The 72,089-nt window shown below is 36.6% G+C and overlaps 1 protein-coding gene and 1 pseudogene across 2 annotated transcripts; both read left to right on the forward strand.

Moving 5' to 3' along the window:
- The first annotated feature begins 14,956 nt into the window (after nt 1–14,956).
- LOC105038019 (WAT1-related protein At5g64700) lies at nt 14,957–26,975 on the forward strand. 2 transcript variants are annotated; one of them, XM_019848300.3, is made up of 7 exons: nt 14,962–15,817; nt 15,892–15,954; nt 23,766–23,882; nt 24,552–24,804; nt 24,933–25,091; nt 26,440–26,591; nt 26,687–26,975. In XM_019848300.3, the coding sequence occupies exons 1-7, from the start codon at nt 15,645–15,647 to the stop codon at nt 26,832–26,834; spliced, it is 1,065 nt and encodes a 354-aa protein (XP_019703859.1). In that variant the 5' UTR covers nt 14,962–15,644; the 3' UTR covers nt 26,835–26,975. The 2 variants fall into 2 exon arrangements, with proteins under 2 accessions (XP_010911989.1, XP_019703859.1); XM_010913687.4 differs by lacking the exon at nt 15,892–15,954 and having other exon boundaries at nt 14,957–15,817.
- Nucleotides 26,976–51,316: 24,341 nt separating this feature from the next.
- Nucleotides 51,317–72,089, forward strand: part of LOC109505517 (WAT1-related protein At5g64700-like) — a 30,125-nt pseudogene continuing 9,352 nt past the window's right edge.

Genomic DNA, 72,089 nt, shown 5'->3' on the forward strand with positions numbered 1-72,089 from the left:
TCTCGATCCGATCCTTATTCGAAATTGATAACATCGATCATGGTTAATTTATATTGAGTTATCCTGATAGGACCTCTGATGATCTCGACCATGATTGCCTTATCTGAAGGATACGAAGATTCTCTCTCTATTTTCTATCTCTAAAATTTTTTATCTCTAAAATTTTCTCTCTCTTCATGGATTTTCTTTCTATAGAAATTTTATGGACCAATGGAGAGTCCAAATATTTAGATAAATCTCAATTTTGGTTAATCCTAGGAGAGGTTTTGGATTTGTATTATTAGGATCGATTATCGATAATTTCTCCATATATAATTTTTATATTTGATCAGGATCATGAAGAGATACAATTGTTTGCATAAGATGTCGAGTGGAATATCTTGTTTTAAAAATTCATAAGTCAAAGAATAACATTGATTTCTATGCTTGGATCAGTCATCGATAAAAGTAAGAATCCCTGTAGATGATCACCATTATATATGTTATTTTATCGTTGGTCTTGCATCATTTATTTTGCATCGTTGGATTTGAGATCGATGAATTGCTATGCTTGAGACACCGTTATATTGCTTATATGATTTTTGAGCATGAGTATATTATATCAATATATATGTATCAATGATTGATGGCATGATTGTATGGATATGATATATCTAATTTGATCACAGTGTAAATCAAAATTAATTTGATGAAATCAATATATAATGATTAAATGAAAAAGAGATATGGTTTGGACTAGTCTTGTCATGTGGGACAGCCGATCAGGAGCTTGTATCTGGGACAATCCACCAGAAACTTATGCCTGGGACAGTCCCATGGGCTTATATGTGGATCAGCCGGCCAAGAGCTTATGTTTGGGACAGTCTTGAGAGGCTTTTGAGTGGAAATTTGATCGGATAAAAATTGAGGCATAGTGTTGGTTAGTCCAAAGCCAGAAAAAAAAAAGATTAAAGATTATGTGATAATGAAAAGAAAAAAGAAAGACAAGACATGAAACAATTGTTGAACAAAAGTATTTCACCCATTAACATATGATGATGCACCTCTTTTGACAAGACAGATAATTTATGGATGTTTGCAGTATTCTAGATATTGAACATGAGATTTTATGTTTTATTGCTTATTCTTATTTTTTAAATTATATTATTATACTGGTGTGATATGTGAGATTTTTACTGGGCTGTAAAGCTCACACCCCTTCATTTTTCTTTTCCTTCTCAGAGTTACAGGGTGCTCATGGTTGGTTATGGTATGGATTTGCGGATGAGCAAATACATAAATAAAGTGTCATGATATTCGATCAGAGGATAGAAAGAATTTTAATGGTAATTATATAAATTTTACTAATTATTATTGGAATTAGATATCATGGATGTTGAAGTTGTAATGAATTACTTTTGTCCTTGCATACTCTTTAGGGCTTGCTCTAAGGAGTATGCGGCCATCACGTATCTGACCCGAGTGTTGAGTTCAGAGCGTGACAACCCCCAAGCATCTCTCACCCAAATCATCCATGCTACCAAGATATTCCTAGCTTTTTTTCCAACACTTTTGGGGAAGGGAAGAAGTGTTACTCCAGCGCTTTTGTGAAAAGGGAAGGAAATCCATTTCATATGATTACCTACGTCTATTGCTTGGGAGAATAACTAAAAAACAAAATCACCAGATGGAGCACACTTAGCCTTGTTGAGCACCATATCACTGCACTATTTATTGTATAAAAGAAAAACAAAGATTTTCAAGTTGGTATCAGATTGGATGGGGTATGCCCAAACCTAGTAATTAAAATAGTTAGGGCTTTGGGCATAAAGCTGGACCTGAACTAATCAATCCATCTATTGGGTTGCGCCCATGTTCAAATAAGTGAGAAATTGAGGAGGTGTTTGGTTCGTAACCTGAATCGGAATCGAAATCCAAATGAGAATTGGAACAGCCAAATCCTTAGAAGCATTTGGTTCGTGATCGAAATCGAAATGAAAATTTAAATTCATAGGAAAGAGTAGGGATTGAGTTTTAGATAAATTGAGCCATTTTTATTTCACCTCGGAATCAAAATCGAAATGAGATTCCTCCAACCAAATGCTTGGAACGAGAGTCATCAATTTCCATTCCGATTCTAGACCCCAATTCCTCCAAATCAAATACCTTGAAGTTTTTAGTTGGATTAATTGGGTCTCAATCCTAGTCCAACATGAGTCTACGTCAAAAAGCTAGTAAGAATGAGAAAAATTTGAATCTTGATAAGATGGCAAAAGTAGATGCATCAGATGCCTAGTGTGGTTGATCACTCGAGTTACACTTTCTCATCCATTTATCCTCCTATTTGGCTTTCTAGACAGGATAACTCTCTTTTTGTTCTCTTTCCCTGGAAAAAGAAGAACAACAAATCTCCCTTGTTGATGCTCACATCTCCACTTTGGGTCTTGGATGTTTGTTTACAATCTATATATATCTAAAACTCTGATTTTTAGTTGCTCCAAACCAAGTTTTTTTTTTGATTGAAATGGAAGGTGGAAACCACCCAGGTTTTAACTAAGCATGAAAGGATTTACAAAGCAAGGAATCAAGCTGAGAGAGCTAGATTCGAGGATGGTAGAGAGAATTTACAGGTTTTCAGGTTCAAAGAAAATAACTATAAAAAGTGGTCATGGGCTTCAGGTTTTCAGAATCACAAATTACAGATTTGATAGGGTGTATGTGATTTGGTTGCAGCTCTTTTGTGTAGCGGTAGAAAACATGAACTTCTTTCCACCATTTAGCAGAAACTCTTTTTTACTTTGTTAGCAGACCCTTCAGTAAATTAAACAAAGGTGAAGACAGCTCTTCTTTCCACCATTTAGCAACTTGAAGCCAGCCTTTTAATACTGCTAATCCAGTCTCAATTGTCTTCCCACAGGAGTATGCTTCAAAATTAAAAATCCTTTTGTTTCGTTCCTTCCAGAGACACCATAGAATTGCTGAAAGTATGCTATACATTGCCTTTTTATCATTACCTATTTTTAAATTAATCATCCAATCGCCCAGCAGGCCTTGAACAGTAGGTGGTAGAGGAGGAAGAGCAAGCTGCTGTATGATCATGTTCCAAACTTGAGAGAAAAATTGGCATGCAAGGAATAAATGGTCGATGTTTTCATCCATAGAACAGCACAAAGGACAGTGAACAGGTGCTGGGAATTTATGTTTATGCAGATTATCAGCAGTGAGAATTTTGTTGTGAAAGATTAGCTACATGAAGATTTTAACTTTGGTCGGGATGGGCAGAGACCAAATAATCATGGGGATGGATAGATATATCCCATATATATATGTTTCTCCCTCCCTTTCTTTTTTACAGTGTGCAGGCTATAATGTAGAATATGCGCGGGATGCGATCGAGGTCATCCCACTATGAATAAAGAACTTGTATGCACTACTAACAGAGAAGATTCCATTGGCTATCCATCTCCAGCGCAGAGTGTCAATATCAGAAGAAAGATGAATAGATCTTAAAAGAATCTGCAAGTTGTTGAATTCTGATCTAGCAGCAGAGTTAAGGGGTTCCCGGAAGTTGTATTGTCTATCTGCAGGGTGAAAAAATTTGTGGACCGTAATATTCGGTGAAAGCGTACTCTAAAGAGGTTTGAGAATAGATTTTGCATATAATTTCCTTCAAACCAGCGGTCAATCCAAAAGAGAATCTGTTCTCCATTTCCTAATCTGCTTTCGATATAAATATTGAACAGTGGGTGGACCCTTAGGATGCTTTTCCAAGATTGAGATGGGATCGTGATATTGGCACTGTAAGAGCATTCATGTCGCCATAGTATGTATTTTGAATTCTCTCCATGTTTTTGTAGGTTCATGCATATATCTCCACCATCGTTTAAGTAGTAGGCATTTGTTGAAAAGTCTAAGGTGTAAAACACCCAAACCTCCAAGCTTCTTTGGCTTGCAAACATTTTCTCATCTTAGCAAGCAATGTCTTCCGTTGCATTGCTTATGCCCTCGCCATAAAAAATTCCTTCTTTTTCTATCAATTATGTTGATTACCGTTGTAGGAAGAAGATAGCTCGACATCCAATATGAAGGCAACGAAGTCAATACTGAATTAATCAAGGACATGCATCCTCCCATAAATAATAGCTTACCTTTCAAGAGGCCAATTTCTTGTCCACCTTCTATATTAGGAAGTTCCAGTCAGCTGTTTTCATGGGGCCAATTGACAGAGGAAAGCCAAGATATGTGGTGGGCAAACATTCAAGCTTGCATCCCAACGTTACTGCAAATCTTCTAGCTTGGATTTGTGATAGGTTAATTGCGTAAAGTGCACTTTTATCAAAGTTTATCTTCAGGCCGAAAAGGATTTCGAAGGCATAAAGCATAAATTTGAGGTGTTGAATATGCTGGAGATTTGCGTCAGAAAATATGATAGTATCATCCGCATACTGCAAGTATGTAATTTTGCCAATAGTGGATGAAGAGCCCATACCAGCTATTAGACCATTTTTAGCTGATAGCTTTAAGTATCTGGTTCAGAACATCAGTTACTAGGATAAAAAGAATGGGAGATAATGGGTCCCCTTGCTTTAAACCCTGTTTTGTTTTGATCCATTTCGATGGATTTCCATTAAGGAGAAAAGCAACCTTATTTGTTGTGAGAATGCAGTCCACCCACTTGCACTTTAGTATTTCTAGTAGGAATGGCCAGCTAACACAATCAAAGGCTTTTTCAAAATCCAATTTTAGAAGAATACCTAGATTTTTCTTCTTTTGATTATAAGAGAGAATTTCCGTTGCTGTTAGGAAACTATCACTTGTCTGGCGTCTATGTATGAATGCTGTCTGGTCATCTGGAATGATGCCACCAATGAGATTAGACAGATGGGTGCTCGGCGCTCTGGATAAGATTTTGAGGATTCCATTCATCAGGCTGATCGGGCAAAAATCACAGACAGATTTGCATTCTTGTTTTTTGGGGATGAGTGAGATGAAGGTATAATTCAGTCTTGAAATATCAGTTTGGCAAGCATAGAATTAGTCGAAAAATTTGAGGATGTCAACCTTGATAATTTCCCAATAAATCTGATAAAATTCATTTGGAAACCATCAGGGCCTTGAGCCTTGCCCTTGGACTAGAAATTGCTCTGAAAATTTTTTCTTCTATAAATGGATTATCCAGTGTCTATGGTTGTTGTAACTGTGTTGGATAGAGAGATTTCCAACTGCCGTTGAGGTCGTTGAAGAGGCTTTACCAAGCAGTTCTGAGTAGAAGCTTAAGAAGGCGTCTTCAATTTTTGTGGGATCGGTAGTTGTAGATCCTCCACAGTCGATGCTTGAAATGAGATTTTTCCTCCTTCGACCACTGGCGTAAGCATGGAAAAACTTCGTATTACGATCTCCTTGCAAAAGCCAAGTGACGTGTGATCTTTGCTTCTATAAAGTTTCCTCTACTTGCGGAATATCTTGTATTTGATCCTGAAGTGCTTTTCTTCTACCTTGTTCCGCAGGGGACAAGTTTCTGCTCTCTTCTTGAGCGTCGAGGGCAAGAATTTGTTCTCTTATTTGATTTTTTTTTCTTAGAATGTTTTCATTAGTTGTTTTGTTCCATATCTTGAGCTTCCTTCTCAAGTATCCCAATTTCAAGACCAAAGTGGTAGATGCATCAGAAGAGTTGGGTGCAGTCTTCCACCAGGCTGCAATCAAATCTTTAAGTTTAGAATTCTGGACCCAGAAAAGTTGAAAACGAAAAGGTTTTCTAAGAGGAGGAGGATTATAGAAGTTCAATTTGATGGGGAAGTGGTCAGAGGTTGTTTTAGGAAGAGGTATGAGCACAGCCAAAGGGTGGTGCTCAATCCATTCCGTAGACACAAGGCATCTGTCTAGCATTGACATTGAAGGAGAGTCCCAATGATTTGACCATGTGAATAACAGTTGATTCATCCTAAGCTCTACCAACTCAAAGTTATCCACGAAGGAATTGAAAACCTCCGAGATAGAGGCGCCGTTACTGTTTCCTTTCCTTTCATATGGGAATCTGATTGTGTTAAAATCGTCGATTATGACCCACTGCCCCTGCCATTTACTCCGAATGGATGCTAATTCATTGAAAAAACCTGATCTCTTGCAGTGGTCGTTGGGCCCGTAGACATTAGTTAACAGCCATTGTGATTGGTCCAGAGAATCTTGTCGGAGATGATACAGTGTGCTGAGAGAATAGTTTCCTTCATGGAAGCTTAACCCATCAACCAGAGATTTCTTCCAAACTGTTAAGAGTCCACCCGATGTTTCATTAGCATTGATCGCACTCCAGGCATTGAAATTATGTCCACAGGAATTGGTAATGTTGTAATACCCGGCCCATTTGGGCCCTGGATCAAGCCCAAACCATCAAAGCCCATATATATATATATATATATAAAAAGAGAACAGGAAGACTTCTCCGATGAATCCTGAATGAAATGGGAGTTTTAGGACCACCGGGCCCCTAGGGCTCTCTATAAATAACTCTTCCCCCTTCCTTAAGACTCACCACCGGCAATCTTCGAGCTTAATTTCTCCTCTTTTCTCTGTTGAAGCCGCGGCCTCCCATTAGTGTGTTCGTCAGAAATCAGAGGTCGGAGACGCCACTGGAGCTCAGGTAAGGCTCTGACCTTTCTTCCTCTCCTCTTTTTCTTTCTCTCCATGGCCTTAGACCCTCGCCGACCGTCAGGATCGTCGAAAAAATCCATGAAAAGGTAAGAACCCCTATTTTGCTCTGTTCGACCGGGCTATCTTCCTCTCTTTTTCGGCCACCGACACCATCATTTGCGGCATCTCACCCTTAGGTTTGGATCTCCACCCCTTTACCTGTCATCTCAGAGAGGCCTTGGCTGCCGGCGACCAACCAATGATCGAAAAACAAAAAAAAAGGGGCGGGTCCCCTGTTTTTCGAATTTTTTTTAAAATCCCCCATCGGTCGAGCCTCGCTGTCGGCGATCTCTTACTCTTCGCTGTCGGCCGCCACTGTCAGACCTCCGACTGTGCCGCCACTCTCGCCAAAGCCCGAGCCATCGAGCCCCTTCCTTTGTGTCCCTCTTCGATGCGGCCAACAAAAGAGAGAGAGAAGATAAAAGAAAGAATAAAAGAAGAAAATGGGAAAAAGAGAAGAAGAAGAAAAAAAAAAGAAAAAAAAAGAAAAAAAGGGAAGAAAATGATAGAGAGTTCTCTATCTTTCCTCTTTCCTCTCTCTACTTTTTTCTTCACTTCATCTCTCTAGATTCTCTCTCTACTTTTTCTTTCTAGACCTTTTCTCTTTTTATGGATTTTTTTGTCTCTAGGATCTTTCTACTCTCTCTCTAATTGCATCATGGATCCTAAGACAAATTTGAGATAAAAACAAGATGATCTGAAATTGCTTTGAAATTCATACAGTTGGTTGGATCCCAGTCCGATCCTTATTCAAAATTTATAACATCGATCATGGTTAATCCATATTGAGTCACCCTGATATGATCTCTGATGATCTCGATCATGATTTTCTCAACTGAAGGATACGAAGATTCTTTCTTTACTTTTTTCTTTTTATTTTCTCTCTTTAAAATTTTTTTTTCTAAAATTTTCTCTCTCTTTATGAATTTTCTCTCACTAAAAATCGTATGGACTAGTGGAGGGTCCAGATACTTAGACAAATCTCAATTTTGGTTAATCCTAGGAGAGGTCCTGGATTTATGTTATTCAGATCGTTTATCTGTAATTTTTTTATATATAATTTTTATATTTAATTCTGGTCATGTAGAGAAGTGACTGTCTGCATAAGGTGTTGAGTGGAATATCTTATTTTCGAAATTCATAAATCAAAGAGTTTGTTGATTCTTGTGCTTGGATCAATCATCAGTGGAGGTAAAAATCTCCGTACATGATCACCATTATATATGCTATTTTATTGTTAGTATTGTATAGTTGGTTTTGCATTGTTGAATTCATGATCGATGATTTTGCTATGCCGAAGACACCATTATTTGCTTATATAATTTTTAAGCATGAGTATGGATTATGTCAATATATATAAATTCATGATTGATGGCATGATTATATGTGCATGATATATCTATTTTGATTACACTATAAATTAGAATTGATTTGATGAAATCAACATATAATAATTAGATAAAAAGGATATGGCTTGAACTAGCCTTGTTATGTGAAACAACCTCCATAGGCTTATGCGTGGAAGAATTTGATTCGAGGAAGATCATGGATAATTTGATCCGAGAAAGATCATGGATATTTTGATCCGAGAAAGATTATGAATATTTTGATCTGATAAAGATCGTCACATGATCCTGGTTAGTCCAAAGTCAAAAAAAAAAGGTTAAAGATCATGTGATTATGAAAAGAGAAATAGAAAATAAGACATGAAATTAATACTGAATAAAAGTGTTTCACCCATTAACATATGATGATGCATCTCTTTTGACAAGATAGATAATTTATAGATATTTGCAGTATTCTGAATATTGAATATGAGATTTTATGTTTTATTGTTTATCCTTATTTTTAGATTATATTATTATATTGGTGTGATATGAAAATTTTTACTGGACTGTAAAGCTCACACCTCTCCATTTCTCTTTTTCTTCTCAGAGTTACAGGATGCTTATGATTGATTATGCTTTGGATTTGTAGGTGAGCAGATGAATAGATAGAGTGTCATTGATACCTGATCAGAGAATTAAAAAAAATTAATTTATAATTATGTAAATTTTATTAATTATTATTGAAATTAGACATTATAGATATTGAGGTTGAATGAATTATTTTTGACCTTGTATGTTCTTTAGGGCTTGCTCTAAGGAGTGTGCGGTCATTACGTATCCGATCCGGGTGTTGGATTCGGGGCATGACAGAGTGGTATCAGAGCTTAGGTTATGATCATTTAGGAACTATGATACAAGTGATTAGGATATGTATGTATGTATATATACATATATATATATATATATGTATATATGTACATATATATATATATATATGTACATATATATATATATATGTATATATATGTACATATATATATATATGTATATGTATATGTACATATATATATATGTACATATATATATATATGTACATATATATATATATATATATATATACGTATATATATGTGTGTGTGTGTGTATTTATATATGTAAATATATATATGTGTATATATATATATATTTATGTATATATATATATGTGTGTGTGTGTGTGTGTGTATGTATGTATGTATATATATATATGTATGTATATATATATATATATGTATATATATGTAGACACACATGTAAGCACACACACACACACATGCACAGAAATATAAATATATATAAATATATATATATATATATATATATATATATATATATATATATATATATGTATGTATATGTATATGTATGTATGTATGTGTACATTTATTGATTTTTGAAGCAATATAGCTCCCGTTAAAATATATTCTACCGTTAACAATTTTAATTTATAATATTTTAAATAAATAATATTAATAATATTAATAGTATATATATATACATCTATATATATACATATATACATACATACATACATATATATATACATATATACATATATATATATATATATATATGTGTGTGTGTGTGTGTGTGTGTGTGTGTGTGTGTGTGTGTACATTTTTTGATTTTTGAAGCAATATAGCGCCAGTTAAAATATATTCTACACTTAACAATTTTAATTTATAATATTTTAAATAAATAATATTAATAATATTAATAGTATTTTAAATAATTAATAATTAATAATAGTAAACTATATAAACTAATTTTATATTTATAATTTATCTAAATCGAGTCAAGCTCAAACAACCTAAGCATAGAACTAGCCAACTTGCTTACTAACCTAATGAGATAAAGTTGAGCTAAATTTCGAGTTGGATATATGTTGGCTCGTGAACAGTTCACTTGTTTGACAATACCAACACTAAGAGAGAGTGAAGCAACCATGATTTTAACAGCATTTGACCCTAGATACTTTCTAATAAAATTGATAATAGATTTTAAAATTAAAACCTATACCATTCATCTGGAGTTTTGGTTTCTAAATTGATTATATAGCGAAGTCATGTTTCTGATGGCCTTAAAGGCAACATCAATTTTGAATCCTTGGTTGGCCATTACAAGTTAAAAGCACAAGCCCCATGATAAGTTGAAAAGCAATGTACATTTTGGGACTATGCTTTAATTTGATTGATCGTCTAGAAGCATCCCATTGACTGGATTTTGTTTCATATTTAAAATGCTTAGGTTAAGATCAATAATTTGGATTTTCAAATTATATATAGTATAGTATGCTTTTGCTTATTAGATATGCTAGTCACTTAAGTATATACGTAAGAGATCTTTATAGCATATGATTTTTTGATCCTTTGGGTCTGTTTAGTTGGTGGATGTTAGATTACGGGACAATCCGATGATTTCTGAAAATTATTATCTAAAAGACTAATTATAGAGGAAATAAATTTTACCACAGTTAGTTTGTGAAAAAACTATTCAGAAAAATGATATCAAAAAAAGATTACTATATTTGGTTAGAGATAATTTTATATGAAAATAATATTAAATTCTCAATAATATCATTGTATATATAATTGAAATAATAATATTTTCTCAGTCCATTTGTTGGCCATTTATGGCCCACTTACATAAACATTATCAGTACTGACTATTTTGAATATTGAAATATATTTACATGAGTTAATAAATATTTTTAAATTAATTATATATTAAAAAATATATTTTTATTATAAATAAATTTTGATACATAAATAAATATATTAATTATTAATAAATCTTATGTTTGATTTATTGATAATTAATAAATATTTGTTAATTATTTCTAAAAAGATAATATTTGTTAGTAAATATATTAATATATTTATAATATATTAATCTATTATTAATATAACATATATTAATATAATTAATATAATATTAAAATAATATAGTTGAGGATATTTTCATCAAAAAATGATATTTTAAGATTATCTCCACTCGGTAATCCAGCATAAGAAAATAAATAGCAGCCCTCGAACGTATTTATTGTATTTCCTCTCTCGAAAAAAATAGATGTGGGATCGATCATTTATTTTACTATCTCCCTTATCTATTTTTTATATTAAATATGATAATTTGTTATCATATTTATTTTTTCATGCCAGATTATCCCCAACTAAATAGGCCCTTTGAGTCATTCTTAAAATTTTTACTTGTTGAGTATTTTGGAGAATATAGATTGTTATCAGTATTGTGGATATTATTTTGTTAGATCTATTATTAAGAGAAATACTATTATAAGATATTTTTAAAAGCATTCTATCTTTAATTTCTGTATATAATATTAAATAAGCAGAATATCTATCCCTTGCACAGCGCCTGCTGGCTGTTATATAATTTTATTAATTTTAGTGAACGTATGCCAGTCATTTGGCCTGCTGCTCCAGTGGAAAAAGTGAAAGTCTTCTTATAGCTATCCTTGGGGAACAAATTGCATACCGGAGAAATTTTTGCTAAGAAAGGATGGCATGTAAGCTTAGTATGCGTCTTGTGTGGATCTTCTGTAGAATCACTTAATCACCTGCTGATAAGATGTCCTTTACCCAAAAGATCTGTATGTTGTGACTATTCATGTGCTCTGGACTGATGGCTGCTGTGTGTTGGGAGGTTTGGAGGAAGACAAGGCAGTGTCCACTCGGTGCTTCAAAAGATCTTGCTTTCATTCCAGATGGGGACGCCTCTGTTCGAAGAAAACTGAATAAAGTCACCATGACCTTCGGAGTAGAAGTCAATCATTTAAACACTCTAGAAGTGACTGATTTTCTGGCGGTTCTGTGCCTAACATACGTCATGGGGCTTCTTGGCTTTATTTGTTTCCTTTTAACCATATAGCTCCAACTGTAAACATCTGTTTCTTGCTCTTATTAGTAAACAGGGGGTAGCACCCTGCTAGCTCCTATTTCCATAACTTAGGAAAAAAAAAAAGAGTGTGTGTTGGATTTTTTGGATTATGCGGTTTGCATTTTTCTGGTTATTTTCTTTCACAATGATAAAGCTGTATTATTGGATCAAGCTTGTAGGTCGAGTCAAATCTTTCTTTGTCATACTCCAAATCCAGTATTTAGATTGACCATATAACACAAGCCACATGAACCTTAAAGTAAAGTCCTAAGGATCATGCAAGGCCTATGAGATCACACCATTGCTCAAATTCTAGGTCAAACCCATCCAAAACCATGTATCCTGCAACTCTAAAAAATAAAAGAAAGAATGGTTGTGAGCTTTACAGTCTAGTAGGAATCCCTCAAACTCACACCAGCGTGACTATGAAACATCTTTTAACAAATATATAAAATTGATAGGAAAATAATAAGATTCATTATCATCAATTTGATAAATGAATAATATCATCACGTACAATTTTATTAAACACACCATATATCACCAATCAACAACTCTATTCGATAGTAATTCAATGAGACTACTTATCATTAACTGATTAATATAGTTCTAATATAGATAATATTATTATTCTGGCACTGGACTAGACCTGCTCATGCTTCAGCCCATGGCAACCAAACACACACCATATTTCTGCCCATGCCTGGCAACAACATCTCAGCCTATGGCTGATATAACAATTGCCAGGTTTCATATGTGCCGACTATCTAGATACCCTTCAATTAGATATGGTTCATTATCTTGATCTGATTTTGGCACTAGACTAGTCACAATAATACTTCAATCTATGGTAGACTAAAACATCTTAGCCTGCGGCTGATATGCCACATTTCACACATAGCCCACTAATCCACATGCTCTTTTTTCCCATGCTTTATAATTGTCTTTCCAACATTGGACTAATTACAACTATACTTCAGCTCATGGTTGGCTAAACACAATGCTGTGCCCCAGCCCAAGGCTGACCCAGCATGTACACAATATTTCTTGTATGGCCAATCAGTCCAAATACCACTTATGCTTCATCCATACTATTAAATTCATAATCTGATTTTCAGTATTAGATTAGTCACGGTTATGCTCCAGCCTATGGCAGGACAAAAATAATATCGTAACCCAATCGAAGATAGATCCAACATATACACTATATTTTTTGCATGATTGGCTAACCTACATGCTACCCAAATCCCATTAATTATGTTAAATCATAAAATTCTTTACTCAATATGAAATCAATGATTAGACAACAATTAATCACAGCCATGCAACATCAACTTATTAAAGCATAATACACATTAGTATATATAAAACATACGACAATTAGAGAAGAACATTTATAAGTATAATTCTATAATCATGTAGATGGTTGTATTGAAAAACCTTGATCTCTATCGATGATTCACTCAAACATAGTAGTCGATGAATTTCTCAATTTATAAATTTGAAAATAAAATATTTCGCTCGACATCTTGTGCAGATAGTTGCACCTCTATATGATCAGAGTCAAATATAAAAATCGTAGATGATTAGGAATGATGAAAAATTATGGTAAATGATCATGACATCGCAGGTTCAAGAACCCTCCCAAAATTAACTGATCAATCCAAATATACTGAATATCTAGACTTTATCCATAGAATTTTTATAGAAAAAAATCTATGAAGAGAGAGAAAATTATAAAGAGAGAAACTAGAGAGAGGAACTCATAGAGAGAGAAAATAAGTGAAAAGAAGGGAGAGGAGGGAAGAGAGAGAAACTCTCACCCTTTTCTTTTTCTTTTTCGCTTTTTTGTTCCTCATTTTTTTCCTCTTTTTGGAAAACATGGGTGGAAGGCTTTAGCCAACCATCCAACCATGGCGCAACCCCCAACGACAGTAGCAACCACCCTCGATGCTAACAGATCTCCGATGACATCGATCTTGGCCGCCCAAACATAGCCCATGTCTGGCAACGACAGTCGGTTTGATGGGAGAAGAAGGGAAGAAAAAATAGAGGATGGCCATATTCCATACAAATCCAGCACCTCACCGCCAAAACCCTAGCAATGGTGATTCAATTACTGACCAGAAGAAAGAAAAAAGGACCTTGGCCTTATCTTGGCTCTGGTAAAGTGATTGGACTTCTTTCTTAGCAAAAACTAATTGTAGCTTGCCAAAAATATGCAACCGAAAATCAAAGAAATCCTGTCGATTGTTCCAGCAGTTTGATTGGGGATTAAGTTGATGTTCTAAGAGGAGGGGACAACCTATTTATGGCGAGATCTAGAGCTCGGATAAGCCCTAGACTTCCTGATCCCCATCAAACTCAGAGAGGAATTAAGAAGACTCCCATCGGGAGTCTTCCTCTCCATTCACATGTGCCTAGCACGTTTAATAGCTCAAATGGCCGGTTCAGCCTAGTCTAGATTGGGTTTAACCCAAAAACAATGGGTCTCTACATTCTTCCCACGAATTCATACTTATTTTATTATATGAATTGAACCGACCTCCCGAATGGAGATACACTCAGACATGACCCACTAAAATATGTTGTTTATGATAAAAAGTTACATTTGCTGTCAAATAAACATACAAAATATATTTATAAACATCATGAAGAAAAATAAGTTAAAAAAGCATAGTTCTGATCGAGACACATTATGGTCTGAAAAGAGATTAATGCAACGTTCAGATATTCTTACAGTTTCAGAAAAAAAAAAAAAAAAGGTAAGTATATATGTTGCAACAATGAGACATCACAACAAACCAAAGGCGCAGTAGCATCCTAATGGGCAATGCTTTAATGTTGATTAAGACACTTGAGGCCCTGGTTTAGAAGAGGAAGAGCAATGATTTACGTTTAGCATTTAAAAATTCTATCATGATGTAAAGTAGAACTCCCTCCGTGTCTCCTGCATCAAATAGCAGTCCATTATGAAAAGCATATATCAGAAACAGTTAGATACGGGACACATTCTTGCTTCCATTGGAAACTTTTTTGCAGAGCATCGCATATTTGAGTGGCAGTTTATTCCAAAGAATGGTAGTATCTTTATAAATGGGCCCAAACTTGTCGGCCGGCAACAATGGTGGCCAGATTTAAGGTGGGTAGGAGGTATGTGCCGTGAATCTTACCTGCGTTGAGTGCGGGCCTTTAGTGTTCATTGCCGTCTTGTATATTGAGTGCACTGTGGAGAGCACGTCACGAACTGCATCTAGATTTCCTTTTGCTGTTGCGAATTCTTTAGTTGTGGCTTTTAAAGTACGTCCTTTTTGGTGCAATCAAAGCATGCTCATATACTTGCTTATTTGCACCAGCAAAGAGAAGGAACAGTGGTGGTGGCCATGGGGAACTTGGTCTCCTTTTCTTTTATTGGATACATGGCATATTTTGATGAGCTGCACGGGAATTCAATCTAGACTCTCTTCTCTTGAAACAGCTTAACAGTGACTAGAATATGCACTTTGCACTGTCAATAGATGAACTGAGATAATATCCTGGTGGCACCAAGTGCTTTTGCTGACTTGGAATCCGATCCATTTCAGAAGACTTCTGTAAACCTTCTGCCTTCCAGATTAGCCATCGAATAAGCGAAGTTTCCTCTCCTTTTCCTACACCCAACTACATAAGAGGGCCTTCCATCTCTGCCCGAGCTTCTAGGCCGAAGTCTTAGTCATGAACAATGCTAAGGTCCACTTGGCCGTCTTTCTCGTTAGAGCGATATATGCAGGCTTACATATTACCTCCAAGGCTGCCTTCAATGGAGGCATGAGCGCATACGTGTTTGTGCTCTATAGACTCGTGCTTGCCACTCTATTCTTGGCACCCTTTGCATTTGTCCTGGAAAGGTAATTCTTTCTTCAATTACTTGGAGATCACCACTTTCTTATGTGATTGTTGAAGATCTACAAATATTTTGTAGGAGAACTGCTCCACCTCTGCCATTTAAGCTTTGCTTCAAGATATTCCTACTTTCTTTATTTGGGTATGTTTTTCTTTGTTTTTTGGGATGGTAATTCTTAATTAGATTTTATTAGCTATCAAATTAATTGCGATAACGAACATGGCTGACCGTATGTTTTCTTGCTGCGTCAAGTCTACTTGTTTGCAACTTTTATTGGTCCTCTCATGTCTGAACTTTCTCCACCATGGTTGCATGTGTCCAGACATTTGGATTAGTTCTGCAACACATTATAAGCTGCAAACATTTGTCTGACCTGCATGTGAATGAGCTAGTCACATCCTTTAAACAAAGGGCTTGCGTGCACAAAATCCACAGCTATACATCCATCCTTGCTAAATTTGCATGACTGTTCACTTAAATAAGTCGAAACCATGAAATGATGGCAAGCTATTCGAGAAGGCGCATGTGATCTCTACAATACTTGTTGCCACCAAGAAGATGATCTAGTTTAATCTTCGGAAGGGATGAAATGTGTTGGGTGGATGTCTGACCAGGACACCACCTCCCAAGATCCTTTCAGTACCACGCGATGCAGCAGGAAGAAAGAAGAAACAAAACAAAAGAAAAACAATCAAAATACGTGGATCAGCCACAAAAGGGCTCGCCTCCACGGGGCATGCAAACTTCACTATGAAAAGAAAATTTTACAAGAGGAGACCTCACCCTCAACCCTCGTACACCCAATTCTCTCTCACCTGAAGTTCCTCTCACAAAAGCTCTCTCTCTCTTGGAGACCCCCCTGAACCCCTGAAGAGCCTGGCGACCGCTGTCCAGGAGCCTCCTGCTCCTTCTCTCTCAGCGCCCTCGCCTCTCTCTCTCTTCTCGGATTCGTACGGCTCCGTACGATGTGAAAACCGAACCCCACACCTCTCTGTTTCGTCACAGTACCCTTTTAAAGGGTTAAACCGAGTTTAAACTTGATTAGAGAGGGATTAGGAGTCCTAAACAAAGCCAAAAAACCCCCTGAACCGTCGGATCAAGACCGCAATCTCTCTGGGCCGTCCGATCACGCTCCGGTCCATGGAATAGTGCCGTGGACCGCGAGAAACGCATGGGAAACGCCCACGCTGTCCACAGGCCGCGTCGTGGACCACCCGATCCATGGTGGACCGGGGCAAGGGGGCCAACAGGCCGCTGGCCTGGGCCGGCCCGCCAGCGCGGGCCTGGGCCGTGCCTGCGCGCGCCTGGGCCGCGCGCCCGCCTTGGCCGCGCGCCCGCCTGGGCCGCGGGCCCCCCCCGCGTGGGCCTGGGTCGCGCGTCCCGCGCGCCGCCGCCTGCGGCCGCGCCGCTGCCGTCCGCCGCCGGTCGCCGGCGGTCCTCCACCACCTCGATTCTCGTGCCGACTTCAAAAGCTCGTATCTCCTCCATCCGAGCTCCGATTCAGGTGATCTTCGTCTCGTTGGACTTCATTTTTCGCCGCGAACCTTGCTGTAGGCTCAATGTGGGCTGAATCTCAAGGTGTCAAATCCTAACAATCTCCACCTCGACTCGATATTCGGCCTCCTCCAAACTCCGAGAGCTTCTGGATCTCCGCGCCCCCATGCCCTGGGGCAATCGCCTGCTGATCATGGATGGGCAAACATGGGAGTCAAGCCAGGCTGCTCGATCCCATCTCTGTCGTATGCTGTGCTCCTCCTGACCTGAGACCTGCTCGGGGCATCATCCTGCGGCAATAGGAATCTCACCTTGTGACATCGCCTCTCGTCCTCCCGAGTCTCCTATCTCGTGCCCGATCTGCCTCCTGGAGCTCCACCTCGCTCTGGGCTCCGCCTGGCTCCCGAAGCTCCACCTCGCACTGGGCTCCCTGCCAGGTAATAATGTCCTCTGCTCCCCTTCTTCCCCTCCAGCACAATCCTATCACCGCGTAGCACCCTCAGGATTCCTCCACCAGCTATCATCCTGTAGCCTCTCGAATCCAGTCTGCTAAGTGAGATAAGATTCCGCCTGAAATCGGGTATGTATCGGACCTCCTCCAATCTCCTCACTGCACCGTCATGTGTCCTCCAGCTGACCGTCCCAATGCCTCTGATCGCACAGCTCGATCCATCCGACAGATATACAGTGCCCTCACTGTTCTCCAGGGAGTCAAACTGCTCCTCTCTGCAACACACATGATAGGGGCATGCAGAATCTAATATCCACTACTGGGAAGAAGTAGATACCTCGTCAGATATCTCCAGGACATCTCCATCTGAATCGCTGCCGACTGTCGCTACAGCAGCCACCGTCCGATTTTTCAGTTGAGGGCAATCTCTGGCTAGATGCCCCAACTCCTCACACCGGTAACACCTGGTTTTGCTCAAGTCCCTCCTGGACTTGGACCGCCCTCGTTGCGATCTCCTGTCGCTCCGTCTACCGCCTCCTGCACCTCCAGAAGCCACCAAAGCTGAGCTACCGTCACCTGAGCTCGAAGCTGGGTTCTCCCTCCTGAGAACCTCGTTCTGGAGTATCGCCGCGGTGATCTCGTCCATCTTGATAGTGCTCTTCCCCACTAGAAGAGCAGTCACCAAGGACTCGTACGAAGAGGGAAGCGACGCCAGCAAAACCAGTGCCCTGATCTTCTCCTCAACGTTCTCGCCAACGCTGAGAAGGTCGGTGAGGATCTTCTGGAAGTGGCTCAGATGCTCCTGCATGCTCTGTCCCTCAGTCATCCGCAGTTGGTAAAACTGCCTCCAGAGGAAAAGTGTGTTAGTGAGAGACTTCGCCATGTACAACTCCTCGAGCTTCGACCACAGCACCGTCGGAAAAGTCTCGCTCAGCACATGGATCACCACCTCATCCGTCAGGTACATGCGGATGGTACTCACCGCCTGCATCTGTAGCCGTTTCCAATACCGCACCTCCATGGTTGTCGGCTTCTCATCGCACAAGAGAGCATCGATCAACCCCTGTTGGATGAGCACGTCCTTCACCCTTGCCTGCCACAAGGAGAAATTGTTCTTACCATCGAACTTGTTGATCTCCATCTTGATTGTTCCTATTTTCTCCATCTTCAGTCTTGCTCACCACCACTGCAATCTGTGTCCTTGTACCGCCTTGCTCTGATACCACTTGTTGGGTGGATGTCTGGCTAGGACACCACCTCCCAAGATCCTTTCAGTACCACGCGATGCAGCAGGAAGAAAGAAGAAACAAAATAAAAGAAAAACAATCAAAATACGTGGATCAGCCACAAAAGGGCTCGCCTCCACGGGGCATGCAAACTTCACTATAAAAAGAAAATTTTATAAGAGGAGACCTCACCCTCAACCCTCGTACACCCAATTCTCTCTCACCTGAAGTTCCCCTCACAAAAGCTCTCTCTCTCTTGGAGACCCCCCTGAACCCCTGAAGAGCCTGGCGATCGCTGTCCAGGAGCTTCCTGCTCCTTCTCTCTCAGCACCCTCGCCTCTCTCTCTCTTCTCGGATTCGTACGGCTCTGTACGATGCGAAAACCGAACCCCACACCTCTCTGTTTCGTCACAGTACCTTTTTAAAGGGTTAAACCGAGTTTAAACTTGATTAGAGAGGGATTAGGAGTCCTAAACAAAGCCAAAAAAACCCCCTGAACCGTCGGATCAAGACTGCAATCTCTCTGGGCCATCCGATCGCGCTCCGATCCACGGAATAGTACCGTGGACCGCGAGAAACGTGTAGAAAATGCCCACGCGGTCCACAGGCCGCGTCGTGGACCACCCGGTCCACGGTGGACCGGGGCAAGGGGGCCAGCAGGCCGCTGGCCTGGGCCGGCCCGTGCACCCGGCTAGGCCGCGCGCCCGCTTGGGCCGCGGGCCCCCCCCGTGCGGGCCTGGGTCGCGCGTCCCGCGCGCCACCGCCTGCGGCCGCGCCGCTGCCGTCCGCCGTCCGTCGCCGGCGGTTCTCCGCCGCCTCGATTCTTGTGCCGACTTCAAAAGCTCGTATCTCCTCCATCCAAGCTCCGATTCAGGTGATCTTAATCTCGTTGGACTCCGTTTTTCGCCGCGAACCTCGCTGTGGGCTCAATGTGAGCTGAATCTCGAGGCGTCAAATCCTAACAAAATGGTCTCCGGAGGGCTGGTCGAATCTTCGGAGGTGTGTGATCGGATTTTAGCCCTTGAACGATCCGACGAATCGGTCCTGCAAAACCATCAATGATCGAGAAAGTTCTCATGCCGGATGGGGGGTTCTCGATGACGGACCCTCTAATGCCTAAGTCAGTTTTCAACTGAAGCAAATAGAAAAGGTCTGAGCTTTCAAGTAGGATTTGTGGTGACCAAGATCGAATATGAGGTGAAGTGGAGTATAGATGGGGAGATAGAGTATCACGCCCCGAACCGAACACGTGGCAAATGCCATATACTTGCAGGGTAGGCCTTACAAGCATACAAGGCTACAGATCAAATCATAAAAATATCAAATATTGATGACAATAGTAATAAAATTTTAATCCTTGAAAACCAAATTAATAAAAATCTAATTAAATCATTTGATATAATAAATATCTTTACGTAATATAAATTTTAATGTTTCATCCGAAACAAATATCCAAACTAAATTGTACTAAGCTAAGTTGAACTAAGCTAGAAATCTGAATAACTCAAATAACTCCAATCGATCTAACGCGCTCTCCCAAGTTCCATGCAATCTTGATTCATGATCTAAAAAATAAAAAAAAATAATGAGCTACATTAGCTCAGTGAGTAACATAACATATCCAAGTGGGGTTTAAGCATGCTGAGCAAATAAATCATATAATATTGATCGGAAAGAATAAATCTCAAATAACACATATTTCTTTGAAAATAATTATTTTTATATACTGATATTGAACTCAACATCAAGCTATGGCCACGTAATTAATCCAATGGCATGGGTCTGATAATAGAAACACATTGTACAAAGTGCTAGATAATAGATATTACTATTCTAATCACCAGTGGCTCGGTGTCAAAATCAGTTTTTCAAATTATAAGTCGATAGGTCCAACGTATAAACCCCGTTGGCAAGGCCACGTCATAGTCATGCTAAGAATATATATATAAAAGCAAATTCACAAGTTTCTTAATCAAGTTTTTCAAATATATTTCTCAAAAATAAATAATATATTTAAAATAAATTATTTTTTAGAATAAAATAATACACGCTTGACCCATTTATTAAACTGAAAATAAATAGCATAAATCAAATAAAATAAATAATTATAATTTTTCAAAGAGAAAGCACACTTGAAGTGTTAGGTTACTTACCTTGCCTTACCTTAGAATTTGACCTCAATCAAACAGGTCGAATAGACCTATTCCAAAACAATCAAAAATCAATTAATTAATCAATTTTTTAGAAGTCCATCGATAAGCAATCTAAAAAAATCCAAACAGATCAAGAAAGCGAAATAACCCAACTAGGGATACGATTAGGATGGCTTCATATTTGAATCAAGATAGATCAAAGATAGGCCAATCAAATGGTGAAGCCAAACGATCCTAAATCAATCAGTTCCGATAATCTTATATCATTGAAGGTCAAAGTGGGATGCAAGCCGGACACTAGAATTAAGGATGACCAAATTTAACAGGATCTCACAAGAGCTAGGATGGAAGCTAGTAAACTATCCGATGATAATGGTCAAGGAACAATTTCATTAAATAACTTCATCTAATTAGAGTTACTTAAAATATAATGATTTAATAGATATTAACAAAGATTAGATCTTAGGATTCTCAATAAAGATTCGGATAGTGAGAGCATACTGTCCAACTAATAGAGCAGTGGAAAATCCCTTCCTAAAATCAACTTCAATTCAAAATAACAGATCGGATTCACTGGGTTCATAAATCATTTACAAAGAAAATATCAGAGGAGAGAAAATTAAAAAGATGGACCAAGACTAATCAAACGATATTGTCCGATAATCCGATCGATTGACTCAAGATGATTTAAATTAAATTAGTATATAGATTGTTCAATAAAAATTATGGATGATCAAATCTAGAGATATTTGGTCTGATTAAGATGGGTGCAGATACGCGACCGCATATCAAAACTCTTTTTGTTTGGATTGAATCAAAATCATTAAAAGAAAATTTTCATTGGACTAAGCTTAGAGAGAAAAAATTTCATAAAGAAAAAAATCCATCAAAAGAGAGGAAAGATCTAGAAAAAAAAAATAGAGAGAGGAAATAAAATTTTTAGAGAGAGAAAATTGGGATTTAATTTTAGAGCAGAGAGAGTGGAAAGAGAGAAAATCTCCTTCTTCCTGTTTTCTTTTTCCTTTTTGTTTTTTTTTTTGTTTTTTTTTTTCATGGAAGATAGGGCCCTTTTTTTTTCCACGGGATCCTGTCTCTTCTTTCACTCAGGGGTGCTCCCCCTTGTTTCCGAACAAGGAGGTATTCCCCCCAGCCAACAACCACCACGGCTGGAGGGGCAGTCCCCGGCGGTGACAACCGGTCAGATCCGGCGACCGGCGGCAGCTCACGGCGACGGAAATCAGAGATGGAATGCAAAAATAGGGGAAACAGAAAATTTCAAGGGATTTTCAGCAGATTAATTTGGCAAAATTCAAGATTAAAACCCATAAAGATTGAAGAAAGATAATGGAACATATTTACCTGGTTTTTGGATGGATTTGATCTGAGTTCTGGTGGCGAAAAACTATGAACAAAAATGGGAAAAATAGGGGTTCCAAAATCAGATTTTTCTACGATTTTTTGACAACAAATTCAGCAAGAATCCAAGCTTAGAACCTATGGAGAACATTGGGAAGATAGTTAAAAAGATTTACCTAGTGTTTGGATGGGTCTTGATCTGACTTCCAATGGTGAAAACAAGATTAACCTCTGCTATATCAAGAAGAACAAAGAAAAAGAAGAATGGCGAACTTCGGTGATTCCCAATGAGGAAAAATCAAGGGATTAAGGACCTTCAAATAGGGTTTTTATGGGGGAATTTGAGTTTGTTTTTAACTCAATTTTCTGGGTGGATTAGGACTCTCATCCGAGGAAGAGCTTCTTCACGTTTTTCCCCCAATTCCCATATTATTCTAGCTTTTCCAGCACGTGCAGAGCATGTACTGATCTTAAAACCCCCCTCTTTTTATTTATTTATTTTATTTTGAGCTATTTTAGTTGGGGTTGGATATTACATGGAGTATGGCTCTGGATGGTCCTTAAGAGTGATGGGTGGATTTCGAGGTGAGCTCAGAGTAGGTGAGAGACGAATCCAGTGCATATGAATGCAGAGTAAGTGTTTACTTTTTTGAAGGGTTCAAAAAACTTGATGTTTATGAATGAAGGTGGGTACTTCTCACAGGCCTAGATTGTTAGGAAATAATGACTTGCACATATTAAGTTTGTTGAGGTCGTGTAATGGAGTAGGACTAACAGTTTGTCACCTACTAGACGGAAGACTTCAGAATTCCTCTAGCATGGTCAAGAAGATCCATGTGGTAATGATTTGTTGGTTATTCTGGCACCTATCAATAGGGACACACGTAGAGCCGCTACTGGAGTGCCAGCGTCACGGTGGATGGAGTATTTTAGATATATCAACAATTATTGTCTTTCTTCACAATGGTTTTGATGACCAAGTTAGGATAGTAAGATTATTGGACTAATTTCGATTGATGCCTTTCAGTTAGACTGAATTGTACATTTCTACATGGAATCATTTCTCAAGTCTTAAACAAGAAACAAAAAAAAATTTCCCTAGCAGAATTAGTTCAGCATTCAGCTTTTTTGTGAAACAGACAAACACACACAAAAGTTTGCGCACACTTTTGCATTGTTTTATAATAAGTCTGCTAATTAGGTAAGCTATAAATTTACTATATTTTAAACATTATCTTAAAGTTGTCTAACCACTCTACCTTTTTGTTTTAGGGTCACTGCCACCTTGATCATATATTCTGTAGCTCTTGATTACACTTCAGCAACCTTGTCATCTGCAATTATGAATTCCATTCCAGTGGTAACCTTTATTGTGGCCGTAACACTTGGGTATGACTTGATCAGTTTGCTTATATGTCCTGAAGTTTTCAACTGTTTTCTGCTTCCCCACAGCTACAGTATGCCCAACAATCAGGACCATTAAATGGGAAAGATTACACCTTGGATTCTAACGAGACATGACCTTTGGTTTGTGGTTTGAGTTTGGCCTGCATGAAAACTTTCAGAATTATTATCTCTATAGGCTAATATAATCACTTGACTGCGGTTTCCCAGGTATCATTTTTCTGTAATCTTGAAAGGGCATAGATCGCCACTACTGATGGCCAGCACTCGGTTGTATGTTGATTGTGTTTTGTGTATATGATCCAATGCCCCCTGTATATTATGTCTATTCTTTGTTTTCACATAATGAATGGCACAATACATGGAGGTGTTGGATCATATCAGCTCTCCACTAATCTCCATCCAACCATGTTCACCAGTTCTGATACCCTGCTTCCAAATGGCACCAACAGGGCACGACTTAAATGAGGAAAATACTATGTTTAATTTTGCCACATAAGTACCTAGTAAGACAGCATCTAAATGAAGGAGAATTAACATATCCAAAGAACTAAATTCTTGCATTCAAATACGGCATAGATATTCTAGCTTGTTATCGCACCATGTAAGAGATATGGTTATGTATCTCAACTAATCAATATCCATTCACAACAGCCAGGAGACTGTCAAGTTAAAGAGGCTCTCCGGGATTATGAAAGTGTCTGGGGTACTTCTTTGCCTGGCTGGTATTATGGAGATGGCCTTCTTCAAAGGACCTCACATCAAAACTTTGAATCATCATCACCTCCTTGGCCATGGAAGTAGAGAAACCAATCATCCTCACACCCATTCATCTAGGACTTGGGTATTGGGAACCTTTCTCATGACCATTTCCAACTCAGCATGGTCTCTGTGGATGGTGCTTCAGGTATCACTAAGAATTTCCATCAGGATTAATTTGAGTCCATTGGAGAACGTTACTTTGCAGTTTCCAGCCCCTAATTGGGTTACATAAATATAGACTTCTTATATTTGTGCAATACTTCCTAATGTTAGGCACCTTTGCTGAAGGAGTACCCCTCCAAGCTTACATTCACCACTCTCCAGTGTCTGTTTAGCACCTTTCAGTCATTCTTCATTGCTCTAGCATTCGAAAGAGACTTTTCTCGGTGGAAGTTGGGTTTGGACGTTGGCCTCGTCTCTGTCATTTATTGTGTAAGTATATTTGCCCATCTTTCTGCAGATAAAACCAATGCACTTCAAGACTTGGTAACTTCAGCAACAATGCTTGGCATCATCTGAGCCAATGGTAGTGCACCCTGCTCTCCAAAGTGAGAGGTCTTGGGCCAACATGAGCGGTGGCGAATAACCACCATATTCTCAGAAAACAAGACTTGGGACAATCTACTTCAAGACTAAGATAAGTATGTGCTTGGAGAAGATTCTGCTTTTGAACTCAAGAGTGGTGGCATTCCGGCTGTTATTCTCAAAATGGCTGAGTGCAGTCCAACTTATGCCAGGGTGAAAAATTGTCGTCTGAAAACATACATGTTGGCAAATCACCCTTCCTTTGGTACAAGTACATTATTCCCTTAATTCCATTCAAAAAAAAAAAAAAAAAAACGTTATTCCCTTAATAAGCCATATCAGGAATAGTTGCTTTCATAGTAGTCCCTGAATGCTCAAGGGATTAAATAGATGAATGGAGTAGTTGACTGGTCGAGCACAGCCAGATCATAATGAAGGTGTGCTCAAGCTTGGCTCATTTGCTTTGTCCTTGGATCTTAAAGTTGAGCAGAGTCAATACTTGTCTTTGCAAACCCACGGCTAAGTGTTGCAGCTTGGTTTGAATTTGGTTCCTTTTTTGACTATAACCATGAGAAAGCAATTTCTCAAGCTGACCCTGAACTTGTCATTGAAATTTTCCTTCATTTAAAGCAGATTTATGATCAGATCTCCTGCCGGAGGGGAAGAAGTCTATAAGGGGCACTTGACACATTGTTCGTGCACTGACATTTCTCCTTGTAACTAAGGGGCACCACTTGAGAGGGCTTGGGATTGGTGAACTATTTTTGCTCAAGCAAAGTAGTCTTGCATAATGAAAGAGAGTTAGTGCTCATTTTGTGAACTCCTTAGCTATGTTCATTCTTTAACCCTTGGAAGATACTTGATTTGTTTCCCCTAATTTCTTGTTGAGAAGACTGGAGAGTGCTGAGACAATTCATGTGTTACATATTAGATCTCCGAGAAAGTATAGTTCAAATATAGTCAGTGGGCTATTGTATCTAGTGACCTTGGTTTGAATCCCGCCTACATCCAGGTGGCTGGTTGGGGGATAAACCCCTCATTTTTTTCAAAAAAAAAAGAAAAAGAAAAGGAAGGAGGGAGAGAGAGAGAACATGGGTTATGTTGCATATAAATTTTGTAGGACTAGATCTCAAATATTATTGCCTCTAGTTGTAATTTATTTGTGTAAAGATTATCAACATTTCGATATAAAAAATTTCAAAATTGTTTTTAACTATTGCTACGACTAAATCTAACTCTTAAATCATATATGCAGGGAATAATTGTCACAGGAGTTGCAGTTTACTTGCAGTCTTGGGTCATTGACAAGAGAGGCCCTGTTTTCTTGGCCATGTCCACTCCACTAACTCTGATTATCACAATCGTGTGCTCATATTTTCTCTTGGGAGAATTAGTTAATTTGGGAAGGTGTCATTTGATAATCTAGTTCTGAGTTCCTTGTTCAACTTCTAATATGCATACAGTGGAATTTTGCTTACTTCTTCAATGTTTGTTGCATGCAGTGTCTTAGGTGGACTTCTTATGGTTGGAGGCCTTTATAGTGTTCTCTGGGGACAGAGAAAAGAACAAATAGATAAAAGTACACCAACTGAAGTTGACAGAAAGACACCCTTGGACGTGAAAGAAAATGGCGCCACAACACAAGTCTGATTAAGTTCAGCAATTGTTAATTTAAAATGAAGCCCAGCAAGAGCTGTAACTTTAAGCTGGATTTCAATAATTATTTTTTAGTAATAGCAGCGTTTGCATAATATTCTTAAAGTCGCAAGGTACGTAGCAATTTTGGGATCATGCATTATTGTGATGGTCTCACTATTGTTATTATTTGATGCTACTTACCTAAAGTCTAAAAGACCTGAGAGCTCGATTAAACCACAAGGGATTAACAAATGATCAACAAGTGGGTGAAGAGCAATAGAATTTGGTAATGTTAAACCATCAAAGATTTGTACCACCGAAGAACTAAAAAAAAGGGAAAAACCCATTAAGGAGTGGTAATTTGGTTAGATCACAATGCAATCCAATGACCGCCAAGCATCACTCACCAAAGCATCCGTGCTGGGGAGATATTCCTAACTTTTCCTTCCGACGCTCTTGGGAAGGGCAAGAATTGTTGTTCCAGCAATTTTGGGTTAAGGGAAGGAAATCCAGTTCGTGGGAAAATATCTGAAACGTAAAATCACTAGATGGAGCGGGGAGTGGGAAACCATTTAGCCCATGCAAGGAGCAATAGTGGAAGTAAGAATTAAACTAGAGAACTTGGTACAAGCATAAGCTAGGGTAACAAAATTGAATAAAGAAACAAGTTGTTGGTATATAGTTTCTAAATCCTAAAATCTTAAAATTCACGAATCATCAGCTACAAGTCCGCAATAATATTAATTAACTAATAAACTATAGATATATTGCAAAGGCTTCCAAGCTTGCTAATACAATCTCCGATGCATGGATCACTTTCTACTGCTAGCAACCTTACTCATTTTAAAGGATAAAAAAAAAAAGAGTGAGCTTTATAGCCCAATTGTGATAACCCAATCTACCGTATGAATATTAAAGCAGTCAAAAAAAAAGAAACACTAGAGCCTTCTTCTCTATTTGATTTCGAGAAGAAGCTAGAGTTCTAGGGCAATTAAACCCTAGACTCTCTATAACCCTCATATAGCCCTCTACTGGCGATCATCGCATGTCCTCCTCATCCTTTCTCCCATTTAAGATCATGACATCCCATTCTTGTGCCTAGTGGAAATTGAAGCCAAGACGCTGCTTGAATCTTGGTAAGGCTCTGATCTCACATCCTCTCTTTTCTCTCATTCTTTCTATGGTTGTGCATATCGCCACCGGCTGTTAGTTTTGCTTGGAAGATTATGAAAAAGAAATCCTTTATTTTTGGGCCCATCTTTTCTTCCTTTTTCAGCTATGTCCAACATCGGTACTCAGCACCAAAGCCTTCAACCTATTCCTCATGATGGCCTCTGGCCTATGCCAGAGCCCTAGCCACCGGTGAACGAGCAGGGACCTGAGGATAATCTAGCAAAGGGCCTCAGTTTAGCTGTATTTTTTTTTTTTTTTTGTTGGTTTGCCGGTCCTAGCCATCAGTTGTCCCTTGCCCCACTGTCGTCCACTGTTTATTATTACTGTCCTTTGTCAATCCAACAATGACTAGCCACCATCCATCTTCTTTCTCTGTTTGGCCAGAGAAAGAAAGAAGAAGAACAAGAACAGAAGAAAAGAAAAGAAAAAGAAAAAAAATGAGAAAGAAGGCCTCTCTCTCTCCTCTCTAGAATTTCTCTCTCTACCTCCTCTTTCTCTCTCTATCTGATTCATGGATCACAGTATAAACTTGAGATGATCTTTTCAAAGAGACTGAAAATAACTTTAATATCCATGCAGTATGTCAACCCTACCTTAGCCATATCAAGTGAAGCAAGCTATGAAGGATATATTTGGATATAACAGAGAGCAATATGTTAGAGTCTGGGACTATACCTAGACTTTGACAAAACATAATTCTAATAGTTGGATAAAGGTGGATGTAGATAGACTTGAGAGGACTTTGCACCATACATTTCAAAGATTATTCATATATCTAGAAGCATAGAAGCAGGGTTTCTAAGATGGTACATGCCTTTTATAAGTTTTGATGAATGTTTTACAAAGACTAAATTTGATGGACAGATTTTCAGTGTAGTGGAAAAAGATGGCATGCAGCAATAAATTTTTTCCTTTAGCATATGTAATTGTTGAAGGTGAGACAAGAAGCTTATGGGAGTTTTTTTTGGAGTACTTATTAGGCCACATTAGCATAGTAGAGTAGCATGGATAGATTTTCATGTCGGATAGATACAAAGTATGCACTATTTCTCTAATACTTGATGTTTTTTGAATCAATAATATCTATTTTTTCTTGATATTTTGCAGGATTTGAAAGAGGCTTTTGATAGTGTGGTCTTGCAGCAGAGCAAAGAATGTGCATGTGGCATATGTATAACAAATTCAAAGATAAAGGGTAGAGAGATAAGGCTTTGAAAGATGATTTGTATGAGGTAGTATTTGCATACATAGAGTTTGATTTCAATAGGACCATGGACACATTGAAAATGAAAGGTAAGTCAACTAATGATTATGTAATTGGCATAAGTAGATATGGGCAAGACACATTCAGCCCAAGCAGTAAGGTAGATCTAGCAGTGAACAACTTATGTGAGTCTTTTAATTAATATATATTGGAGGCAAGGGATAAACCAATACTCACAATGATAAAGTGGAATAGGACTATCCTTATGCAGAGGTTTTAGTTGCAAAGAGATGGGAGTATGAGCATTAGATTGAAAATCACATCAAGTGAACAAAGGCCAGAAGAGAACAAAATAGCCTCAAATTTGTGTTTATATGGGAATTTGATTTACAAAGTTAGTTGTGGTAATAGGACTTTTTGTGTTGACTTAAACAGATCTTCTAGCTGTTACACATGGGAACTCATAGGAAGCCCTTGCAAGCATACAATTGTTGTAATATGCATCAAAGCAGTAGCATGAGAGGTATGTTAGCTATCATTATAGGAAGGACCTATGTAAAGATTTATTAGACTATGATCTATAATATTCCTAGTGAGGAATAGTGGGTGAATACCAACTTTGAACTTCTTGATTCTCCTATAATGAAGAAGCAACCTAGGAGGCCAAAAAAGAGCAGGAAGAGAAACCTTGAAGAGCTTAAAAAATAGGTTATAGTGAGATTGAGGTATCATTCTATAAGATGCTCAAATTGTATATAATTTGTACATAATTACAAGATCTTTAAAAGGCCAAATAGATCTTGACCGAAAATTCAAAAGAGTAAAAAAGGAAAAAATAGGGATGTTGATGTAAATAAAAGCTAATGTTCTTTATTTGTTATGGATCCTGTCATCTCCTTGTTATTTGTGCAAGTGTGTCACATGGCAGATTGTGTGGAACTAATACTAGTTCTGGCCCTTTGTCTGTTGAAATAGTAGTGGGATTGGCATTGTGTATCAAGTGAGTTCTAAATATTGTATGTCATGTTAATAGTTTAACAATCACCAACAAGATTTAACTTTGTTTTATAGGAACTTAGGATGGTTAGGGCATCCAATTTTAATATTAGAGGAGGTGGTCATATAAGAGGCAGTACTACACCAAATCAAAGCACTCTAGGAGGTCATGCAGCCATTCTATATATCAAGTCAAGGTAGCACTACACTAACTCAAGCTTTCAGTACGCATGGTTCTAAAAGAAGATAATGGCTATTATTATTGAGTGGTAGGGGGTTTTTGTGAAAATAAACGAGTTAAGAACATGGTTTTGAATGATCCGAATGTTTTGTGAATGTAAATGAGTTTTGAAACTCATCTGCTTGTCTTATGAATGTAAATATTATCATTTTCTTGTATATATTTACATTTTCTTGTATGGATTTGAATTATTCCCCTTAATGTCTTATGAATGAAAATATTGTAATTTCCATATTTGATTGTTCAATGCATTGAATTGAATGTTGTTTGAGCTGAATGTTCAATCTGTTGAATGTTGTGTGAATTGAATGTTGTATGAATCGAATGTTTTGAACAAAAATATGAAGTGTTCACTATGTTAATTATTCAATGTGATGAACCGAATGTGAGAAATTATTATAGGTTCTATGTGTTGATTCAATGTTTATTGCATATTGGTTCAATGTCCAGGTATATTGATTCAATGTTCAAACATAGTGAGTGAGTATATATCTTTATTGTATATTTGTTCTATTGCTGTCGGAAGGATGATCTAGATTAGGCTGCCGAGTTGGAGTTAGGAAGAAGGGATGCCATGGTCTCTAGAGGGTTCGTCAAGATCTTCGGAGAGTGCATTCACCATCGCCTGGTCCTCAATCGACCATTTGAATTGAGCCCTGCATAACCACGAAAGACTGGGAAAGTCCTTATGTTGGAGGGAGAGTTTCTAGCAATAGACCCTTCGATGCTTAAGTCAATCTCCCATGGAAGCAAATAGAAGAGGTTAGAGCTTTCAAGGTCAATCTAGCAAAGGGTGGAGTCGAATATGAGGTGGAACGGAGTGCAAATAGAGAGGTGGAATATGGAGGTCCGATAGATGCCAAGTGGAATATGGAAATCTAGCGAGTGCTAGATGGTCTATGAGGTATTCTAATAGATTCAAAAGAGCTTAGAGCTTGGTAAGAGAGACAAATGCAATTCATGTAGAGTCCGTCTCCGAAAGATGGCATGCGAAGTAAGTGTTCACTTGCATAAAAGATCCTGAAAAACTTAAAATTTATAAATGAAGATGGGTACCTGTCATCCGAAGGACGCACGCCATTTTTTTGCCCTAGGGGCCGTGGAGGTGTGCCTAGGTTGTTAGAAAATAATGGCTTGCACGTCCTAAGTTTGTTGAAATTGCATAGTGGAGGAACAGAGTTAGCAATTTGTTGCCTAGCGAATGAAAGACTCCAGAACTCCTTCGGCGTGGTGCAGTGGTTTGTTGGCTATTTTGGCACCTCTCAACAAGGACACGTGTAGGGCTGTTATTGGGGTGCCAGGGCCATGGCAAATGGAGTATTCTGGATATATCAGGCTCAATGTCCAGGCATATTGAATAATAAATATCTGTTTGTTCACTGTATATTATGTCAATATTCAGGCTTCTAGATATAAAACTGAAATGAAATCACAATCGAGTTTGTGAGGGATTCAGTGCATTATTGCATTTGTCCATTTTATTTCCATCTATGGAACTAAATGTTAGTACAAGGCATTAAACAATTAAACACCAGCAATTACATTTATGCCATTGAAACATAATTAAATTGAAACCAAAAGTGAATGAGCAAAAAATTAGAAGGGGAATAGTTTTCAATTTTAAAATATAATTAAAGTACAAAGCACTTATAAAAGTACTTGATCACAATTTAAACACAAGGAATTGATTTTCATTACCATTAACAGGTTTTACAAATAGTTGACACATCCTTATGATAAGTAATTTTGAGAAATAGATGCATTAGGCCTATATGCTAGAAAAATCACAATAACTATGATCATCTAAGATAAGGCTACAAATTTGTTACATCTTCCTCTTTCTTGTAAATTTTCTTCTCTTAAAACACATTGCTTTTTAAGCTCAACAAGATGACTTTTTAGTAAAGACTTCTCTCTTTCTATAATTTCCTTTTTGATTTGAATCAATCACTTGTCAACCTCTAATTTTTTAATTCTCACTAAAAGAAATTCAATCTTTTGTGATGAAATTTTTTCATCACTAAAGATGAAATTTTCATTGCTAAAAATATTAACGATGAAACTTTTCATTGCTAAAAGTTTGAAGAAAAAGTCTCATAATAAAAGGTCTTAGTGATGAAAAAATTTTATTTCATCGTCAAAAGTAGTCAACAATACGATGAAAAAATTTGTAGCATTAGCAATAAAATATTGTCATCGTAAAAACTTAAACTTTCATTGCTAAAATAGTGACGAAAAATATTTTCATCATCAAAAATGAATATTATTCATTAGAAATTTTTTTTATTATTTTTTTAAATTTTAGCAATGAAAAATAGAATTTCATCATAAAATTTAGTAACAAAAAGAAAATTTTGTTGCTAATTTAGTGATGAAAAAATAATTTTGTTGCTAAATTTGTGTTGAAAAAAAATTTCATCGCAACATTTATGATGAAAAAAATTTCATCATTCATCACAATTTTAGCGATAAAATATAAAATTTTATCACTAATTTAGCAACAAAATATGAAATTTCATCACTAAATTTGTGATGAAAAAAAATTTCATCATAATTTTAGCGACAAAAAAAAATTTCATTGCAAATTTAGTGATGAAATATGTAATTTCCTTACTAAAAAAATAAAGAAAAAAATAAAATTTATGACAAAAAAATTTATTTTTAGTGATGAAAATTTATTTCTTCATAATTTTAGTGATGAAATATTATATTTCGTCATAATTTCTAGTGAAATTTTTTAGTTTAAAGTGTAGAGGAAATTTTTTTATTATTTTTTATAATAAAATTAATATTTCATCACTAAATTAAGTTTAAAATGAAATAAAATATTTTTTACTATTTTTATAATGAAAGCACCTGTTTAAATACAAATTTCTATTAGATCAAGCATATTTTGCATAAAAATATATGAACACAATAAAAATATTCAAATTTCAAGTAATAATAAGTTTCATAGCTATCATTATTAGATATAAAAGTATGAGTTCATACATCATTTAAAATTAAAAAAAATTATAAACTATACATCATCACAGTCGTTGGCCTCGTTCCCTCATCCCGGCAACGATCCCTGGCCCGATGTGTGTCGTGGTGGCTATGCAGAGGCGACATCATGTGGCTGTAGAGGTGTTAACTCGGGGACATCGATATCGAGCCTTCTCGCCATCATAGCCACTATCTTCTCGAGCATCTGGCTGTGATTCATCCAACAAGTAATTTGATTCTGCATCACGCTCATCAATGTCCTGACTACCTCTAGCATCAAGGCATCATCAGATTGATCGAATGATGAACTACATAATTTTTTTGAGTGCATGTTATGCCCAGACCCTAGCTAGCTGCCGTCCGAGGATGACATCCAGGATTGCATTATCTATCATCGAGTAAACGGACTGGGATCTAGCATTGCTATCAGATCCAACCTCTCTCATCACCTGCTCTCTCAATTGTAACATTTTTGCCTTCACAATAAACCAAATAATACCATAAATTTGTTTCAAAGGCTTTAAAAGCATTCAAAATATAGTACCATACTTACATAATGCTACCTCACCTCCTCGATCACAAACTCGCCACTCTTGTTTTGATAGAATTTACCATAGGCGGCAACCCTAGATAGTCCCTATTCAAAGAAAAGAAAAGAAGAAAAAGGACATCAAAGTAATTTACATATTCAATAAGAACTTATAGCGTGCAATTGTAAATGTAGTTACGTACCATCTTCTTTATTCTTTATGCAAAAGAGGCACTCCCTTGCATGTAAATAGAATCAATCTTACTCCTATTCACCTTGTTCACCTCTGATTGTCGCTAAAAAATACATACAATTATAAGCAATAAAGAGCATAACAATATCAAAATAACTTAAAACACCAAACATACCTTAAATGCCTCAGTCCCAAAATACTCACATAATCACCACCAATCGTCACTAGATCCAGCCTAATTCTATAAGGCTAAGTCACAGGGTCAATCCTATTTGCCCGCAGCTAATTATAGTACCTATGAAGCCTACATTGCCGATCTCTGTACCTGTTTGCAGTCATTTTGAGAATACATACCGTTACTTGTTCGTCGGTGCAATCCTCGAAGTTAACATTATCCTGCACATATGAATGTTCATCATAACAAGAAGCAAAGGCATAGAATTATCCATGTAACAAAAAATTATCCATGTAACATCCTTAAAGTCTAATAAAGAGACTAGAGAAAAGATAATATGGACCATGTAATGATGTGCAAGACATAGAATTATCCATTATTTATGGGGACATTCTTATTATCCTACACATTCGAAAGTTAATTCTTACCTTGATGTGAGAGACAAGGGTATCACAGTATCGAGAGGCGACATGCTTGAAACTTTCAATGATCCATGAAAAATAATTCTACGTATAAACTGATCTCATTGGCGACTATACTAACCTTTGTGCTAACTGGATGATCCTGAAATATTTGTACTTTCAATTTTTCATTATGCATATGCACGTATTTCTCCAAAACAAGACCCCTACTAGGACTACGTACTGTGCATTGCTGCTATGTTCCTATATATAAAAATTCATAAAATGAACATATATCATCTACTAATAGATGTATATAACAAAAAAATATACATAGTTTATAAATTTGATAGAGATGTACCTGTAGGAGGATGATGCTGTGGTGCCATGACCTCTGACTGGGTGGGCTCTAGCTGAGCACTAGCCTACTCTGCAGACTCGGATAGCTGAGTCTCATCTAAGTCCTCTAACTCATTATGCAAAATACTAAAGCATGGATGTGTATCATCAGGTGGAGCCTGCTGTCTACCCCACGAACGTCTACATCTAGGACCAGCCATGATGCTGTAATGATTAAGATAATTCAAATCTGCTTGTAATCAAAAAAACTCAAATACTACATGATGTAATAAAAAAATAAATTAAATTATTTATTTATATTAATTATTATTCTCAAAATCTGAACTCATGTCTATATAGTCATCCTCAATAGGATGCATAGAAGGCATCGATCCTGAAGTACTATCATCATCATCATTGATGAAGTCATCATCCACATATGATTATAATCTCAAATTATTGTTGGATCCTACCCGTGCTCGTGTCCATGCCGACGTTCCAACAATAGGAACATCCTCAGGTTCGCAGTCATCTTGTTGTAATTATCCTATGTCGACCGTGTCATCTAGCATTAATATGTTATCTGGCACTTATGTTTGATATGCTTCATTTTCAATAGTTGCATGGACTTTATTCTCTAGATCTTCATCATTTGGGCATGTGAAAATCGTGGGATCGAACAAGTGTCTATGCCGAGCCCTTATTGCAACTCGTCAAAATTTTTTCATTTTGGTATCCTCAACATACTACACTAGTCTCGCTTACTTTGCAAAAATATAAGGATCACTTTCGTACCACAAGTGATCGGTGTGGACATTGACGAGCTGAGGGTCTATAACAATTGGTCTGTATCATCCTAAATTATACCATCGACACTTGAATAACATGATCCGCCGAAGATCACTATACCTCAGCTCTATAACTTCATACAGAATACTGAAAAAATCCATTATTTCATTCTTATACTCATCCTCCATGCTTATTCCATAATTCTGTGTGGTTTGATCACGATCGTAATTTTTTATTAAGAATCACACACCATTGACTATGCATGCTAAATATATCGATATACATCTGTCAGGTTTTCGTGCAAGTGTGGCTAAGTTATCACTGATATAATTAGGATTATCTATATGTAGTTGAGCTAATTACAATTAAAAGAACAATAAGTAGGTTATTTTGATAAAATAAATACTATATAAACGAACCTTCAGTCATGGTGAACATTAACGTAGCTTATCCATTCGTCAAACTATGATGCGAATTGATTCCTATGTCGTGCCATTGCTAATATAGGATTGATTCTTCTGAGTTCATTTTCATGCTCACTAAAGTGATACAATAATAACATATATATTTTAATTTAGAGTCTATGAATACATACGTTCATGTAATATCAACATTGAAAAAATTAAATGTGTATACTCACATTATGTATGCTTCTACCTCCTCGTAATTGTTTAGCACATACCAATGCATGTCGTCCGTTTCCTATGGTGTGAATATTCAAAAATCTGTCTTATCATATGGTCGGGCAATATTGAAGAACATGGACAATCCATCGGTGAGAATGTCATCAATATCGACATTTCATTGTAGCCTCATAAATTTGGTCTCCACTCTCTGAAAGTGCATAGAGCAGAATATCAGACATTCATTCTTTACGTGTGCCATCACTATTGAACCTTCAGGCCATGCTTTGTTAGTGACAGCACTCTTATATTTTTGCATCTTTCTATCCAATAAATTATCAATTGATATACAGACGTAATGAGTTTTATAATAATGAATAATAAATTTTATAATATCATGTAATTATCTTTCAATTGGATACATCTACCTTGTGTGTACTGGCCCATCCAGTCTAGCATCATGTGGAAGATGAACTGAAAAATGCACCATGATATCAAAGAAGGCAGGGAGGAATATCATCTCAAGCTTACAAAGAGTAATGATAATCTTCTTCTCTAATAAGTCGATTTCACTTCGCCTCAATGTCTTCATAGATAAGTCCTGAAAATAAGTTCTCAAATCAAGTAATGCATCACACACATTATCCGGCAATAATCCATGCAAACCAACTGGGAGCACATGTTGTAGAAGTACATGGCAATCATGACTTTTCATCTCGATGATTTTTCTTTCGGCTTGATACACCATTTCAAGCTTGAGGCATATCCATCAAAAAATCTCACTGATCTCAGATATGTGAGAAATTAATTTCTCTCTCTTCGGTTCAGTACATAACATACCAATGGCTTTATCAGTCATCTCCCTATCGAATCAAATATAATTTCTTTCTAATCTGCATGTCTTCCAAGTCAAGACAAGCCTTCACGGTATCCTTCGTTCTTCCTTTGATATTGAGGATGGTATAAAATACATTATAAAATATATTCTTTTCAATATGCATGACATCTAGATTGTGTTGAAGAAGAAGTATTTTTCAATATGAAAGATTGAACAACTTGCTCCATTTTCTCTAATTTTCGATACTTGTTCGCACGCCTACTTGGCTAGCCAAACCCTTATCAAATATGACATCTTATGGGTCAGATGGTTGATTTAAAATATTGTTCGTAGATCAGAACCTTTGTTGGGCATGTTGTTCATGCTTACTATTGAACTTAAGACTTCTCCTCCATCTATGATCATCCAACAAGAAACGTCGATGGTCGGTGAAACAAATCTTTTCATGAATTTGATCCAATGTAATATCATCGTTACAAGTTAGACATGCTTTATACTTTTTTGTACACCATTCAGAAATATCACCATATGTGAAAAAATTATTAACTATCCAAAGCAGTGCCGCACACATGCGAAAGATGCCTCCTACGATATGATCATACATTTCGCACCCTTCTTCCCATAAGTATTGCAACTTTTCGATCAATAGTTCTAAAAATATGTCTATGTCTCTTCCAGGAGCATGGGGACTGGGGATCAACAAAGTCAACAAAGTCAGTAGATTAAAAGATGATTTCATGCACTTTCAAGGTAGTAAATTATAAGAAAACACCATAACAGGCTATATACTATAAGTAGTGCTAAGATTACCATATAGATTAAATCCATTTATTGCCAACCCTAGCCTGACATTTCGTGAATCAGCTGCAAACCATAGATGTTCATGATTGAAATATTTCCACGCATCTCCATCTAATGGATGTCTCATGACATTGTCGTCGATGTTGTTTCCCTCCTTATGCCATCGCATGTCACAGGTAGTATGCCTTGACATGAACAATCCATGCAATTGTGGTGTAATCAAAAAGTACTGTAAAATCTTGCATGATATTTTTTTTCTTTTTATCCTTACCATAACTTTCATTCCATCTACTTGAATGACAAATCAGACATGCTTGTAGATCTTTTTTATCCTTCTGAAACAAAACACAATCATTTGGACATGCATGTATCTTTTCACAGCGTAGACCCAAGTCATCAACTCCTAACCCCAGTCCTTTCAACAACTTTTTGACTTCGTAATGACTTGATGGAAGTAACTCCCTCTCAGGTAGTAGGTCTTTCAAAAATTTAAGTAACCAATTAAACGAGTTGTTTGATCACTTACCAAGTATCTTCATGTATAATAACTTTATTACAGTGGACAACAGAGAGTACTTCTTACAATTAGGATAAATGTCACTTTGCGTATCTCTTAATAGATACTCGAATCTATCATTCACAGGCATGTTACTATCCTCCTCAGCTTCTTATCTTAGGATGGGATGCTGATGTTCTGATCCCGCTTCCATATTTGCTTCAAATAACTCCAGATGGAGATCTTCCAGAATTTCTCTATCTTTTACATCGAGTGTTTACCTTTCACGATCGGGTGATCCACCTACTGACGACATATTTGTGGGACTTTTGAGTAACATGCTTCAGCTAGTCGATAAATCTTCATCATGATAAGTCCATCTCTTGTAAGTCACATTTATACCTTATTTGTGTAAATGATTCTGAATGTCTGATAGGGTACACCAAAATAGATTCCTGCATTGATGATATGGACAACAAGCTTTCCCATCTTCTCTAGTGTGATTGGATGCCACATTCATGAAAGATGTCACACCCATAATATACTCAAGATAAAACTTATCGCATAATGATATCCAACTATGATCTATGCCTACATGTTTATGATGCAAACTATACAGTCAATCTTATGTAATAATAGTTGACTAACACCTTATATCCCCTACCTATAGGGTGGTGGTCCTATCCTATTAAAAAATGTGAGAATTTAACATTGCCATACATGTCTTTTACGCCAAAAAAATTTTGATAGCATTTCGGCACAATTTCTTAGATACACAAATACTAACATTGTGCTATGTACCCAGAGAATATGATCGAAAATATCGATGAAACTCTCCGATATAGAAGTACATAATATGCAATATAAAATTCACTCACGTGTTCAAACTATCCATAAGGATAATCCAAGAATAGTGTGTACAATACTAATATTTTTTTCATTAAAGGACAAACATTGGTTTATGCACGCTATCCTCGAACGAAAATTCTAAGATTTATAGATTTGTTATGCTATGATTAATATATTATTATTATAATCACTTTTATTTTTAAACTACTTTTAGATCTCAAACTATTCTTCATATATGGAGTAGACCAACAAATAATCATAATTATGCCTAATGACTCAAATCAATTACAAAAAGGAGAACAAAATTTAAAACACTGCGAACTGCCAAAATTATTGTTTTAGATTTGTGCAGCCATTTAACAATCATAAAATTTAAAATAAACTATGCCCTAATCTTCCAACTCCCCCCATAAATTCCAGAGAGAGAGGGGTACCAAGATGGATGCGGACGGCGGTGGCTGTGCAGCGATGGTGACGGTGGTGCAGTAATGATGACGGCAGCAACCTACAGGATGGATCGTAAGAGAGAGCTATAGAGAGAGAGAAGTTGTACCTAAGAGATCTTGAGAGAGAGATCGCGGCCTGACGGACTTCCAAGAGGGATGATGGTGGAGGTAGAGATGGCGTGATGATGACGGTGGTGGAGGCAGAGCGACGACGACGGTGGCGGCCCTAAGGGAAGCAAACAACCGTAAAAGAGGGAGAGAGAGAGAAAGTGAGGGAGGGAGAGGGAGAACCTGGGGAGGTCAATGACGGCAATGATGGCGGAGGGAGGACGACGATGAGGGCTAGCTCGATTCGACCGGCATGGTGGGATCGTGGCACGGAGGTATGAGGCCGACCGACGATTGGGGAGGGCTTGAATTGGCCAATCGATGGTGCTTTTGGCGGCATAAGAGAGCGAGAGAGAAAGACGAAGAGAGAGGGAGGGTGTTGGCGCATGAAGGATTTTGGGCAAAATTTTGCCCAAAAAACCCTTATTCCTTTTTTTTTCAACGAAAAACTCTTTAGCGATGAAACTTTTTCATCACCAAAAATAAAAAATTTTATTGCAAAAGAGTATTTTTTGCGACGAAAATTTTATTCATTGCAAATAATTAATTTTTGGTGATGAAAATTTTTTTCATCGCAAAAACTAAAAACTTTAGTGATGAAAAAAATTTCATCATTAAAAATCCACTTCTAGCAATGAAAATTAATATTTCATCGTAAAAGAATTAATTTTTTGTGATGAAAAATTTTCATTGCAAATACTTAATTTTTGGCAACAAAATTTTTTTCATCACAAAAATATACTTATTTGCGACAAAAAAAATTTTCGTCTCTAAAATTTTGTCATAAAAAATCAGATTTCTTATAGTGTCTCTTTTGAAACTTGCAGATTATCTTGAGTGTACATCTAGTCTACTTTGGATCCATCCACTAACAGAAATTGTAGCCTCCATCCACTTGTAACAAAAGTTAGACATAGTTTGAACTCTTCTTTGCCTTCTCATTGCAATATAAAATCAAATAAATTCAATTTCTTTACATCATAATTAGGGCATGCCCAAATCTCCTTCTTGGATTGGCACTCAATCATGATGTCTTCATAACAGCTGCAATATGGCAATGACATGCCTTTAAACCTTCATTGCTAGGGCCAAATGCATCCCCATGCCAAATTTTTGAGCTTGAAGAACTATCATCCATCAAAGAGCGAGATCAAAAAAAACACAGAGAAAGAGCCAGAGAGAGATGAAGATAGAGAGCAAGCAAGAGATATAAAAGACCAGTTCTTGCTGGTTTTTGGCAGAACTTTGGTGCCAACTGGGGATTTTGGCACATGGACTCAAAAGAGTTTATGTTAGACTCCTTGCCTTTCCTTAAAAGAAAAACCAACAAATCCATATCATATAACTAACCCTAGATAACTAGGCACGTAGGTATCGGATGACATCTCTAGTCCCAATTGGGAGGTCTCTGGATGATATTGCAACAATATATAAAATTATGGGTGGACGTTACAATTAGAGGTGCAAGAGATATTTGCAAATCAATATAAAATGCAGATGATTATTTTTTTACCCAAAAAATTATATTTGCTATCAAATGAAAATAAAAAATATATTTAAAAAAAATATGAAGGAAAATAAGTTAAAAAAACATAGTTCTTGTCTAGACAGATTATGGTCTGAAAAGAGAATAGTGCAATATTTAGATACTCTTTCACTTTCAGGAAAGGGTAAATATATATGTTGCAACAATGAAAAAATGAGAGCAAACCAAAGGCACAGTAGCATCCTAGCAGGCAATGCTTTAATATTGATTAAGACACTTAGGGGGTGTTTGGTTGGAAGAAGTGGGGATCTAGAATCGAAATCGAAATGGGTGACTCCCATTCCAACCATTTGGTTGGAAGGAACCCCATTTTGATTTCGATTCCGGGATTGAATGGGAATGACTCAATCTATATAGAACTCAATCCCTATTCTCCTCTATGGATTCAAATTTTCATTCCAATTTCGATTCCGATTCCGGTCACGAATCAAACACTTCGAAGGATTTGGTCATTCCGATTTCTATTCCAAATCATTCCGATTTTGATTCCCATTCTAATTTTGGTTGCAAACCAAACACCACTTGAGGCCTTTGGTTAGAAGAGGACAAGCAATGATCGAAGTTGAGCATTTAAAAATTCTATCATTCTGGAAAGTAGAACTCGCTATCTGTCTCCTGCATCAAATAGCAGTCCATTAAGAAAAGCATTCATCAGAAACGGTTAGGTGCGAGGCAATAACTACTAAGTGCTCTTATAAACAGAACGATCGTGAAATAGCATATTATTGCTTCCATTGGAAAACTTTGCAGCGCATCGCATACTTTGAGCCCCAGTTTGTTGCAACGAACCGTAGAATCTTTATAAATGGGCCCAAAATTGTTGGCCGGCAACAATGGCGGCCAGATTTAGGTAGGCAGGAGGTATGTGCTGTGAATAGCACCTGCATTAAGTGCGGGTCTTTAGTGGCCATTGTAGTCTGGTACGGTGATTGACCAGTGCAGTGTGGACTACTTCCTGAGCTGCATCTAGCTTTCTTCGTGCTGTTGCAAGTTCTTTAGTTGTGGCTTTTAAGGTACGTCCCTTTTGGGGCTAGAATGATTTTTGTCTTGTTTAGTTAGTGATGTTGCGATCAAAGCATGCTCATATATACTCGCTTATTTGCACCAGCAAAGAAAAAGAACATGGTAGTGGTGCTCATGTACGTCCCTGTTGGTGCTCGAGTGATTTTTGTCTTGTTTACTTGGTGATGTTGCGATCAAAGCATGTTCATATATATACTCGTTTATTTGCACCAGCAAAGAAAAGGATCATGGTAGTGGTGCTCATATACGTCCCTTTTGGTGCTTGAATGACTTTTAACTTGTTTAGTTAGTGATGTTGCGATCAAAGCGTACTCATACACCAATCTCCATGCAACAATGTTTTTCTTTGCAAGTTTCTGATGCCCTGCTCCCACTTGGCACCAACAAGGCACAAGTTAAATGAGGAAAATACTATGTCTAATTTGGGTATGCAAGTAAGTTGTCATGCCCCCCACCCGAGATCGTAAATCAGGGGTCACGGCAATCACCACATATTCATGGAGAACTTTTCCTACAAATATGCAAGATATCTCATAACGCTATCATAAAACAATAGCAGAACGAAATTTAAATAATTAATATTCCATTTTATTTCAAATAATTAAATCAAATATCTTACAAAATAAAATTCAATAGTCGTGTTTCAAATTCTAATAAATCCTAATCTAAAATAAAAATATTAAAGTTTGCCACTAGTTCACGTTCCTATATTGTCACGCCCCGAACCCAGCACCCAGGTTAGATGCGTGATGACCGTACACTCCCTAGGACAACCCCTAAAGAATATGTAAGGTCTGTAAAAGTACTCCATTACTCAAACTCCAAATCAGATCCATCCGAGACTACATATCCTGCAACTCTATAAAAAGAAAGAAGGAAGGATTGTAAGCTTTACAGTCTAATAAGAATCTCCTATACTCATACCAGCATGAATATAAAAAAATCTTTTAACAATATATATAACTGATAGAAAAGTAATAAGATTCATACATCATTAATATGATAATTAAATAATATCATCAAGATTCTGTTCAATACATCACATATTATTAATCAACAATTTTATTTAGTAGTCTTTCAAAAAAACTACTTATCATAATCTGGTTAATACAGTTTTAATCTAAACAACATTATTATTTAGACTAGACCCACTCACGTTCTAGCCCATGGTAGGCCACCATGCTTCCGCCCATGACCGGCAACCATATCTCAGCCCACGATTGATATTATAATATCATGTTTTATATGTGCCGGCTAACCCAGATACCCTTCAATTAAATATGGTTGATAATCTTGATTTGATTTTAGTATTAAACTAGTCACACCTATGCTCCAGCTCATGGTAGGCCAAACATGTTAGCTCATAGTTGATACACCATATTTCACACATGGCTGATTATCCGCATGCTCCCCTTTCCCATGCTTTATGTTTGTCTTCCGATATTGGCTAATAACAATAATGCTCCAGCCCGTGGTTGGCTAAATACAATGCTGCACCCCAACCCAAAGCTGTCTAGCATACACACCACGTTTTTTGTATAGCCAAACGGTCCAAATACCACCCATGCCTCATCCATATTATTAAAATCATAATCTGATTTTTGATATTAGATGAGTCCAGTCATGCTCCGACCTGTGGCAAACTAAGCTACATCTTAGTCCGAGACTGATCTGGCATATACACCATATTTTTTGCATGATCAGCTAATCTAGATGCTGCCCACTCCATCAATTATGTTAAATCATGTTTTTCTTACTCAGCAATTATTAAACACCAATTAATCATAATTCAGACAACAAAATGTAATGCATATATCGATAGATATAGAATATACATCAATAATGCTGATTTAATTTTTCATAAACATATAAGTGATCATGGTGAAGAATCCTTACTTCCATCGGTGATTGACTCAAATGAAGTAATTGATGAACTTCTCGATTTATAAATTCAAAAATAAGGTGTTCCACTTGATATTTTGTGCAGATAGTCACACTTTTATATATCAGGGTCAAACATAAAATCATAGATGATTAGGGATGGAGAATTACAGTAAACAATCCTAATACTGCAAGTTCAAGACCCCTCCCATGATTAACTGATCAATCCAAGTGTCCCTAGATATTTGGACTCTCTACTGGTCCATAAGATTACTAGAGGGAGAAATCTATGAAGAAAGATAAGGAATCTAGATAAAAAAAAATTTAGAGAGAGAAAGTAGAGAGAGAAACTAATAGAGAGAGAAAGTGGAGAGAGAAGATGGAGAGAAAAGAGAGAGAAAATCTTTCTCTACTTTTTGTTTTTCTTTTCTTCTCTCTTTATTTTCTTTTCTTTTTTTCATTTTCTTTCTTCTTCATTAAAACAGGGGAAGGGGGTCTCAATCGACCCACCTTCCAAGGGGCCGTGGTCTTCTTCGGTAGTGCCCCGAGGCTCCAATAGAGGATAGCTCCACCCCTCAATGACCAAAGCAAGGCCACATCCGACAACGTGGCCAATCTGATGGAGCAAAAAAAAAGAAATAAAACAGGGGAGGCTTCATCCCCATGAAATCCGGTGACCGTTGGTCTTAATCACGAGTGATAGACACAACTTAGGGATCAGAAAGGAGGGAACAAGAAGAAAAAGTGGTCCTTACCTCATCTTCGATGAGAAATTGGGGCAATTCATCGAGGAACACATGAAAAAAAATCTATAGAAATTGTGCCGCCTCGCCGACAATTGGTTGCAGATTTGAGCAATGCATTGAAGAGGATGGGAGGGGGATTTATAAGCATGGATCCTAGGACCCTCACCGGAGTTTGATTGGTCTTGGAATCCCTCTCCCATTCGAACTTGAAAGAGAAGAAGGACTCGATCGGGAGTCCTTCATCTCACATGCGCAGCACATGAGTCAAACATATTTTTTTCTTTTTGCTTTAAAATTCATACTAAAGGGTTTAAAAATTTCGGTTCTTAATTCTCTCCCCTTAAAATAATTTTTTCCTTGAAATTAGCATACTGTAAAATCAAAACCTTAAGGATAAAAATTCTTATCTGATCCTCAAGCTCCTAGGTAGCTTTCTTCACTTGAAAAAAATTTCAATCCTCTCTCATAACATCTTCTGAATTAGAATCAATCTTTTTGATCAAATTTAAATAAATTAAACCACCATGCTTTCATTGTGCACTTTAATTTAATCCACTGAATATCTCAGGTTTGTTATATACTTTCCAAACAAATAAGATCATAAATTTGTCGATCCCTCAAATTATAATCCCAAATGCAAATTATCCATCAAAAGTCAATCCTTATGATTCGCTTCTACCACAAACCCTGATGATCAGAATCTTAAATTTAGATACCACTTAAGTCATAGTCCCTAGTGATCATAACCTAAGCTTTGATATTATTCTATTACATTCTTAATAATCATGCTCAATATCCTTTAAGTCACAGTCCTTAGAGATCATAACCTTAAGCTCTAATACCACTCTGTCATGCTCTGAGCCTACCACCCAGATCGAATATGTGATAGCCATACATTCTCTAGGGCAAGACCTAAAGAATATGCAAGACCTGTAAAATTACTCTGTTGCTCAAATTCTAGATCAGACCCATCCGAAACTATATATCCTGCAACTCTGAAAAAAGAAAGATGGATTGCGAGCTTTACAGCCCACTAAGAATCTCCCACACTCCATTAGCATGAATATAAAAATATCTTTTAACAATATATATAACTGATAGGAAACTAATAAGACGTATATATCATTAATATGATAATTAAATAAGATCTTCAAGATTCTGTTCAACACATCATATGTTACTAATCAGCAATTCTATTCAATAGTCTTTTGAAGAAATTACTTATCATAATCTGGTTAACACAATTTTGATCCAGACAATATTATTATTTTGATACTGGACTAGGTCCGCTCATGCTCCAGCCTGTAGTAGGCCATCACGTTTCCGCCCATGGCTGGCAACCATATCTTAGCTGACAATTGATATCACAATACCATATTTCACATATGTTGGCTAGTCAGATATCCTTCAATTAAACATGATTTATCATCTTGATTTGATTTCGGTATTGGACTAGTCACAACCATGCTCCAGTCCATGACAGGCCAAATATCTCAGCTCATGGCTGATACACAATGTTTCATACATAGCTGACTATCCACATGCTCTTCTTTTCCATACTTTATGTTTGTCTTTTTGGTATTAGACTAATTACAACTATGCTCCAGCCTTTGGTTAGCTAAACACAATGTTGCACCCCAATCCAAGGTTTCTTGGCATACGCATCACATTTCTTGTATGGCCAATAGTCCAAACACCGCTCATACCTCATCCATATTATTAGAATCATAATCTAATTTTTGGCATTAGATGAGTAACAGTCATGCTCCAACCCGTGGTAGACCAAGCCGCACCCCAGTCTAAGATTGATCCAGCATATACATCATGTTTCTTGCATGATCACATAATCTAGATGCCACCCACCCCATCAATTATGTTAAATCATGTTGTCCTTACTCAGCAATTATTAAACATCAATTAATCATAATTCAGACAACAACATATAATACATAGACTGATAGCTATAGAATATACATTAATCATGTAGATTTAATTTTTTATAAACATGTAGGTGATCGTGTTGAAAAACCCTTACTTCCATCGGTGATTAACTCAAATACAGTAACCAATGAACTTCTCGATCTATGAACTCAAAAATAAAATATTCCACTCGACATCTTGTGCAGATAGTTGCACCTCTATATGATCAGTATCAAACATAAAATCATAGATGCTTAGGGATGGTGGAGAATTATAGTAAACAATCCTAACAGTGCAAGTTTAAAATCCCTCCCATGATTAACTAATCAATGCAAGTGTCCTTGGACATTTGGACCCTCCACTGGTCCATAAGATTTTTAGAGACAAAAATCCTGAAGAAAGATAAGGAATCTAGAGAGAGAAAGTGGAGAGAAACTCATAGAGAGAGAAAGTGGAGAGATAAGGTAGAGAGAGGAGAGAGTGAAGAGAGAAAATCTATCTCTTTTTTTCTTTTCTTCTCTCTTTATTTTCTTTTCTTTCTTTTTTTTCCTCTTCTCTTTCTCTCATTTTCTTTCTTCTTCATTGAAACAGGAGAAGGGGGTCTCAATCGACCCACCTTCCAAAGGGTCATGGTCTTCTTCGACAGTGCCTCGATGGCTCTAGTAGAGGGTAGCTCCGGCCATCACTGACCAAAGCAAGGCCATATTGACATGGTCACTCTTGATGGAGGAATAAAAAGAAAAAAAACAATAGAGGCTCTGTCCCCATGAAATCCGGCGACTGTCAGTCTTAATCACAAGCGATAGACACAGATTACGGATCAAGAAGGGGGGAAAAGAAGAAGAAGTGATTCTTACCTCATCTATGGTGAGAAATCGATAGTGACTCATCAAAGAACATATGATGGAAACCTATAGAAATTGTGCGGGCTCATCGGCGATTGGTTGTAGATTTGAGTGATACAATGAGGATGGGAGGGAGATTTATAGGCATGGATCCTAGGACTCTCATTGGAGTTTGATTGGTCTTGGAATCCCTCTCCCCATTGAACTCAAAAGAGCTAGAAGAATGACTCAATCAGGAGTCCTCTTCCATCTTATGTGTGCAGCATGTGAGTCAAATAGATTTTTTTCCTTTTGCTTTAAAATTCATGCTAAAGGGTTTAAAAATCTAGGTGTTTGCATATATCAAATCTTCAAGTTAAGCTAGTCCTTTGAATCTATAAAAATAATAAAATATGGAGTAATAAACTAGATAGCCCAGTAAGCAATGATTATCTTGACTAGATAATTCTTGTGATAATATGATTTGTAAATATCAAAATATGATTTATCATGAATCAGTGCACAAAAGTAATCAATTTTATTTTCAAAATATGAATTCAGTAATATTAGTATCTTTCAAATATTTATATACATAATCATATATCTAATTTCAAAATCAATCATATTCAAAAATTTATTTTCAAATAAATTTTACTTAACTCATCAACCTTTAACTATGACCACACTTATACCCTATGATTAGATTAGAATACCACATTTATACTCTTTGGTCATGCTAGAGTACTACACTTATATCCTATGGTGGGGTCAGAATACTACACTTATACCTTATGGTCGGACTGAAGTACCATACTTATATCTTATGGCATGGCTGAAATACCATACTTATACCCTATGACTGGATCAGAAACAGAATTATGAGATCAAAGTGCCAATGCATAATCTCTAATTGACAGGATTCAGAACATAGTCAGGCTAAGAGTCCAAAATCAATTTATATCAAAATTTCTTTTCACAGAATAATACATATTTCATAATCAAATCAAATTTACATATATGATTTTAGATCAAAAAAATAGTTATAGTAATAGTCAAAAAAATATTACTTTGAAATTCTATATCGATTTCCATTCAAAATATATTTTCATGAGATTCATAAATCAAGTATAAATTAATTAATAATTTACTTCATATTCAAAATAATATAATATAAATAAAAAATCTACAGAAAGTAGATCATTACTTATCTCACATATGCTCCAATGAATCCACATAATTTTAAAAATTTTTCTTTCAAAATATAATACCCAAGATCATACTTCATCAAACTTTAGTCATGACTATTTTTTAAAATAAAAGTCCTAAATCCTCTTAGGGCTAGCTATGCGGTAGTGTCAACATCCAGTCATTTAATATAGGATATAAAATTGATTAACTATAAATCAAGGATCATGCTAGGATGCTAGGATACAATCGATGATGAAATCTAATGATGCTCAGTCTGATCAAAGTGGGGACTGACAAGTTGTCGGACAATCAACAGTCTAGATCCTTCCATGCCTGCATCTATCAAAAATATTAGAGGTTCTTTTTAAGATCCAAAAAATTCTAAAAAAGAGGCACCTTTAGAGAGAGAAAGTGAGTTTTTTTAGAGAGAGAAAGTAGAAAGAAACTAGAGAAAGAAAGTGGTGAGAGAAGAAGGAGAGAGAAGAGAGAAACTCTCTTCTTTTTTTTTTCTTCCTTTTTCTTTCTTTTTTTCCTTTTCTTTTTCTTTCTTTCTTCTTCCTCTTTCTTTCTTCCTACATTCTTTGGCAAAAGAGGGGACCTTAAGGTCACCCTTCTCTCCACTTGTTTCCTAGGAATGGAGGCCATGGCCACATGGATAGGGTTGGGAGTGGCTGGAGTGATGGTGGCAGGATCGGTACTTCCTTTCCTAATGATCGGCGGCATCAAATGGCGCTAGAAGTTCAAAGAAAACTCGATGAAAAAATAGAGGAAATAGGGTTGATTTATCCCATGAGAAATTTTCCAATTGCCAGTCAGAATCAAGGCTTCCAAGGATTGAGGAAGATGAGGGAAAGCTTTACTAAAGATTCTTGGCATCAAACCTGGCTTCTCAGTGGCATTCGACATCAATTTTTGGTGAACTCGAGAAGAGGAAAAATCTTTTCTTCTCGATGATGATTTGGAGGCTAATGAAATTGAGTTTCTAGGAAACTTCATCCCTCTAAATAAAGGTGGATAGGGAAGGAGTGAGACTCCCTCCCGACCTTCGATTCTGACTCCGATCAGGAGTCTAACGGAAGAAAATTCAATGGGAGAGAAGATTCCTATCTTCTCTCTATTATTTTTTTGATTTTTTCCATCATTTTAAGATTCATATGGTTGTTTAACTGGATTACAGTATTACATTATTTCCTCCTAAAAAGAAATTTCATCCCCAAAATTTTTCTTAACATGTTCTCAAAAATTCAAAATTTTTTTTATCTCAAGTTATAGTCATCCTCTAATTTCTAAATTAAATCTTTCATCATAATATTTTTCAAAGCAATTTTATTTTAATTAGCTTAAAAATAATTTAGATGACTCCACTTCCATTATGCACTCTGATTCAAATCCATCAGTGCACTTATATCAAATCTAAGTTTCTTGGTTATATCATAATTAATTAGCATAAATTATCATCCTAATGTCCCTAGTGTCTACCCACCTAAACTCAAATGTCTGATTCTATGTGTTATAATTTATTCACTTACGCTCTGATACTATATATATTGTCACACCCCTGATTTGAGATCTCGAGCTAGGAGTCATGGCAACTGCTGCATACTTATGAAAAACTCTTTCCACAAGCATGCAAGACATCTCATCATGATATCATAAAGAAATAATAGAATAAAATTTAAATAATTAATGTTTAACTTTATTTTAAATAACTAAATCAAATATCTTATAAAATAAAATTTCATGATGTTGCATCAAATTCTAATAAATCCTAATCTAAAATATAATATTAAAGTCTGTCTCTAGTTCGCTCTCCAATATTGAATCTTCGAGTTAGGCTAGTCCTTAAATCTATAAAAATAATAAAATATGGAGCAATAAGCCAGACAGTCTAATAAATAATGATTATCTTGACTAGATAATTCATATGATAATATAAGTTATAAATATCAAAATATAATTTATCATTAATTAGTACACAAAAGTAGTCAAATTTATTTTGAAAATATGAATTCAGTAATGTTAGTATCTTTCAAATATTCATATACATAATCATATATCTGATTTTGAAACTAATAGTATTCAAAAATTTGATTCAAAATAAATTTTACTTAACCTATCAGCTTTTAACTATGACCACACTTATACACTATGGTCGGACCAAAATACCATACTTATACCCTATGACCTATGGTCGGGTCGAAGTACCACACGTATATCGTGTGGTGGGACTAGAATACCACACTTATACCTATGGTTGGATCAAAATACCACATTTATACCCTATTATGAGACCAAAATACCATATTTATACCTTATGACTGGATCAAAAATAGAATCATGAGTTCAGAGTGCCAATGCATAATCTCCAATTGATAGGATTCAAAATATAGTTTGAGAGTCCAAAATTGATTTGTATCAATTTTTTTTTAGAAAATAACACATATTTCATAATCAAATTAAATATGTATATATGATTTTAGATCAAAAAAATAGCTATAGTAATAGTCTAAGAAATATTACTTAGAAGTTCCATATCGATTCCATTCAAAATATATTTTCATGAGATTTATAAATCATATATAAATTAATTAATAATTTATTTCATATCTAAAATAACATAATATAAATAAAGCATGTAAAGAAGGTGGATCATTACTTACCTCACATATGCTCCAATGAATCTACATAACTTTAGAAATTTTTATTTCAAAATCTAATACCGAAAATCATACTTTTATCAAACTTTAGTCATGATTATTTTCAAAATAGCAGTCCTAAATCCTCTCAGGACTAGTTATGTGGTAGTCCCAACATCCGGTCATTTAATCTAGGACATAAAATTAATGAACTATAACTCAAGAGTCATGTTAGGATGCTAGGGTACAAGTGATAATGAAATCTCAGTTCGATCAAAAAGGAGACTGATAAACTGTCTGATAGTCAACGATCAATATTCTTCTATCAGGATCTATCAAGACTATTAGAGGATCTTTCTAAGATCTAAAAAATCTTAGAAGAGAGGCACGTTTAGAGAGAAAAACTTATAAAGAGAGAAAGTGAGATTTTTTAGAGAGAGAAAGTAGAGAGAAAATTAGAGAGAGAAATTTTATTTTATTTTTTTTTCTTTCTTCTTCCTCTTTCTTTCTTCTTATAGGTTCTTTGGCAAAACAAGAAACCTTAGGGTCACCCTTCTCTCTCATTTGTTCCCTCGAAATGGAGGCCACGATTATGTGGCAAGGGTTGGGAGCGGTCAGGGTGATGGCGACAGGATCGGTACTTCCCTTCCTGACAATTGACCATGGTGAACAGTATCGAAAGTTCAAAGAAAACTCGATGGAAAAATAGAGAAAATAGGGTCGACTTATCCCAGGAGAAATCCGATGATTGCCAACCAAAATCGAGGCTTCCAAGGTTTGAGGAAGATGAGGGAAAGGTTTACTAAAGATTCTTGGCATTGTACCTGGCTTCTCAGTGGCGTTCGACTATGATTTCCAATGAACTTGAGAAGAGGAAAAATCTTTTCTTCTTAACGATGATTTGGAGGCCAACAGAGGTAGGTTTCCAAGGAAACTTCATCCCTCTAAACAGAGATGGAGAGGGAACGAGTTAGACTTCCTCTTGGCCTCCAATTCTGACTCCAATTGGGAGTCTAATGAAAGAAAATTCAACAAGAGAGAAGATTCCCATCTTCTTTCTATTTTTTTTGGCCACTTTATGATTCGTGTGGCTGCTTAACTAGGTTTGGGGTATCACATAAGTAGCATGAGAATGTCTAAATGAAGGAGAATGGTATATCCAAAGAACTAAAGAGGTGTTTGGTTCACAACCAAAATTAGAATGGGAATGGAAATCGAAATGATTTGGAATCGAAATCGGAATGGCCAAATCCTTCGAAGCATTTGATTCGTGATCGGAATCGGAATCGGAATCAAAATTGGAATGAAAATTTGAATTCATAGAGGAGAATAAGGATTGAGTTCTATATAGATTGAGTCATTCCCATTTAACCTCGAAATCGAAATCGAAATGGAATTTCTTCTAACCAAATGGTTAAAATGGGAGTCACCCATTTCAATTTTGATTCCAGACCCTCACTTCCCCCAACCAAACACCCCTTTAGGGGGTGTTTGGTTCACAACCAAAATTAGAATGGGAATGAAAATCGGAATGATTTGGAATCAAAATCAGAATGGCTAAATCCTTCGAAGCGTTTGGTTCGTGATCGGAATCAGAATCGAAATCGAAATCGAAATCGAAATGAAAATTTGAATCCATAGAGGAGAATAGGGATTGAGTTCTATATAGATTGAGTCATTCCCATTTAACCCCGGAATCGAAATCGGAATGGGATTCCTTCCAACCAAATGGTTGGAATGGGAGTCACCCATTCTGATTTCGATTCTAGACCCCTACTTCTTCCAACCAAACACCCTCTAAATTCTTGCATTCAGATACAGTATAGATATCCTAGCTTGTTATTATACTATAGAAGAGATGCGGTTATGTATCCCAATAATTTAATATCCATTCACAACAGCCAGAAGACTATCCAATTATAGAGGCTCTTCGAAATTATGAAAGTTTCTGGGGTTACTACTTTGCCTGGTTGGTATTATGGACATGGCCTTCTACAAAGGACTCCAGTTCAAACCTTTGTATCATCATCATCTCCTAGGCCATGAAAGGAGAGAAACAAATCCCCATCACACCCATTCAACTAGGACTTGGGTCTTGGGAAGCTTTCTCATGACCATTTCCAACACACCATGGTCTTTGTGGATGGTGCTGCATGTATGCCTTTAAGAATTTCCATCAGGAATTGAGTCCTTTGAAGAATGTTACTTTGCAGTTTCTGGCCCCTTGGGTTACATAAATATACACTTCTTGTATTTGGTGTAATAATCCAGATTTTGGGCCATGGGTCGGCCTAAAGAGGCCCAGACCTATGAGCTCACACCACGTAGCACATGCTCGCAAGTTAGAAGACTTTGATAGGGTCTTCTTCTCTCTCAACTCCAGTGAATTCTCGAGTCCTAGGGCTAGTCAAGTTCGACAAAAATTTTAGAATGTCGTCTATAAAAGGTTGCCTTCCACCTTGGGACTCCACAACCAAAAATCCTGAGTGACCACCATTGATTTCTAAGATTTTTCTTGGTGTTTTCCTTGGATTTTTCCATCTAAAAGGCTCATCGATATCAGCTTTTCTTCTGGCTAGACTTAGATAAGGACCTAAGCCCTTGATTCCCTCTCTTTTCTGACCTCAAGGCTGTCGACCCATCTTGATTGGATCCAACAGCTTGCTGGAATCCAAGTTGACATAGGGGTGCCCTATCTGGCCCCTTTTCTCTTGTTTAGTGCCACTGCTGCTGATGTTGGCTACCACTGAAGCCTCTATATTGATGTGCTAGGAGGAGATGATTGAGATCAGCCACTGGTGAGCGGCTGAGACTTGATCCAAACATCATCATCAAGTCCCCTATTCTTCTTCTTTTGACTTTGTTCCATCTAGCCGGCCACTACCACCTACTAGTTGTGGCTGCCATCGAGTCATCACCAGCACCTTCATCGAGTGCTGGCATGGGTGACTAGCTGCCGGCTTTCTATGATGATGGTAGGGGAAGAGAAAGAGAAGGAGGTATCCTTTGTTTTGAAGAAGAAAGAGCTCATTCTCTCTCCTCTCTTTCTATCTCCTCACTCTCTCCCTCTCTCTTTCTCTTTGTTTGTTCTCTCTCACTCCTTGTTTCTCTTTCTCTTCTCTCTAGTTGGATCAAAAAGATTTTTAGATGTAGGATTTTGGGACTTGATTCTTGTTCATGATCACTCCAAAACCTTGTCATTGATCCATACCGTCATACTATCTTTGAATTGACTTAGATTCTTGTTCATAATCCGCTAATTACTCGGGCTAGAAACCCTTGGCCAATTAGATGTTGCCTCTTGAATTGTTTACCATAAATTTTCGGGATATTGTTGCAATGCTATGGTGGTGCGATCAGTTGAATAAGAAGACATAGAGCTAGAAGATCTACACTCTCATCCCTAATCAAGGTAAATCTCTAAATTTTATTAACTATTCAAGTGTTAAGTAGGATCAAAAAATTTAAAATCAAGAGTAATTTAGATATTATAGCTTTGAAAATAGCTATATAATAATAATAATTTATTATTTCTTATGTTGATGTTGATCGAGGATGTATTAGAATTATGCCGTTGATTGGATATGCTAGGCGTGGATTATAGACATCATATTTGGATTTGACTAGTGATAGAGGTAAGAATCCATGTATATGATCGTCATTATATATACTATTGGTATCATTGAATTTATATCGTTGATTTTGTATCATTAAATTCATATTAATGGATTTGTCTTTATTTAAGAAACTATTATTGTTATATGATTTTTTGACATGAGTATATTATGTGTCAACTATATATATGTATCAGTGATTAATGATGTGATTATATAGTTGTAACATGATTATCTTGATCACTCTATAAATTAGAATTGATTTGATGAAATCAACATATAATAATTAGATGAAAAAGATATGATTTGGACTAACCTTATTATGTGGATGGTCGACTAGGAGCTTATATCTGAGATAGCCTCCATGGGCTTATACATGATATAGCCAGTCAGGAGCTTATACTTGGGATAGCCTCCATAAGCTTATATGTAGGATAGCCTCTAGAAGCTTATATGTGGGATAACCAGCCAAGAGCTTATACTGAGATAGCCTCTATAGGCTTATGCATAGAATAGTCTTTAGGAGCTTATGCTTGGGATAGCCACCACGAGCTTATGCATGAGAATTTGATCAATGATAGACTGGGGCATGATTTTGTTAGTTCAAAACCAGAAAGATAAAAAAAATAAAAAATCTAGAATTGTGATAAGAGGAATAGATGCTAAAACATATAAAACTAACATTGAATAAAATATTTGAATGGTTAGCATATGGTAACACACCTTTTTTGACAATACAGATATGATAGATACTTGATACATGTTGCAATAACCTGTCCAAGAAAAAATTTCTCAAGCCTAAACCACCCTTTTCATGAATCTTAAAGCATGTAAAAGAAACAGAAAAAATGGAAATCAAAGCCAAACCCTAGGGTCCTAGGGCAACCAAACCGTAGGATCCGTAGTCTATAAAAGGTCCCTCCCCCTCCTAGCCATCTTGCCCCAAAATCCTTTCCATTGCTAGCGAGAAATCTGAAGGATCAGATTATGCATCGGATCAAATCAGATCAAAGGCAGCAAAATTTCAAAATTTTTGATCCGATCCAGCTCACCATTCATATATCTAAGTCAGATCTAAAGCATAATAAATAGCATATTTAATAATAGAAATCAGCATGCAAAAGATAAGAGGTGATCTCATCACCATGTGCGGGTAGACGATCTCTACAATCGATGATCCGTAGTAATGTTGAGGTCTACTGTTGAGCCACACACATATTTGACCTCCACAGGTATCCACTTGGACCTCTATCTAGGACTCTTTCTCTAGATCTGATCCACCTTCTCCAAGATGGATGTGGAGCTTTTGATCAATGACAATCTGATCATCGGGACTATCGGTTGCAGCCTACTTCTACCTTCAGTTGGACAGTGCTTGAACTCCTTCAAGTGTGCTCGAGATCAGCCCAACACCTTTGGGCATGAGAAATGGCAGGCTTCTCTAGGCGTGTGAATTAGGGAGAGGAGGTGGATGAAAACGGCCTAACACTTTAGGCATGAGTGATGTGAAGGTGGAAGAGAAGAAGGGTTTCAAGACTATGAAAGCATTAGCTACTGAACCCACTTGAAGGGGTCCTTATATAGACCCAAACCCTAAACCATTCAACATGGAATGGCCCCATTTGAAATCAAATTTCAGATGGGGCATCCCAAAAAATTCTCCACTGAATTCCTTCTCATCCATAAGGTGCAATGCCTATATTCTATTCTCATTTCATCAACGAAATATTTTCATGAGAAGGAGAGATAGTGTGGGGTGGTTATCCATTCAAATTTCAAGTGGATCATGTCCCTTATTTGAATTTGAAACCTTTTCAAATTTGATCTTTGAATATAAATAGGGAAACCACCTAATCACTAAATTTAAATTTGAACAATTCAAATCTAAACTTAAAATTTAAATAGGCAATCTCTATAACTCCGAATTCTTATCCACATGGGATGCACACCCCTAGATCTCATCCAGAAGGGGCGTGCGTCCCTTCTCAAGGTGAACATATGGAGAAAATGGTGAGGGCGACAACATATAATCGCCTCTCCTTCTCATCCCTTCTCATGTGCCCATTTGTCTTTCAAATAGGTGTGGGTCCTTTAAAATTTGAATCAAATTCAAATTAGACTAAAAAAGATTAAATGGAACCAACTCTTGGTGCCAAATTAAGAGTCCAATTAGATTAGGCTAAGCCCTATCCAATAGAAAAATCCAATCTGGAGAAACCTGGATCAAATCAAGTGCTAGCATGAATACCTTAGACCCAATTGGACCAATTGAGTCCAATTAAACAATCCTAGACCAAAGTCCTTTGTTGTGTGACCCCATAGCTTCAATTCTATATGGTAATGGGATATGTTATTATCTCTATCAGGAACATCATCAAAATATTTTTCGATGGATCGAAATTTTTTTTAATTCAGTCAATTAGAATTATCGATCATCGAAATAATTCTAATTGGTCCCACAATCCATCAGTGACACCTAGTAGTATGTAGTGGTAACCCATCAGAACTGAATAAGAACCTCTAGGTGTAGTTACCATGTGATTCGGTTCTTCTATCGTGAGTTTTGATAAAATCAAGGTCAAGATAAACTCATCAAACCTTATATCTATCATATGATAAAATTATTTGATTCGAATTCGATGTGAAATCCAATAGAAACTTCTTTCTATCTTTCACACTACCATAGCCATGGGCTTTTGGATTTGATCTCATGATCTACATAGGACTACTCCTCCTCTATTGAGGTCAATAGATCCCATCTCGATGTAATTCAATTTCTATAATGAACATACCACAGTCAACATACACCTCATCACTCCATATAGCTAGAAGATTGAGTTATGGTATAGTTAAACTATAACACCTTCAAAGTGAACTGCTGATGCACCTTAGGTCAAAGAACTAGATATACAACCACAGCTATAAATAAATCACTGATGAGAAGGTAGATATCCTTATGACTGTTCGTAATTGATCACGCTCAGTACCATTATTCTTAACAAGCACCTATACTTTCACTTTGATATCTTCATACTGTAGATTTAAGACTCATCTATCTGAAAGAAGGGATCATATATCAATCTTTTGAATCGATCACTATCTCCATGATGATCCTATGTTGAGAGTAACTTATGAGTTAACTAAGATTAGCACATATCTTAAATTTTTAACTCTTGAGAATATGTATTATCTTATCCATTAATCCAATGAACGATTCACAGACACTATTAAACATAATGTGAATAAAAATAATCTAATTTTATTAATATCAAAGTTAAATTATAAAATGTGTCCTTAGAAGTGTTTTACAAGTGTCGGACAATGTGACTTCTAGGGCATATATCCAACAAACTCTCACTTGGCCTAAAGCTAATTGGCTATAAATCTAAGTCCCATCTTCTCAATGTAGGCTTCAATCTTTTGCTGGTTCAACGACTTCATCAGTGGGTCAGTCACGTTGTCTGTGGTGTCGATTCTTTTCATTTCAATATATTCTTTCTCGAGATAATCACAGATGAAGTGGAACTGCCGCTCGATGTCTTTGAATTTTTAGTGAGACCTCGCTCCTTAGCTAGAGCTATGACGCCGTTGTTGTCACAGTAGAGAGGAACGACATCTGATGACATCACTCCAAATTTTGTAATAAACTTCTTGAATCAGAATGCCTCTTTCGCAGCCTCCGATGCGGTAATGTATTCTGCTTTCATTGTGGAGTCTACAATCATAGTCTGGTTGAAACTCTTTCAGTTGATAGCACCACCATTGCATAAAAAAATATTTTTCGATATCGACTTTCAATCATCGATATCAGATATGAAGTTTGGATCTATATATCCATACACATTGAGTTCTCCATTTTCAAAGATCAAAAATATATCCTTAGTCCTCAAGTACTTAAAGATATGTTTTACAGAAATTCAGTGCTCCTCACCTAGATTTGACTAATATCTACTTGTGACACTTATAGCATGAGCAATATCAAGTCATGTACAAAGCATGGCGTACATGAGACTCCCTATAGCCGAAGCATAAGGGATCTTGCTTATGCATTCAATCTCTTTCGGTGTGTTGGGGCACATCTTTTTGCAGAAATAAATGCCATATCTAAAGGGTACCAGACCTCTTTTGGAAATCTCTATGCTGAACCTTTTCAGCACCTCCTCAATGTATATCTTCTGTGATAATCTTAACATCCTCCTAGATCTATCTCTATAAACCTTGATCTCTAAAATGAAGGATGTCTCTCTTAGATTTTTTATAGAAAACTTTTTAGACAACCAAACTTTGACTGAGGCCAACATGAAAATATTATTTTCTATCAGGAGAATGTCATCCACGTATAATACGAGGAATACGATAGTGCTCTCATTGACCTTCTTGAAGGCACATGGCTCTTCATTCTTAATGAAATCAAATGATTTGATTACATCATTGAAATGAGTATTCCAACTCTGAGATGCTTGTTTTAGTCCATAAATAGATCTTTGCAGTTTATAAACCTTATAATCATCATCACTGGAAGTGAAACCAAGCGGTTGTTCTATATAGATATCTTCCTCAAGATATCTATTCAAGAATATCATTTTCATATTTATTTATCATATTTTGTAGTCAAAATATGCAGCAACAGTAAGCAATGCATGGATGGATTTAAGCATAGCTACAGGTGAGAAGGTCTCTTAATAGTCAACGCCTTTTCGTTGGCTATACCCTTTCACCACAAGCCTAGCCTTAAAGGTCTCTATCTTTTCATGTGCACCTATCTTTTGTTAGATGTATGTCCTAGAAGTCAATATGGCTGACACATTGTAATAAATCTAAATCATAATTTTGTACTTAATATATTGATATGAATAATAAAAAGATAAGTTTTTTTCATTCAAGTGTGATGTGTTCTTGAATCATCCATGAAATTAGTTTTGATATATATTCTCAAGGTGTTGAGGATTAGAGATATGTATTTAATTTCTAAATACTCCCAGTCATAAGATCCTCATGAGAATGGTGATAGATCTGGATAGACTGACCCACAAATTGCTTCTTTCAAGATAGATGAGTCTCTGATCTACTATGTAGAGACACAAAATGATGACTATGAGTAGTTGTTAGAGAACTAGTACTGAACGTGACTATACGAGAAATCACTTGGATTTCTATTTGATCGTCAGTGATTATCTCAATGCTGTAGTTGTGTAACTGATCTTTTGATTTGAGATTGTACTGCTACTCGTAGTGAGACTGCTGGAGTTTGACTGACACATAAATATGGATCTCAATGAGCTCTTGTAGTAGATGTTGGCGACAGTTGGTCTACTATAGGAGTGAGGTGCGCATCAAGATAGGATCTATCGATGTTAATAGAGAAGAGTAGTCCTATGAGATTTGAGAGACTAAGTTCAAGAGTCTGTGGCCACAGTAGTGTGATTGATGAAAAAAATTTTTCGTAAAAGTCACAACTAGACTTGAGCTAATTAAATCTATCATATGACTGATACTAAGGTTTGTTTATTTATCCATGACTTATCATCAAGTCGGAACTCACGATAGAGGGACTGAATCACACATTAACTATACTTAGAGGTTCATTTTAGTTCTACTGGATTGCCACTACATACTTTTAGGTGTCACTAGTAGATTGTGAGAGCTCACTAAAGTCATTCTGGATCGATAATCTTTACTAAATTAGAGTGGAATTATTCTAATCTATTGAAAAGAGTTTCAATGATATGATGATAGAGATCATTATATATCTCGCTATCAGATTGAATTGAATCTATGAGGTCACACAACAAAGATATTAGGTCTGGAATAAGCAATTAAGCTTATGAAGTGTCAATTGGATTTAGAGAAAATAATTGGATTCATGGTAATCTTGCTAGCACATGGTTGGACCCCATTCCTCTTTTCGTTGGTATTACTTATTTAATAAGATAATTCTAACTTAATTATCTACTAATAACCTATATGAATAAGATTTATAAGACTCCAATTATTTGGTGTCTAAGGTTATGGATCACATAAATTAAGGATGCAAGTCCCTAATTAATTTTTTTGATAGTTATTCTTGGGCGCCACCTTGATTTGATCAAGTTGGGCATGTCTATTGATTAGAAGACTTTTAGTTCTTCTATGGGGCATCTCTTGGGTGTGTTTTGGGGTGTCTAATTATAGATGCAAGGGCTCCAATTGTTGGCACCTAAAGGATCTCTTAAAGTAAGTTGGATAACTTAAGTTAATAGGAAATCCAATGTAAGTAGGACTTGTATTATGAGATTGAATAGGATTCAATCTTTATTCCTATTTAAAGAGATCTCTCCTAAGATCTCTAGAGCATCCAAATCAGCAACCTCACATGCCAAAAGAAAAGTCCCACACCCTCTCTTCCTCTCTCTTTCTCTTCCCTTGGGCATCCCACACCCCCTTTCTCTTGGGACATGCATCCCAAGAAATCCCACGTCCAAAGGCTGTTAGATGCCTCTTCCTTATTGGTTTCTACTATCTGGTAGTAGCACATAGTAAGGAGAAAAACTCTACAGAAGAGGAGAAGAAGAAGATCAAGAAAAGAGATCAAGTGTTGATTGTGATCCAGGCTTCGTTCAGATTCAGCAAGCTAAATTTTGGAGAACAAAAATTTAGATTAAAGAGGACTGTTCCAGACTGATCCCGAGTGGATGCTCATAGAGGTCGGATACTTGTGTAGCTAAGAGAGAACCTCTTTTCTTTCAGATCTATATTTGAAAAAAAAGATTGCGAAACATGTATGTGATTTGATCACAATCTAAATTTCATTATATATTAATTTCAGCATATGAGATAGATCCATGTGGTTTTATATTTTCATGCATGCATAATTCAGATTAAAAATATTTTAATCTTATTTTCCACTATGGTATTTAAAAAAATAAAATTTTTGAAACACATATGAATGCACCAAACTCCGAATTCCAATAGTGGTATCAGAGCCACAGGTTTTCATATGCTGAATTCTGATATACATATTTTTGAAAAAAATTTAAAATCAAATTTTTTTTTGATACATGAGATGTATAGATGGATCTTCTAATCTAAAATTTAATTTTAATTTTAATTTTAGAATATATAGTTGATATGTAATTGTATGCATAGATCTGAATTTTGATCTAGAAAGAGTTCTAGTTCATGTTCATATGATACATAGATGCATGCATAAAATCTAAAATTTTTATATGATCTGAATTTTGATTCATATATATGATATATGATTGTATATTTAGATCATAAATTTATTTTTAATCTGATCCATGATTAGTATATGAGATATATGATATCATGCTTAGATCTGAAATTTTATTTAGATTTAATTTACATGCATATATATGATATTTGTTTGTGTGTTAAAATCTAAAAATTATTTTTATATTTTAAAATTTATTTTTATGCAATAAATTTTGATCTGAAATATGATTTTAGAATCTGAAACTTGTATTTGTGCATGAGGATTTTGGTCATGGGAAAATCATTTATTAGGTCATGTAATAGGTTTGTATTTAAGATTTTTGATTTGATTCATATGGGTCTAATTTGATTAAGTAATTATCAAACTAAGTCAAGTATTGATTAGGATTAAATCAATTAAGTTAATGATCATACAACTGTTGTTAATCAAATCGATTGAATCTCATATGTAGAATCGATTAACCTAAGGATCTAATTTGGCTCATTGGTTTGAGCCTGATTCACTTGAGCTAACCAATCCTGATCAATCGATCTATTAGTGTCTAAGGCAAGTTAATGAGATATGATTATTTAATTGATTCGGTTAGCCAATCTGATCAATTTATTAGTGTCTTAAGAAGGCAATGGAGGGACTCTCATCGATCTCTACTTACCTGACCAATTTGAAAGATTGGATCTTGAATTAGATCGCTTAGCGGTTGGATTTAGCCCATGCCAGTTAGATCGGTCATATGATGACTGATTAGATGAGATCTAAACCTAGAGCTCCCCATAAATATTAAGTCCAGAGGTCTTCCACCATTGTAGATGTGCAGGCATGCTACCGGTGTTGATTATTCTCGATTGGTTACAGTAGTTCAGTTGCATCAAAAATATACAACCACTCTATTAGCAAAAAGTTACTCCAAGATAAGGATGGGGTTGGACCCAATAACTGTTAGATGAGGGATCCAATGACGGCTTTACACCTGCTTGTGAACGATGGATCGGATTTAACTAAGAAGTGTGGGCAATAACTAATAGGTGAGTCCATATGACTTAGAGACCAAGTAGCTGCAACATACTTAGAGAAGTATTTGGGCAAAGAGTTGTCTATGCATCAGTGTGCGTGTTATTAATAACTATTAGGTGAGGTGCATGTCATCGGTGGGACCGCAGCACCCACTAGAAATTCTTGGTTGCATTAAGATTTTTATTTTCTTTTTGAGGAGTGGAGAGACCCAATAAATTAGTGGGAGTCATTGTTTGTATCTTAAAGTTTCTAAAAGCAAATTAAATGTTAGGTACAAAAGTCTAGCTTGAATCTCTACTCTCGCAATTAAACCACAATGTCAGCCTCAAACCCTCTAGCCTGCATCCTTGAAACCAATCATTTGATCAGTATCAATTACAAAGACTAGCTAAAAAATCTCAGGATTGTCCTGACCTCAAAAAAATTAAGCCATATTCTCGATCAGGATCCCGTAGTGCTACCAAATCATCTTACTGCTAAGCAAAGAGTTGCTTTTGAGAAGTGGATGGGTGAAGACAATCGGATCAAGTGCTATGTGCTGGCATCCATGTCAAATGAGTTATAAAGCCAGCACGAGCATATGCCCACTATCCGGGCCATGATCACTCGCCTACAAGAGTTGTATGATGAGCAGAGCCGTACTGTACGCTTCGAAGTGTCTAAGAGACTCTTCAATCTAAAGATGCATGAAGGATAGTCTATCCATAAGCACTGTATGACAGTGATCAAGGATATTGAGGAGTTTGAGAAGCTCAGACTAGATATGCAAAAGAAATTACAGATGGATCTGATCCTTCAATCTCTTACTAGTTCATATAGTCAATTCATTGTGAATGTTTATATGAACAAACTTGACTGCACTATTTTCGAACTTATCAACATGTTGGTCACCACGGAGGATACCTTGAAGAGTTCAAGGGGCACTATTCTCGCTGTGGAGCAGACTTCTTCCAAGAAAAAGTCTACTAAAAAGAAAAAGATTAAATTTGTGAAGAAGCAGAAGAAAGAGAGCAAGCCAAAGAAAGATGGTCCAAAGGTGGCTGAGGTAAGAAAAAAGTATTTTCACTATCATGCTGAAGGCCATTGGAGAAGGAATTGTCCAAAATATCTGGAGAGCTTAAAGATCAAAAAGAATGATAAATCTTCTGAAGGTATGCTCGTAATTGAATCTAATCTTATGGTTTCTTCTACTTCTAGTTGGGTATTAGACTCTGGCTCGAGTGCTCATATATGTATCTCAATACAGGATCTGATAGAAAATAGAAGATTGAGAGAAGGTGATATGATCCTTCAGATCGGTAATGGAGCAAAAGTTGCTGCAGAGACCATTGGTACTTACCCTTTTCGATTACCATCTGGTGTTAGATTAGATTTAAAAGACTGTTATGATATTTTTGTAGCTAGTCAGAATTTAATTTTCGTATCTGTGCTAGCACAGAAAGATTTTGAAATTAATTTCAATAAAGACTTTTATTTCATTTATTTATGAAATAAATTGGTTGCACAAGATCTTTTAATTGATAATTTTTATCACTTGCATGTTGATGCGAATGTGAATCTAAATGAGCAAATAGTTAGTGTCGTAAGCTAAAAGAGATCCAGAGATGAAATTAACCAAAAGTACTTATGGCACCATAAACTAGGCCATTTTGGATAGGACAGGATAAACAGACTGGAAAAAGATAAGATCCTTGGCTCTTTTAACCTAGAGTCATATCTAGCTTGCAAATCTTATCTTCAAGAAAAAATGGCCAAGTTACCCTTTGTAGGACATGGGGAGAGGGCTACTCAGTTACTTGCCTTGGTACACACTGACGTATGTGGACTATTTGATGTGCAGGCCAAGGGTGGTTATACCAACTCCATTACCTTTACCGATGATCTATCTAGGTATGGATATGTGTATCTCATGAAACACAAGTCTAAGGCTTTTGAAAAGTTCAAAAAATTCAGACATGAAGTAGAAAAATAGACAGACAAACCTGTTAAGATTCTTTGATTTGATCGAGGAGGTGAATACCTTAGTCGAAAATTTTTGAGATATCTTAAGGATAATGGCATAGTCTCTCAATGGATGCCTCTTGGAACACCTCAGCTCAATGGGATATCTGAAAGGAGGAATATGACCCTATTGGATATGGTTCGATCCATGATGAGTTTCACTGATCTACTCTTATCTTTTTTGGAGACATGCCTTGTTAATTGTCATGCACTTGTTGAATAGGATTCCATCAAAGTTCGTTCCTACCACACCATATGAGATATGGTTCAGTAAGAAGTCAAGACTGGATTATCTCAAGACTTGGAGATGTCCGGCTTATGTCAAGAGAAAGATGATGGATAAGTTAAAAGATAGATCTATTATAGCTCGTTTTATAAGATATCCAAAAAAATCTATGGGACACTACTTCTACTTTCCACAAGACCACAATGTGATTGTGAGTCAAAACATCGTATTCCTTGAAAAATAATTTATCCAGGATGGCGGCAGTGAGAGGTTAGTGGAGCTCGAAGAGAAATTCTCTGAAGAGCCCAGAGCTATAGATCCTTAAAAACTCATAGTCCATGAGCTAGTAGTTGATGTTCCTCTACCACCTCATAGATCTAGTAGGGTCTCCCAACCTTCTAAAAGGTACATGGGTATGCTTATGGAGGAAGTAAAGAAAATATATTTTATAGGAAATAGGGGTCATACTGATGATTCTAATACCTTTGATGAGATGATGTCTGACATCGATTTTGAAAAATAGTTAGATACTATGAAGTCAGAAATTGACTCGATGCACTCCAACCAAGTCTGGACCTTAGTGGATCCACCTGAAGATATTGTACCCATTGGATGTAAATAGATCTACAAAAAGAAGATAGGTGTCGATAGTAAGGTAGAGACCTATAAAGCTAGGCTTGTAGCTAAAAGTTATAGTTAGCATGAGGGTATTGACTATCAGAAAATCTTCTCGTCCGTAGCCATGCTGAAATTCATCCATACTTTGATTGCTGTTGCAGCTTACAATAATTATGAAATCTGATAGATGGATGTGAAAACTACTTTTCTGAATGGATATCTTGAGGAAGATATCTATATGGAGTAGCCCATAGGTTTCACGTTCAATGATGGTGACCACAGAGTCTACAAGCTGCAAAGGTTCATATACAGATTAAAGTAAGTTTCTCGAAGTTGGAACCATCATTTAGATGAGACAATCAAATCATTTGATTTCATCAAAAATGAAGAAGAATCTTGTGTATATAAGAGGGTCAGTAGGAGTGTGATCATCTTCCTCATATTGTACATAGATGATATTCTCCTTATTGGGAATGACATTCCCATGCTGACCATGGTCAAAAAATAGTTGTCCAAAAAATTCTCCATGAAAGACTTAGAAAAAGTATCCTATATTTTCGGAATAAAGATCTATAAAGATAGACCCAAACGGATGCTTAGTCTGTCACAAAAGCTGTACATAGAGAAGGTGCTGAAGAGGTTCAGTATGAAAAACTCTAAGAGAGGTCTCTTACCTCTTAGGCATGGTATTAGTCTTTCCAAGATGATGTGTCCAATCACATCTGAGGAGATTCAGTGCATGAGTAAGATTTCTTATATCTCGATGATAAGGAACCTCATGTACGCAATGTTATGTACTCGACCTGATATTGCCCTTGCTGTGAGTGTCACGAATAGGTATCAATTGAATCCAGACGAGGAGCACTGGATAGCTGTGAAGAACATCCTTAAGCACTTAAGAAGGACTAAAGATTTGTTCATGATCTTTGGAGGTGATTCTAAGTTGCGAGTCGAGGGGTATACTGATTCAAACTTCATGTCTAATCCTGATGATAGAAAGTCTACGTCAGGATACATGTTCGTTTGCAATGGTGGCGCAGTTAGCTGGAAGAGTTTCAAGTAATCCATCATAGCAGATTCGACCACGGAGACTGAGTATGTCGCTGCTTCAAATGCTACAAAGGAAGGCTTCTAGTTCAAAAAGTTTATTACAGAACTTGGGGTTATGACATTGGATGCCATGTCGCTGTACTGCGACAACAATAGAGCCATAGCACTTGCTAAAGAGTCAAGGTTTCATCAAAAATTTAAGCCCATCGAGCGACAGTTTCATATCATATGCAACTACCTCGAAAAGAAACATGTCAAGGTGTGAAGAGTAGACTCCATAGACAATGTGACAAACCCGCTGACTAAGCAGTTAAGCCAACCAAAAATGGAAGTCCACCTTTAGAAGATGGAACTTAGATTTGTGGCCAATTAGCTTTAGTCCAAGTAGGAGATTGATAGATGTATGTTTTAGAAGTCAATATGACTGACACATTGTAATAAATCTAAGGTATAATTTTATACTTAATATATTGATATGATCAATAAAAGAATAAGTTCTTTTTCATTCAAGTGTGATGTGTCCTTGAATTATCCATGAAATTAGTTTCGATACATATTCTCAAGATATTGAGAATTAGAGACATGTATTTAATTCCTAAATACTTTCGATCATAGGATCATCATGAGGACGGTGATAGATCCGAATAGATTGACGCATAAATCACTTCCTTCAAGATAGATGAGTCTCTGATCTATTATGTAGAGACACAGAGCGAGGAGTGAGGATAGTTGTTAGAGAATAATTAGTACTGAGCGTGACCATACGAGAGATCATTTGGATTTCTATTCGATCCTCAGTGATTATCTTGATGCTATAGTTGTGTAACTGATCTTTTGACTTGAGATGGTACTGCTACTCATAGTGAGGCTACTGAAGTTTGATTGACACATAAATATGGATCTCAATGAGCCTTTATAGTGGATGTTGGCGACAGTTGGTCCATCCATTGTAGGAGTGGAGTGCGCATCAAGATAGGATCTATTGATCTTGATAAAGAGGAGTAGTCCTATGAGACTTAACAGGCTATGTCCAAGGGTCTGTGGCCATAGCAGTATGATGGATAGAAAAGAGTTTTCATAGAAGTCACAACTGGACTTGAGCTAATCAAATCTATCATATGACTGATGCTCAGATTTGACGATTTATCTATGACCTGCCATCAAGTCGGGACTCACGATAGAGGGACTGAATCACACGTGAACTACACCTAGAGGTTTATTTCAGTTTTACTGGTTTGCTACTACATACTGCTAAGTGTCACTGGTGGATTGTGAGAGCTCACTAGGATCATTCTAGATCGACAATCCTTACTAAGTTAGAGTGAAATTATTCCGATCCATTGAAAAAAGTTTCAATGATACGATGATAGAGATTATTGATATCTCACTAGCAGATAGAATTAAACCTATGAGGTCACACAATAAAGAGATTAGGCCTGAAATAAGCAATTGAGCTTATGAAGTATCAATTGGATTTAAAAAAATCTATTAGGTTTATGGTAACCTTGCTAGCACATGGTTGGACCTAATTTTTTTTTCTGTTGGAATTACTTATTTGATAAGATAATTTTAATTTAATTATTTGCTAATAACCTACATGAATAAGATTCATGAGACTCTAATTATTAGGTGTCTAAGATTATGGATCACAAAAATTAAGGATGCAAGTCCCTAATTAATTTTCTTGATAGTTATTCTTGGGTGCCACTTTGATTTGATCAAGTTGGATATGTCCATTGATTAGAGAGCTTTTAGTTCTCCTATGAGGCATCACTTGGGTGTGTTTTGAGGTGTTTAATTATGGGTGCAAGAGTTTCAATTTTTGACGCCTAAAGAGTCTCCTAAAGTAAGTTGGATAACTTAAGTTAATAGGAAATCCAACGCAAGTAGGACTTGTATTATGAGATTGAATAGGATTCAATCCTTATGCCTATTTAAAGGGACCTTCCCCTAAGATCCCTAGAGCATCCAAACTAGCAACCCCACATACCAAAAGAGAAGTCCCACATCCTCTCTTCCTCTCCCTTTCTCTTTCTTTGGACGTCCCACACCCCCTTTCTCTTAGGATGCGCATCCCAAGGAGTCCCATGCCCAAAGGCTGTTGGGTGCCTCTTCCTTGCTAGTTTCTAGCATTTGGTAGTAGCATATATCAAGGGAAGAAACTCTAAAGAAGAGGAGAAGAAGAAGATCAAGGAAAGAGATCAAGTGTTGATCACGATCCAGGCTTTATTCAGATTCAGCAGGCTGAATTTTGAAGAATAAAAATTCAGATTAAAGAGGACTATTCCAGGTTGATCCTGAGTGGATACTCATAGAGATCGGATACTTGTACGGCTAAAAGAGAACCTCTTCTCTTTCAGATCTATATTTGAAGAAAAAGATTGTGAAACAGTTATGTGATTTGATCACAATCTGAATTTCAGCATATATCAATTTCAGCATATGAGATAGATCTATGTGGTTTTATGTTTTCATGCATGCATAATTTAGATTAAAAGTGTTTTAATCTTGTTCTCTACTGTGGTGTTTAGAAAATAAAATTTTTGAAACACATATACATGCACCAAATTCTGAATTCCAATATCTTTCTTTTGAAGATCCATTTACACCAATAGGTATAATACCTTTAGATGGATCTACCAAGGTCCAAACTTGGTTTGAGTGCATTGAATCAATTTATGACTTTATTGCCTCTAACCATTTCTCAGAGTCGATATCTAATATCATCTCATTGTAGGTCTTGGGGTCATCTTCATGTACCCCAATTTTTATAAGAAATATTTTCTCTACATCCTCTAAAATAATACCGAAGTATCTTTCAGGAGGATAGGAAACCCTACTAGACTTATGAGGTGGAAAAGGAAGTGTGTTGATTGGCTCCGACTAAATTGGTTCCTTAGGTTTCAAGGCTCACTGTTCTTCAAAGACTTTCTCTTTGAGCCTAATCTATCTTTCCATGCCTCCATCTTGAATAAACTATTTTTCAAGAAAGACTATATATCGATTCACAATCACATTGTGATCTTTTGGAAGATAATATCCCAATGACTCTTTGAGATATCCAATAAAATGAGCTCTAAACATCTTGATTTTTAACTTGTCCGTCTATTGTCGTTTGATATGGACTGGACAACCCCAAATCTTGAGATGACTCAGATTCAGCTTCTTACTATGCCATTTCTCATATGATGTGGTAGGAACAATTTTAAATAGAATCCTATTCAGTACATATATAGCAGTCAAAATACAATATCTCTAAAAAAAATCAAGAAGGTCTGTGAAACTCATCATAGAACGAACCATATCTAATAAAATCCGATTTCTCCATTCTGAAACCTCGTTGAGTTGAGGTATTCCAGGCGAAGTCCATTATGAGATAATTTCATGTTTCTTGTGATAATCCAGAAACTCCCCACTCCTCGATCTGATTGAAGAGCCTTAAGGGGCTTTTGATTTATTTTTTCACTTCATGTCTGAATCTTTGAACTTTTCAAAGGCCTTAGACTTATGATGCATAAGGTATATATAACCATATCATAAAAAATCATCAATAAAGATAATAAAGTAAACAAAATCTCCTCTGGCTAGCACATCGAATGGGATGCAAATATCAGAATACATCAAAGCAAGTAACTCTGTGGTCCTTTCCTCATGTCCCACAAAGGACAGTTTGGTCATTTTATCTTGAAGGCATGATTCACAGACCAAATATCACTCAAAAGTCAATAGACTCAATAGTTCAATTTTCTTCAATCTATTAATTCTATCTTCTGCAATGTGACCTAATTCAAGGTGCCATAAGTACTTTTCATTCACATTATCTCTAAGACATTTGAAATCTATTGCATTCACATTTTGCTCAACACAATGAACAGAAACATCAACATATAACTGAAAAAGATCATTGATAAGAAAATAATTTTTAACTTTATTATTTCTCAAATAAATACTACAATGATCCTTAAAAAAACTAATTACATAGTCTTCTTGTGTTAAACAAGATACAGAAATCAGATTTCTACTCACAGTAGGTATAAAGTAATAATTTTTTAAAATCAAAATACTCTCTAATGGTAATCGTAGAGGATAAGTTTTTATGGCCACAACAGCAATTTTTGCTTCATTCTCGACACGTAGGATCATTTTTCCATCCCTCAATTTCTTGCTATCCTCAAGATCCTACAAAAAGCTACACAAATGAGCACTAGGTCTAGAGTCAAACATCCAACTGGATGCAAAAGAAACTATCAGATTTGTTTCTATGACGAGCATACCTGCAGAAGGTCCACCTTCCTTCTTCTTCAGTGTTGCCAGGTAAGTAGGGTAGCTCCACTTCTAATGGCCATCTTTGTCATAGTGAAAATATTTTCTCTTTTTGACAGCCTTCTTTTTTGGGACTGCCTTCTTCTCGTTCTTGTTCTCTACCTTCTGCTTCTTCATAGACTTTTTCTTCTTCCCAATAGATTTTCTTTCAGAGGAAGTTCACTCCACAATAAGTATAGAGCCTCTTGAACTCTACAAGGTTCCCTCCATTGTAACCAGCATATTGACCAACTCGTAGATGGTGCACTGGATCTTATT

The sequence above is a fragment of the Elaeis guineensis genome, chromosome 1, assembly GCF_000442705.2.
Source record: "Elaeis guineensis isolate ETL-2024a chromosome 1, EG11, whole genome shotgun sequence".
Classification (NCBI taxonomy): Eukaryota; Viridiplantae; Streptophyta; class Magnoliopsida; order Arecales; family Arecaceae; genus Elaeis; species Elaeis guineensis.

Bases quoted from the DNA above. Each gene is read 5' to 3' on its own strand.
- LOC105038019 (XM_019848300.3), top strand. From the start codon at position 15,645: ATGAACAATGCTAAGGTCCACTTGGCCGTCTTTCTCGTTAGAGCGATA. The intron at 25,092-26,439 runs GTAAGTATATTT...TCATATATGCAG, and splicing joins TCGTCTCTGTCATTTATTGT to GGAATAATTGTCACAGGAGT. The intron at 26,592-26,686 runs GTGTCATTTGAT...TGTTGCATGCAG, and splicing joins GAATTAGTTAATTTGGGAAG to TGTCTTAGGTGGACTTCTTA.